General features: G+C 40.7%; 1 long non-coding RNA gene across 1 annotated transcript; it reads right to left on the minus strand.

Moving 5' to 3' along the window:
- Nucleotides 1-27520: 27520 nt before the first annotated feature.
- Nucleotides 27521-41241, minus strand: LOC118711048. The gene is made up of 3 exons (XR_004985623.1): nucleotides 41229-41241; nucleotides 32553-32555; nucleotides 27521-27616 (listed from the first exon to the last, which is right to left on the minus strand). It is a non-coding gene; the product is annotated as an uncharacterized LOC118711048 (long non-coding RNA).
- Between the last annotated feature and the right edge of the window lie 30848 nt (nucleotides 41242-72089).

The following is a 72089-nucleotide window of genomic DNA, read 5'->3' on the forward strand; positions in this document are numbered from 1 at the left end:
TTGGGATTATCCAATATAAAGAAAAGGCAGTAGAAAAATCAATAGAGCCTCAGTGACATGGATGAGACTACAGGTGAACTATTTAGGATGACATGTGTTTTACATTATGATTATGGTGATGGTTACATAACTGTCATACCTCATCACTTACTTAATATAGGTGAATTTTATTATATGTAATTTATACCTAACTGAAACTGATTGATTTAAAACATAAAGTAATATACTTACCTATAAATCAGCAATTTCACTCCTCGTTACCCAAGAGAAGTGAAAATATTTAGCCTCAAAAAGACTTGTACAGAAATATGTATACTTTCTTCATAGTAGCCAAAAACTGAAAGCAAAAATTCTTAAGAGAATAGAAAGCCAATTACAGTTTACTCCTACAATAAATACTATAAATTGTATGATTTCTTTTAGTGATAGAAATCAGAAGAATGGTTGTCTATTGGGGGTGGTAACTGATTGGAAGGGGACATAGGGAACTTTCTAGGGAGATGGAAATATTTTATATTGTGTCTAGGGAATTTTATAAGATGTATATATTTGTTTCTCCTGGTAGAGTAGTACACTTGAGATCTGTGCGTTTAAGCATATGTAAATTTTACAAACTTTAAGAGATTCCCATTGCACTTAGAAAAAATTCAGACTCCTAGAGGCCTTCAAGATCCCAGCCCCCCTCTCCAATTTACCTTATTCCACACTGTCCCTCCCTCCCCATCTTTCAGGCATATCAGCTTCTTTTAGGACCTCAAGCATGCCCTAGTAATCCAGGCCTTCACACATGCAGTCCCCTTTGCCAGATATTCTTCCCTGCTCCTTAATATGGCTGGGTCCTTCTTATACTGCAGGTCTTGGTTAAATGTCACCTCCTCCAAGAGACCTTCCTTAACCACACCCAATGTGGCCCTCCTTCGTTGTCTGCCTCTGGCTATAGTTTGTTTCACTCATAGCACTTATGAACACTACTTGCTATTTTGTGGTCTAGTTACTATTTTGCCTGCCAGCTGTGTCAACAGTAGCTCAGTATTTTGTTTTTTAGTGTTTGGGAGAGGAGGGGAATGTAGGCTTAAAAATTATTTTTATTAAAAAGTATCACACATGCCCGGCCAGTGTGGCTTAGTTGTTGAATGTCAACCTATGAACTAGGAGGTCATGTTCGATTTCTAGTCAAACTTTATCCCCAGGATCCCCATTTGTAGGAGGAAGCCAATCAACGATTCTCTCTCATCTTTGATCTATCTATCTATCATCTATTTCCCTTCCTCTCTGAAATCAATAAAAATTTAAAAATAAATAAAAAATATATTTTATAAGTATCATGCATCACATTTTTCTCTAAACCTATTTCAAGCTCTTTTTCATCCCTAATCAGTCCTGACTTTTCAAATTAAATTCAAAGTTTCTAAGGGTAACCATCACATTTATTTATTTTTGAATGGGACTTCTAGACACTCACTTGGATTGATTTGGTCATCCACAAAAACCCTATCTATTCTCAAATTGTTCAGCTTATCTGCTTTTATGCCAGAATACCAGAATACCCAACCTTAGGGACTTTTGTTGGGTCAAGACAAAACTACCACCAAAAATTCCCTGCAAAAATACAAATATATTACCTGGGTGGATAAAATGTTGTCATGTAGGATTAATTATTAATAGAACTATTTTACTCTTAAAAGTTTCCCAGTTAGCACACTAAATTCTATTATCCTACCCAGCAAGATACCTTACTGACATAATGACATGGAGGAGAGGTAAGTTGTGGTGGGGGCTGAGGGCCAGGTGGCTAGCCGGTGAGACAGGTGCATAAAGCCAGTAGGAGATGGCAGGTCCACAGGATGGAATAGGAATGGCAAATGGTAGCAACGAAAGAGGTTCCAGGAAAGGAATAGGAGATGTCAAGACATACTTGCTCCTTAAGGATTTCATCAGGTACCAATTCAGCCTGCACCACTCCAAACATATTCACCTTTCTGCAAAGCAAAGGCGACTGGTATGAGACTTATCCAGAGGAGAATTAGTACATGTCCACAGTTTATACAGTTAACCTCTGACTTACAATGATGTGACTTTTTGGTGGTGCAAAGCAGTGTGTACTCAGTAGAAACCCTACTTTGAATTTTGATCTTTTCCCAGGCCAGAAATAGGTAGTATGATACTCTCTCATGAAGCTGTTCAGTGGCACGGAGCCACAGCTCCTGTCAGCACCACATCACAGGAGTAAACAACCAATACTCAAGTGTACTATGCTGCCAGCGCTTACATTGAATATTGTGTTATGAGCACATTTAAGGGAGGCTAGACTAAGCTATGATGTGTAGTAGGTTAAGTGTATTAAGTGAATTATTTTATTTAGGATAGTATTTTCAATTTACTATGCATTACTGAGAAGTAACCCCACTATAAGTAGAGGAGCATCTTATTCAATGCACAATCCTTGCTTATTCTAGAAAAGGAGTCAAGAGCTTCTCTTACAACACTTTAATCCTTTGGCCTAACTATTTTCCAGCAGTAGCTGAAACAGCACAGAGTCAGTGTTGAGGGAAGGCTGAGGGGAAAACTGGTGAACCAGGCAAGTAGTCCGTTTCAGTACAAAATGCTGGCTACCTAGTGCTGTCCCTCTGGGAATGTTAGTGCAATTCCTACTCAAGCCGCCCATTTCAAAGTTCCCTGGCCTGGCAAGCTCACTTTTACCATCAGCAAGGCTGGACTACAAAGAAAAACTCCTCTTCAGGTTTATCTTTCCCCTGAGCCTGGAAAAGATTCTCCTTGCTGTGACCTCCTGCTCTGGCTGTTGGCAGGAAATGGAAAACCCAGGATTTTCATCCACTAAAACCCTATAAAATGTTCTGGGTGTTTCCATTCAAGGTCTGCTAATAGAGAGGTCAAATTCACCTTTTTACTCAATTCTCCACTACAAGCTAAAACAATCAAGGCATTCTGACCCATGCACTGCTTCACAGTCATGCTCAGTATATGCCATGCAAAGGGGAGAAAAGGAGTTGTGGTGTTTATGAACCTTGGAAATGTGTACCCCAAACATGGTCACTTGGCAGCTATTTGTATCTCCTCACTTTTTCTACCCCAGCTGAGTTCCTCCTCAGAATTGTTTTCCAAGTGGCAGCTTGTGTTTATTCTAGTGCGCTTCTGGAGAACTTAGGAAAAGGGAAAATCAACAAAGTGTAGTTATGCACATGGAAAACCATATGCTTCATAAATTGCATATGTGCTGTGTTGAAGATGTAAAGGAAGATATGCAAAAATAGCACCTGCCAACTCCCCAATCTACCTAGACTAGAAAATTCAAAAGGCCTGTGTTCATATGCAAAAAATACAATATTCCTTTCACAGATTATTAAAGTCAAAAGAGCTCTGTCAAGGTTTGCAAATTCAAATTCCTATAGGGAGCATGAGGTAATATAAATGAGTGAAGTAGGCCAGGTAGGGCCCTGGGGAACCAGGGGTAAGGGTCCTGGTTAAATTGTTTTCTTTACGTATTGCCACACAGAAACACTGAGAAATCTAGAAATATAGATTCTTATGGGAATTTTCTAGATTTTTTTCAATATTTTTGGGTAATTCAGATTTATTTTTTAAATGTGTCCAGTTTAAGACTGAACAATACATATCTGCGATCAAATCTGATCTACAGACATCAGTTTGAGACCTCTATTCTAGAAAGACTTGATAATTAATAAATAGAGAAGTAGTTTGATGTAAAGAAAGACACTTTTTCAAAGTCACACTTATTGTGAATAGCACGTGCAGCAGCAGGACTCAGCTCTCCTTTCTGCTATTCTGTCCCCTCATTCTGATAATCTATAACCTGCATTAACATGGGGGGTTTCATAGACCGATGGTCAGATGGCCAGTTTAGTGGTGTGTCTGTGCAGGTCATTTTTTTTTCTTTATTAAGGTATTACATATGTGTCCTTATCCCCCCATTGTTCCCTCACCCCCATCTCCCCACACTGCTCATACCCTCACCCACCCTGGTGTCTGTGTCCATTGGCTGTGCTTATATGCATTCATACAAGTCCTTTGGTTGATCTCTCCCTCTTATGTATGGGTAATTTTTTATTTGTCTCTCAAGACCCATTCTGAAATGCTCTCTACTCTGCTCTGTGTCTCAGGAGGCTGACCTATATGGCCTAGCACCCCTGTTTTCTGGCTGTCAGTTGAGTTTAGCCAATGGGAGGCCCCTACAGGAGTTCAAAGGGAAGGCAGGAGGACATTGATGTGTTTCCCTCCACTAAGGGCTCCTGTCAGGCACAGCTTATTTCTTTGAGTATCTCCTCTTGCCCCTTTGAGCTGAAGGGTGGTAATGGCTCCCCATTGTTGTTAAGTCCAGGGTGCTGCTTAAACTGCACCTTGTTGGATTCCTTAAACCTGTGGTCAGCAAACTGCAGCTCGCGAGCCACATGTGGCTCTTTGGCCCCTTGAGTGTGGCTCTTCCACAAAATATCACGGCCTGGGTGAGTCTATTTTGAAGAAGTGGTATTAGAAGAAGTTTAAGTTTAAAAAATGTGGCTCTCAAAAGAAATTTCAGTCGTCGTACTGTTGATATTTGGCTCTGTTGACTAATGAGTTTGCCTACCACTGCTCTAAACCCTGTGCATAAGTTTGTAAATAGTTCCTTTAATAAAATCTCTTCAATGGCCAGTTGAAGTAGGCCACCCTTATTTGCCTGAAACTTAATATTAGCACTGAAAATTTTGTGTCCTGAAAAATCCCTATTCCTAGACAGAGAAAAGTCGGACAACCTTTGTATGAGTTCTATTTGCACATTTCCTTAAAATTGGCTACTACTTTTATCATACTATTCATTCTCCTATGTCTTCAATAATTTCAAATGTTCTTATTTTATAGTCTCTTACATATATTTCTATTATATCTGACTCTTGGGTGCTAATTACCCTTTTGCTATACCTGCTGACTCTTCCTCACGGTGGTTAATTCCCTCATATGTGTCCTTTGTGCCTTGAGTTGTAAAATGTCCTCCCAAACCAGTTTAGCAATTGCTTCTGTTGTAGCCTAAGGGTTGAATGGACCTGAGCAGTTGGTGCTAACTTATCAGCAGTAGACAATTGGATATCGTACCCATATGTGGCACAGACCTAGGGTTTTGGTTCTTTGGATATAACTTCTTCTTTTGAACCAGGGCTATAGACAGGTGGAAAAAATTCCTTGCTCCTTTCCTAGATTTAAATGTGGAGTTGCTACAGTTGCCATTCCATGAACTGCACAACTTGTCAAAGGCTCAAAGTTTTATGCTGTTGCTCAGTTCAAGCTTCCTGACAAGGCAAGGGCTTGAGGCCACATCTTCTATACCCTACTGGGGAGTCAAACCCCCAAACTTCAGCTCACAGGGTCGATACCTGGGTCAGAAATTTTGCTGAAATATTAGCTCTCCATTACTGTCCTCTCCCTTTATTTCTTGTACCTGGGGATTTTCATGTAATTTATAAAACACTGAAGTTCATGTCCAGCATAAACTGGAGATAGGCTTATGAGGTTCTGCTTTTGTGCTTCAATAGTCAATAACAGAATTCAGCTGACAAAATGAAGCCAAAATACAGCAAGTCTGAGGGGGCTAGACTTGGATACCAAGCCAAGTGTGAGTCATGTCTGATGTTAATCTAGTCTCATTTAAGGTGATTGGCACCATGAGACAAGGTGGAAATGAAAGATTCATTGCCCAATCAATATTGCCTAATTTGTATGTCCAAGTGTTGACAAAAGAGAAGCTTTGCTGTCTACTTTATGAGTAATTGTAAATTAATATGCAACCCCGCACCCTTTCTAGCGAGAAGAGAATAACTTAGATTTGCCAACTGTTCAACAACATGGCCTGGTTTCAGCTGCAGATGTCACCCATCCTGTTTTCCGCTGCTGGGAATGCAGAGGGATCAGGAGACTTCCTAAGAGAAGCAACTTTGAAGAATATTATAGAACCTGGAACCTGAAAATCTTAATCAATCAGGTAATAAGAAACAATAAAAATCATCTTTTCACTTAATAGATGAGGAAGATGAGGCCCAACTTGTATGTCAGGTTTAGATATTTCTTCAAGCTCTTCAAAGAAAGCCCTTCTACAGCACAGCCAAATAGTCATTTGCTCCTGCAGTGATATTTGTGTTATGTGGCTTGTTAAATTTTTTGCCCCTCTTGAAACATGTATCAAACAGATTCTTGGTTGTTCAAAACCTACACAGATCTAGCTGGCAGGACTCTAGTACTACATCCATCAGGATGACTTACAGCCCAGAGATAGCAGCTTGTTCTTCTTTCTTAATACATTGGCCCATCAGGCTTCCTGGCGGCTCAGTTAGAAAGGAAATGCTCAGGGATTTGACACTTTGCAAATGTCAACTTGAAGTTTGTTCAGATGGTTCTCTCAACTCATACATAGGCTGTCAACACAAGAACCAGGCCCTCACAGTACAAAACAGGTGCCTCCTCTGCTCCCGAGCCAGAGCCCTCTCTTGGGGGATTCAGCTCAAGAGCTAGAATTGGGAGGCCTTCTCTCTGAATCTAATTTCTTCATTCAATAACAGGGAAAAGGGCCAGTGGGAGAGGATCCTGGAGGACTAAGGCAATGTGAGTGTGAAGCACAGAGGAAAAGCATATTGTAATTGGAAAAGGGGGAAATGGCCATGATTAAACTACAGTAAGTATTGTTTATGGTCTTTGCATCCATTATCTTATTTAATCATTACAAAAAAAACTATGGGTTAAGTACCACCATTAATCCCATTTTACAGATGAGAAAACTGAAGCACAAAGCAGTCAAGTAGGAGTACATGCAACTGGCAAATGGCAGGATCAGAATTTGATGTGGGCATTCTGACTCTAGAACCTCCAATCTTAACCACAAACATGTCATGTCGTATATTCTGGGGAGCATCATTATTCAAATACTAGAGGCCCAGTGCATGAAATTCGTTCACTAGGGTGGGGGTTGTGTGTCCCTCAGCCCAGCCTGCACCCTCTCCAATCTGGGAACCTTCAAGGGAATCTGACTGCCCGGTGGGATCAGGCCTAAACAGATAGTCAGACATCCCTCTCATAATCCAGGACTGCTGGCTCCCAACTGCTCGCCTGCCTGCCTTCCTGATTGCCCCAACCGCTTCTGCCTGCCAGCCTGATCACTCCCTAATCACCCCATGCCAGTCTTATTGATGTCTAACTGCTCCCCTGCCAGCCTGTTTGCTCCCAACTTCCCTCCTCTGCCAGCCTGGTCACCCCCAACTGCCCTCCCCTGCAGGGTTGATAACCTCCAACTGCTCTCCACTGCAGGCCTGGTCCACGCTAACTGTCCTCCCATGCAGGCCTGGTCCCTCTCAATTGCCCTCCCTTGCAGGCCTATTCCCTCCTATCTGCCCTCCCCTGCTGGCCATTTTGTAGTGGCTATCTTGTGTGCAAATGGGGGGCAGGATCTTTGACCACATGGAGGCAGCCATCTTGTGTTTTGGAGTGATGGTCAATCTGCATATTACTCTCATTAGATAGGATAGAGGCCTGGTGCATGGGTGAGGGCCAGCTGTTTTTCCCTGAAGGGTGTTCTGGATCAGGGTGAGGGTTCCCCTGAGGCATGGTGCTGCTTGAGTGAGGGGCCTGTGGTGGTTTGCCCCCTAGTAACCCAAGCAGAGGCCCTGGTATCTGGAATTTATTTATCTTCTACAATTGAAACTTTGTAGCCTGGAGTGGAGCCAAGCCTTCTGCTTGCTCTGTGGCTGCCACCATTTCTGTTTGGATTTGTTTACCTTCTATAATTGAAACTTTGTAGCCTTAAGAGGAGGCTTAGGCGGGCTAGTGCAGGTGGAAAGCTTGGCTTCTTCCATTGCCTGGGAAACCCAAACCTCCCTCCTGTTCTCTGTGGCCTCAGCCATCTTGGTTGGGGTTAATTTGCATATTCACTATGATTGGATGATGGGCAAGGCTTGTGGGCGTGGCCTGTGGAAGTAGCAGAGCGATGGTTAATTTGCATATTACTCTTTTATTAGGTAGGATAATATTTATCTGTTCCTGTGAGTTTTCTTAGGCCTGCTCCCTGATCTTAATATTTTATGCTGTAATAATAACAAAATACTTATAATGATAACATACTTATAATAATAACTGAATACTTCTTAGATAAAAACACTGGGTTAAGTGCTTTATATGCATACATTATCTCATTTATACTCACAACTCTATGATGTATTATTATCTCCATTTTACTGATAAGAAAACTGAGGCTGAAAGTTACTAGCCCAAACTCAGACAAGTAGTGAAGGGCAGAGGTCACATTCAAATGCGAACCTTCTAATTTCAAGTCTGATGTCTCAATTTGACAATGATCTCAAATTAGAATGTATAACTTGGGAATCTTGAGAGAACAAATTCCAGGCCTCTTTTTCCAGATTCTGAATCAGTAGATCTGAGTGGAACCCAGGAATCTGAATTCTTAACAAACTTCCTAGAACTCGAGGACTCTGCCTTCCTAGAACAGAGTCCTCGAGTTCTAGGAAGTTTGTTAAGAGTTCTACATCATAGAGTTGTGAGGATAATGAGATAATGTATGCATATAAAGCATTTAACCCAGTGTTTTTATCTAAGAAGTATTCAGTTATTATTATAAGTATATTATCATTATAAGTATTTTGTTATTATCACAGTATAAAATATTAAGATCAGGGAGCAGGCCTAAGAAAACTCACAGGAACAGATAAATATACTTGAATGATGATGCTCCCCAAAACATATGACATTACATGTCAGTGGTTAAGACTGGAGGCTTTAGAGTCAACTCCCCAGTATGCTACACCATCTCTATGACTATAGCAGGCCAGGCATAAACTGTTCAGTTGTATTTTAACTGTAACAACATACTACTGCTAAAACCTCTCTCCTCTGCAGGCTGAGATGATCTAATACCAGCAGGTTATACACCATTGCTACTGTATTTTCTCATTACATTGCAAATGTCCCTTTTTCTTCTCCCTGCATATCACCCTAAGTACCAAGATGGCTGTGCCAGATTGAACATTTTTCATTGCAAGTGACAAAAACTCAATTAAAACAAACTTTATCAAAAGGTGGCATTTATTGGCTCGTTGAACTAAAACGTCCGGGGATACGCCAACCTTCAGGTATGATCAATAATCTGGCTCTTACCACTTTTCAGTTTTGTTTTCCTTTGTGTTTGGCTTTATTCTCGGGTCCAGGTTCCACTCAAGAGCTGTTAGCCACTGGCAACTCCAAGCTAATATTCATGTAGTTGAGTAACTATGGTGGAAAGCAAAAATGCTGAGGCTGAGTCTCATTAGGCTGTCTTAATCTGGGTTCTCATCCTTGAACACTATGGCCCCAGGGTGTAGAATACTTCAATTGGCTAAATAGTAGTCAAGTGTCCAAACCCCAGGGTGGGGGTGGCAATAGGGTCAGTCCAACCATAACCACATGAAATTAGAATGAGGGAGAGGTTGTTCTCCAAAGACGAATGATTAAAGACTAAAAGAAGAGTATATTGGGCAGATAAAAACTACCCATGTACAGAACTGATTCCTGGAGCCAAGATGGCCAGGTCACAATTAATTCTCCTCTAGGGAAGATGACCCTTCAGGATTTTCACAAGCTGCGTTAGGTTGTCTTTGGGATGCTAGCAGTTTGGATTCTAACAAAAACAAAAACTTGTCCTTTTACAACTTGAATAGAACATAGACAGAATTTTAAAGTTGAAAGGGATTTTAGCAATATTCCATTCCAGCCATCTAATTTAAGAAATCAACAGAATTAACCAGTTTGAATTAGAAAAACAAAACAAAACAAAACAAAAAAACACACCAACAAATCATCCATTGAGCACACAAGAGAGGAGCAAGTTTGTTGACATATGTGGAAACAGCACTAGAAGGTTTGGAGCCTTGGGTTCTAGTCTCAAACAGAGGCAGGTCACTTAGGCAATGTGGTTCTCATTGTCTTCCATCTGGCAATTTATGAGACTTTTCTCTGTGACATAATATCAGAGTCAGGACTAGAATCCAAGAACCCCAGCCTAGGGATTCTTTCATTTCTGCAGTTCTTTGTGAGAGTTCGTGTCCTTTCTCTATTTTAGGTCCTACTTTTCTTCCTCTTTGTGTGTGTGTGGGGGGGGGGAGATATTATTTGTCCTTCTTATTGAATGTATTGGGGTGCTACTGGTTAACAAAATTATATAGGTCTTAGGCACACAATCCTAACTTTCCTCTTTACTCAAGTTAAACTTTCTACCAATCAAGAGTTTGCAACATTCATTTAACCAGCATGAAACATGTAAGGGAAGCTAGCAATAAGTGAGAAATAGTTGGTGCCCTCAAACTGACAACTTGGGTGTCCTCAGGTTTTTTTGAAATACCAGTTACCTGCAAACTTGCCCCTTGCTGTCACACTTTCACTGACAATCTCTAAGTTCAGAATCCTCCCCAATATTTCTCATCTCATGAAACCCCTTCCTTCTCAGGGAGCTACTGTGGAGATAGACTCACTCCCTTTCCCTGATTTCCCACTACACAGGCCAGAGTAACCTTTCTCGAAACTCATTCTGTATCACCTGACAACATCCGTTAAAATTTAACAGCAAGTGCTTAGCGAAATGATAACAAGCTTTACTGGCAATTCAAATCAAGTTATTGGACACCATCTGCCTTACTTCAGATTAATGAGAAGAAGGAATGAATCCTTTGGGCTTTGTTTATTTTTAGATTATTGCAAAGGAACCCAGAGGACTGCCTCTTGATCATGTTAATCCCCACTGTAAATGAGGCCAAAATATCATGTGGGACAATTAAGTGACCATAAACAGATCTCTATTCACAGGCAGTAGTTATGAGGAAAGTGTTCCTGTCTCCTTGTCTTCTTCCTGTTATCGCCCAAGCCCCACATTATCCCTGGACCCACTGGGGGGGGGGGGGGGAAATAGACTTGTAACTGTGAAGAGGTTGCTGATTGAGACTTTGCTTGGGTAACACAAGAGCAGTGAGAACATCCTGTCTCCTCCACAGCCCATATAAAATTCAGGCCAAGTCTTTGGTAGTATTTCACCTTCAATTTCAGTTACTGATGACATCAAGACTCGAGAGAAGAATGTCTTTGGAAAATGTCTTTAGACAGATCATGTTTGAACTTGACTGAGCTAAGAAGGATGATTCCATAGGAATCAGGGAGAGGACCATCTGTGGTTCCCAAACTTGAGTCAGCACAGGACTCCTGTGGGACCTTAAAAGGCAGGTCCACAGGTCCATTTCCAGAGATACTATTGAATGTATCTGGGTGGAAGCAGAGAATTTACTCTCTCTCTCTCTTTTTTAAAATATATTTTATTGATTTTTTTACAGAGAGGGAGAGAGGGAGAGAGAGTTAGAAACATCAATGAGTGAGAATCATCGATCAGTTGCCTCCTGCACACCTCCTGCTGGGGATGTGACTGCAACCAAGGTACATGCCCTTGACTGGAATCGAACCCAGGACCTTTCAGTCCGCAGGCCTACGCTCTATCCACTGAGCCAAACTGGTTTTGGCAGAGATTTACTTTCAACAAAACCCTGCTATAGGGAATTATTTTAGAGGCTAACCTTGAGAAATTCTCTCCATGTTGTACCCCTCCCTCAGGATGACTTTCTAAAACTCTGTCCAAAGCAGGCATTAGCTCTAGAAGGCTCCAATTAAAAAGCAAACAGGGTTGTGAGAATAAATGAACCAGTGACTCATTAGCAACTCTTACTCCATCAGCACAAATTCCTGAGCAGATAGATACCCTGCATTTTGTGGGATGAGGACAGGGTGATCAAGTCGGATAAGCTAGAAAGGCCTGAACACGGACCTCCAAGGAGCAAGAACATAGGTAAAGACTAGGAAGGTTGGGGTGGGGGAAGAGAGATGAAGACACTGGGTCTTAAGGGGTTTGAAGGCAAGGATGGAGCAATGCCAGAAAAAGAGGGGAGAAGTGGAGAGAGGGAGTTAAAAAGGTCATGAAAATAAATGGGAACATTTTAAATTTAATTTCTGCTACTTTCCAGTTTTTTTCTAGAGTTACATTTTCTGGGTTTGGGAGAAATACTGGAGTACTTGATTTGATAGAGAAACAGGTCTTTAGGAGAGGGGTTGTCTATGTCAGTAACACTCATATTCACATTAATATATGAATAATTAAAATCACCTTATTATTCTAATTTTTTGTACATTATTGAGTATAAAAATAACTTTTGACATTTCTGGCAGAAAGTATTTCATTTGGGAGCATTTGTACAATTTTCTTTATTTAATGCAATTGTGCATTATATTTTTCAGGCTCCCACTGGTGTCCTGTCAGTACTTCAGGATTATAAATTTATCTCATCACTGGATAAGCTTGGGAAATGCTGAAGTCCAAACCCTTAGCTTCTTCTTCCAGCCATCTGTGTGCCTACATCCAGTGATGTGGCACTCAATTCCACCTATTTGCTGTTGGAAAACTCCACTACGTAGAGCATTCTTCCTTGTGTGGAATCCAATAGTTCTGAAACTTTGGCAAACGTCAGAATCAGTGATGGGTTTGTGAAACACAGCTTGTTGGGCCCACCTCGAGTTTCTGCCTCAGCAGTTCTGGTATGGGATCTGAGTACATGCATCTGGGATTAGTTCCTTGGTGCTGCTGATGCTGCTGGTCCAGTACCACATGTGAGAAACACTGGCCTAAGCCCATCCACCTCCCTATGATTTCCACTCCCTCATCCCTAACTGGATTCTAAGAATGACCAAGCAAGTCTAATTCCTTTTTCAATAGAAAGAACTTCAAATATGGGGCTGCAAACATGCAACCTCCCATTGCAATTCCAGCACCACAAGGGTAAGGGTTGGATCCACAATGTTTTCCTGCCTTTATTTCCCCTTAGCTATGCTATCATGTTATTGTGCATACATGCAAGATTTGTTGACTGGCTGGCTGGTACACAGTAATCACTGTATAATTGTTGTTCATTATTCTTATTACTTCTTAGAAATAAAAATCACACAAGATGTTTTCCATCCAGAGGGTTCCAAGAGAAGCTATAAATGAACTCTGGCCCTGACCGCTATGTTTTCAAACCTCAGTAGGGTCTAGAATCAAGCAGAGTGTACATTTGCCCAAGGTAAGAGGTTTCTAGAATTTTCCATCCACAGTTTTGGCTGGGCTTAAGTTATATTATAGCTGTTTAAAGAATGGGCTCACAAAAGGAGGGAAGTGATGAATATTTTTGTCAAAGGAGTTTGAAGGGATTTGGAGAAACTCCAATCCCTTGAAGGGATTTCTTCAAACCCCTCCACTGAGTGGAGGGAAATAATGGAACTTGACAATGACATGGGAGATGGAAGAGTATCCCACAGGGAATGCATTCCATATATCCTGGTAGTGATTCACCTCCCATTAACACAGCTGGAAAACAGTGGGCGTGCAAAGGACCTGATGTGTCAGCAGCCATTTCTTATTACTGGCCTTCCCGAGGGGATGAATCTCTATCCAGTGTCATTTGCCATTATTAGAGTGCCCACCTTAGGCGTGGTCTCTGTCCATCAAGTGATGAAGTTGTTTTGCACCTTGCGCTGGCCTCGACGCTTCCCCAACCCAGTGCTTCAGTTTGAGAAAGAGAAAATAAAAAGCCTTTAAAATGAATAACTCAAAAAGCAACTCATTTTTTTGTCCTACAGCAGAAGCAGTATATTTGAGAGTTGAATGGAAAACTTCCTTTCCAGAGTCTTTGCCAGACTCAGGAACAAGTGATTCCAAAGCCATCACAGGCAATTGCCTCAGCAAAGAGACAAAGACAGAAGAAATTATTGCTGTGATTATGACTAATTACAATCCCATGATTCATTTAATCTCCACGAAAGAAGTTCACCAGTTGGAGAATGCCATTGATCCTCTGTGCCCAAGACAATTAAATATTTTGGTCCAATCCAGAATGGTTGCCCAGCCTGTGCCAGAATGAGATTGTGTTTAGAATTTTATTTTTATAGCCTCTGAGGCATCCCAGATTTTAACAGGACATTGGATACTAGCCATTGGTGGCACATCTGCTCCAACAAGATTTGCATATTTCAAAAATCATTAAGAAGCTAATACTGAAGCCCATTTTAACTTTCTCTCCAATGACAATATTTCTTTACATTCAAGTGTTTTGATATCCCTTAGAAAAATGAAAATGCTTCCTAAATACCTTAGAATTTTGGTGCAGATAGTATAGGAGGAAAGAGATTATAAGTGACATCTCAATTTCAGGCACCTCATTAGTCAGGGGAACTTGGGTTTCCGATGATTGCTCTTCTAATTGACTAGCTCAGACTGTTGCTCTCTTGGGTGTTGGAGAATGCCAGAATCCTGCTTTCAGCCCTCCGGTGGTTTGCACATACTCCTGCCTATCACTGCCTAAGGTGTCCCTGGGACTGGAGCAATCATGACAGGCAGTATGGCCCCTGCCATTTACTCACTCTGTAATCTGAAGCAAGTTATTTACCCCCTTGGACCTACCATGGGGTAAATAAATCAGATATAAGTAAAATAATCGCTTGGTTTAATTTTAAAAAGAGATACCCTGTTTCCCTGAAAATAAGACAGTGTCTTATATTAATTTTTGCTCCCAAAGATGTGCTAGATCTTATTTTCAGGGGATGTCTTATTTTTCCATGCGCTAGGTCTTATTTTTGGAGGATGTCTTCTTTTGGGGAAACATGGTAATTACAATAAAGGAGAACTTAAGGCAGAGAAATTGCTAGTTAGGTGGAGATTAGATGGTGAGAGAGAGGGTCAGGGTAGAGATTAGAAAAGATTAAGGAAGTAACATTTGACCTGAGACGTAAAAGATGGAGAGAAAGCCACACCTTTAACCCTATGAGAGGATAAGGGAAGAGGCCCCTGAAGGAAACATGTGGGTAGCATAGCAGAGATAGGGCTGAATTAATCACTGGCAATTTCACATAAATTATTAATAAGCTTTATCCAGTGAAGCCTTTGATTTAAATGATAAAATTTTATGTGTCACAAGAGCAAACTCTTGACCCTGCTATGATATAAAGTTTATTGACAAGAATACTTCTTGATCTATTTCACTAATTTCTCTGAAAAGCTGCTAATTCATATGAAAGAAAAAACAAAAATATATATATAGTTATGTGTAGCTATAAAATACATCTAAGAAAGATAATGGAAAATGAATTCATAATTTATAATAAATTATAAGAAGAAATAGGCTTGGAATTGATGAATGATGTGCAGTACAGGGGCTCATTATGTTATTTTATTTTTTTGTCCATGTACTTTAGGTTTAATTTAATTTAATTTCTTTACAGTTATGTTATCTTAAGCAAGTCATTTATTTAGGCTTACATGACATATATCATTGAATTTTCACATCTAGAGAATATTATGCTAAGCAAAATAACCCAATCAGATAAAGAGAAATAAACAAATGATCTCATGTACATGTGGAATCTCATGAACAAAATAAACTGATGAACAAAATAGGTCCAGAAGCATGGATGCATGGAATAGACTGACAGATCACACAAGGAAAAGAGGTGGAGGGATGAGAAGAGATTAGCAACAATAACAAAAATGTTGGTTTAGGACAATAAAAGACTAGAGAGTTCAGATGAGATTTTTAATTCAGTCTGTTCCCAAACAGGAATGAGCTGCTCATGAAATATTTCAGGTAGGCCCAGAATATGAGTCCAGCCATCAAGCTCTAACTGGGCTCCTTAAAATATTACCTCTAATTTACTCACTTTTTAAAAAAAACTTGCTTACTCCACTCTATAAATTTTATATTTAGAAGTCAAGTAACCTTGCAGAAAAAAAAATATCTAAAACACAGAACTCTGAACTATCTCATCCCTCAAATTCTGCACAGTCTGTGCCAATGTATTAAGATTGCTTTAATAGAGTTGCAATCAGGATGTACCTTCCCTTTATAGCACTGGTTGTTTACAAGTGGTATTTCACATAAGCATGATCCCACTTTGGCATGGCCCATGCATTTGTTATTTTACTGGTAATAACAGTATCCTATTCTGTTAACATCTTGAATGTACTTAAAATGGAAATAAATGTTTGATTTTAAATCCTCAACTCCTTGATTTTCAATTTAAAATTTAAAAAACACTGGTGTAGAAAATGCTAACAATGTCCAGTTTAATGGTTTCAGAGCATCAGCTTTGGAATTCAATAGACCTGTATTTGGATCCCATTTCTACTGCTTACAAGCTGTATGGTCTTGAGCAAGTCATTTAAGCTCTCTGGGCTTCTGTTTCCTCAATGTAAAACTGTGAAAATAGCAATATTTCTCTTCAAATTGTTGCAAGATTAAACAATAATATATTTAAAGTGCTTTGCCAAGTGCCCGGTCCAGGCTAAAAGTTTAGTAAGTGATAGCTATGCATAATAGACAGAAAATAGAGAACAGGATCCATATCCAGAGCATTTTCTGTAAGAGGAATGAAAAGATTATTTTCTCAAAGTCACAAGAAAAGGGAATCTGAGGAAATAAGAAATAAGGAAGACTTCAACTAGCCACATGTTGCTGTCAATTTACTTGCCAATTCCAAGTTTGGGTGCCTGAAACATTTTCAGCCCTAAAATAATATGGCAAATTGGGGCTGGTGAACATGAATAAATATAAACAGAGATTAAATACACGGTGCATCTCATTGTTCCTCAACTCCATGCAAAGCAAGTCCTTTGAAGCCAAGTGAGTCCTCCTCCATCAAGGAGGATTTTCTGATGCCTGCCCCTACCGAATGCTAGAACATGCAAATTAGACAGAACTATGGTGCATCTCTCTTGTCTAACTCATTCACTTTAAAGATAAGAAAATGGGAGGTTCAGGCAAGTGAAACGAATTTCCAAGGTTCTAAATGGAAGAACTGGTATAGAATAATAAGTCCCTTCTAACCATCAGCCCAGAGATTTCTGATCAGTTATTTGTGCTCCACCTTCATGATAGGTACTCAACTGTGGACCCTATACTATGATTTACTTAATTTTTTTTATTATCTCTTTTTTGTTGTTAATCCTCACCCAAGGATATTTTTCTATTTATTTTTTTTAAATATGTATTTGTATTGATTTCAGAGAGGAAGCGAGAGGGAGAGAGAATTAGAAACATCAAATTGAGAGAGAATCATAGATAGACTGCCTCCTGCACACCCCACACTGGGGATCAAGCCTGCAACCAGGGCATGTGCCCTGGCTGGGAATCAAACTATAACTGACTGGTTAATAGGTTGATGTTCAACCACTGAGCCATGCAGTACAGGCTCCATTGATTTTTAAAGAGAGTGGGAGGGAGAGGAGAGACAGAGAGAGAAACATCAATGAGGGAGAGAGAAACATCCATTGACTGCCTCCCGTACCACACCTCAACCAGGGCTGGGGATAGATTCTGTGACTGAGATATGTGCCCTTGACCAGAATTGAACCGGAGACTCTTTAGTCTTTAGGCTGACACTCTATTCACTGAGCCAAACTGACTAGGGCTCCCTTTCTTTTTCTCTCTCTTGCTAAAAATGTCAAAGGACATTTTATTTACTATTAATGGAAAAACCTGTAGTACTTAACATAAAAAGAGTCATTAAAAAATAAATAGCAGAATTCCAACTAAAATATACAATGATCTATCTATCAAAGGATTATAGATAGCTTGAGGTGAAGGCTCTCTTCCACACACAAAAAAAGAGATTAGCAAAGGTTCAAGTGGGGCTGAACAAGTGTCAACAAACTAAGAATCCATTAACTGAAAAATCCACCCTTTTAGGGTAGAAAGAGAATGAAAAGGGAATAACTGTACTGGTTGGTACAAGGGGTGTGAATTTGGGGAATACCAGTCTGCTCTATCCTGCTTTGTTTTGCTTTCCAGTGTCCCCTACACTATCTTTTAACTGTCACTCGCCTTGGAATGATTTCCAGAGTATCTGCTTAGGAATGAAATTGGAAGTAAAAGGATATGAAAATCCTTATCTTCACCAGATAAGACCATTCATTTTACAGGGTGGGCTCTTGTATTTTGAGATCAGTTCTAAACTCTAACAAAGCCGTCTACTTTTTTTGCTTCCTTTTAGAATCTCGGAGCTCTAATCAAATCCTCAGCATTTCTGCACAGTTAAACTGTTCACAGTCTTGTCTGCAGCTCACCTTAGCTTGAGGTTAGCCTTGGATATATGCATTATCTTATTTCATCTTCAACAATACCTTTGTAAGTGGGCACTACTAAAACCCCATTTTAGCTGAAGCCGGTTTTGCTCAGTGGTAGAACGTCGGTTTGCAGACTGAAGGGTCCCAGGTTCGATTCCGGTAAAGGGCATGTACATTGGTTGCGGGCACATGCCCGGTAGGAGGTGTGCAAGAGGCAGCTGGTTGATGTTTCTCTCTCATCAACGTTTCTAGCTCTCTATCTCTCTCCCTTCCTCTGTAAAAAATCAATAAAATATATTAAAACCCCATTTTACAAATGGGGAAATTGAGGCATGAAGAAATATCTGAACTTGTCCAAGTTTGTAGCTGGTAATTTTGAGATACCAGCTTCTATAAATCAATGCTCTTAGTCATCATAATATACTACATTCCAGTTAGACTACTTATTTGATTTGCTTCAGAAATATTTACCCACTGTTTCTTATGATCCCATCAACATAATAGGAGCAAGCAAAGAAGGACAGATTTCAGGACTTGACCTTGAATTTTCCATGTCCCTAATACATTGAGCAAATACTTATTGGCCTACTATAAAGTTGTAATCTTATTAAAGAACCAAGACATTTACATATAAAAAGTGTGTGAATAAATAATATAGTCAAATACTAAATGTACGGAGTAGTTGGGAGGAATTACAGGCAGGTCAGGATGAGATGTAGCATTATGCTTTGGCTTTATTGGGGGAAGGTTTCATGGAAGACATGGACCTTGAAAGGACGGAGAGCATTCCATGCCAAAGGACAGAGAGAGCAAAGGGATAGAGATGGCAACAAGCACTAGGGGTGACAGGAGGTTCCTTTTGTTGATATCTGATAAATTAACAACAACAAAACAAGCAAATGACCTGGCCACAGGATAGCAGGATCTTATACTTCTTAGCTATAATTTTCAGGAATCAACTATAATAAACTGAATGAGAAAAAAGTTGTGCCCGCAACCAATATACATGCCCTTGACCGGAATCGAACCTTTCAGTCCGCAAACCATCACTCTATCCACTGAGCCAAACCGGTTTTGGCATGATGCTTTAGATTTCAATTGAGTGCCTGAGAAAGCTCTGCCGCAGGCGTGGCCTAGGATATCTGCTCAGGGACAGGAAACTTTCAGGGAGCCTCAACACAGTAAAGGGAGGGGGAAAATCTACTTACTTAGATTGTTTGCTCCAGAAGCCTTGCAGCAGGCTGGCAGGGCAGAGCTTAAGAAGTAAGACTTGCTCCTTACAGTTAAATGCCAAGTGCTGTTGATGACTTAGGGCTGGGTCATTATGGACCTATTTCAGCTAATGCTCCACAGGCAACAATCCTCTTTTCAGGGATGATGGAAGCCTAGGGGAGGTCATTTCTTTTCCAGTCAGGTGTGAGGACAAAGAGCCATTCATCTATAACTCTCCAGGCTCACTGGATTCTCCAAATTATAGATAGTGCAGAATTTGCAGGTCTCTGAGACATTTAACATCTACTCTGCCCCTTTTTGGTTAAACAGCAACAAAAATCTGTCTATTCGACAGCCTATCCATCTTCTCTGTGAGACAGTAGTTTTGAAGAATAGCCATCCACATATTCACTTATCTTATGAATTAATTCAATCAACAGCTGGGTGTCTCAATTGTACACACCTCTCTTTTAGCACCTACACACTTAATTGCATTCATTTCACTTGGGAGTCTGGGCCTTACCTACATCTCAAGCCTCATCTCCCACTGCCTGCACCTGACATGCTCAGCTCCAGCCATACTGACTCTGCTTCCTGGTCTGTGGATTGGGCCTCTCCTTCCTACCATGAGGCTTTTAGGCATGCTAAGTGTTCTGCATGAACATATAGTAAATGTGCCTTCAATGTCCCTCCTTTGTCTGGTTAGCTTCTACTCATCTTTCAAACCTCAGCTCAAATCTCACCTTGCTTTTTCATGCTTAACAAGTTCAGCTTCTTGAATCAGAAGCAACTGATCACTTGTCTGCTCACTAGTCTGTGAGCTCTGTGTGGCAAGGATCACGTCTTTTTTTTTGCTCCCAAGTACCTAGCACAGTGCCTGGCACATAGTAAGAATTCAACATACAATCGTCATTTGAAAGAATGAACAATCAAACGTGATCCTCTCCCCAGGCCGCTGCCAGATCCTTAAGCCAATAGAAATATCTCATGGTCTTAGTGCCCAGCATGAGGCCTGTCGTATGCACACTTGGTAAATGTTTGTTGGAATGAATGAAAAAAGTTTCTATGTGAAAATCATCACTTTAAAACATCAGGAAGTGCCCAAGCAAACAAATATTTAAAAAAATAGACGTGTAATTACAGGGTCCCAAAATGTAAGGAGCATCCAGCAAAAGAAAAGAAAGAGGACAAGTACACAAATAACCATAATGGTGAAGACACAAGTGGCATGAGAGGAGTGCAGACCAAAGGACTCTGCAAGTTCAGAGTCAGGGAAGACCATATCCAAGGAAGGGATATGGGAGTGCACAGAACAGAGGGGTGAATGGGAGAGGTTTTAGGGAGAAAGTAGCCCTGAGCTCAGCAACTGTCCTAGTTTTTAGAATCTGTGTCCAGTGCTCTGCTGTGCAGGCCTATCCCTGGGTAAACTTGGGTAGAAAGGTACTCAACTACCACCACACAACTTATGGGCCTTTCTTTATTGTATGAAGGCTTAAAACAGGGCAGATGATTGAAAAGCCTACAGGGGCCAGGAAGCTAAGACAACTAAAAGTTTTAGGTTGGCAACAGGACTGTAGCCAGTTGCAAAGCACTTTCTATTGTCAAACATGCAGTGCAGACACATAAGTAACACCTTAATAAAGAAAACAAACAAACAAACATGCAGCAGCAGCTGCTTCTCAACTGTGCTAGTTGCTATCATATGTTAATGATATGATAACAACTAGTGTGGTGATGTCTTCCCATTTCTTTACCTGAAGAAAAAAACAGAAATCTAGATTCTTAAATGAAATCTTTCAATTTCCAAATATTGGCAACTAATTCAATTTTTTTTTGGTTCAAAACACACCCTTCAATCAAACAAAACACATCCATGAATAGCATCCAGACTACAGGCCTCATTCAGCCATGCGCAGCTGGTTTGCAACCTCTGGTATAAACAGATTGGACTCATGAAAATGGAAACCATCATTTCACACCCACAAGATCAGCAAATGTTAAAAAATCTGTTGAAATCAAAGGTTGCCAAGGAAGTGGAGTAATAGGAACACTTAGATACCACTCCCAAGAGTGATGTTGGAACATCCAGCCCACCCTGTAAAATGAGTGGTCTTATCTTGTAAAGATAAGGATATGCATATCCTATTACCTCCAATTCCATTCCTAGGCAGATGTTCTAGGGAAATTGTTGCAAACTGCACAAAGAAACATATGAGAATATTGATAACTGATTGTTTATTATAGTAAGAAACTGTAAACAAACCAAATGCCAATTGTCAGAAGAATAAATAAGCTGTAGCACACTCCTAAAGAAGAATAAAAATAACGACTACAGTGCTCTCAATGAACATGAATCCGTTGTCCTCAAAGGTTAGGTTCATGTGACCTCTAAGATCTTTCCATCCTTAAAGTGAAACATTCCTAGATATTACTAACCTACTATTAATGGAACTTTTATTTACTGAACAACCATGAGCATCCATATGCCAGGCACACTGCTAGGTGTTGGGGAAGCAGAGGAGAATCAAACAGAAACTGTTCCTGCCCTTACAGTGTGGTAGGAGATAGCATTAAATAACCAGCCAAACAAAGAATCACAAATGGTGAAAAGAACAGGGTGCTATGAGAGAGCATATGGAAGAGGAACATACAGTAGAGGAAATGGGGAGAAGTATGGAGGGTGAGAGACGTCCTCTCTGTAGAAGGGTCATTTAGATTAAGACCTGAGAAGTTAGCCAGGAAAATATGACAGAAAAAAAGTATACCAGGCAGAGGAAAAAGCCCTTCAAAAGGCCCTGTACCTGGAAACAGCTTCGCATGCTTAGAGGAACTGCGAGAAGCTTAGCGTGGCTGGAGAATGGTGCGCTAACATGAGAAGGCTTGCTAGCAATGAGGAATAACATGTGTTCATCCTTCCACCCAATTTTCAGTATGGCTGGCAACACAGAATGGTGTATGAAAATTTAAATGACAAAACAAAACCAACTAGACTTAGACCACAGGCTTTGTTGCATTAATGTGAAATTTTACTCAACTACCCATCAACAGAAGGAAGAGAATACCATGCTCAAACTACTTCCTTCTGCTCATGCAGAAGGACTAAGGTTAAGTCCAGACACTCAGGGGATCAGAATTTGTGACCCAAAATACTTTTTTTTTTTTTTTTTTAAATATATTTTATTGATTTTGTACAGAGAGGAAGGGAGAGAGATAGAGAGATAGAAACATCAATGAGAGAGAGTCATCGATCAGCTGCCTCTTGCACACCCCCCACTGGGGATATGCGCGCAGCCAAGGTACATGCCCTTGACCGGAATCGAACCCGGGTCCCTTCAGTCCCCAAGCCGACGCTCTATCCATTGAGCCAAACCGGTCTCGGCCCAAAATACTTTTAAATGTTGAATATAGAGGCTCTGTTACTTGCAAAAAAAAAAAAAAAGGCATTCAACCATTCAATGATTGCTTTTCTCATTGTTTCTAATGCAGACACTGTTTAATCTCTATGTCATGCACACATATATCACAACTAATTTCAGTATCTGATTTAAAAGTTTTCTGCTTTTGCTGTTTGATCCTTGGTCAATAAAGAAAACCCAATGGAATAGAGCTCATTTGCTACTGTTAAATTTTAAAAATCTTTTCATCTCCCAGGTAATTAGGAACAGATAACAACAGGGCCCCTTACAACAGCCCACCGGAGGTCTCACAGTGGGCACCATCACGTTTTATAAACAGGCAAGCCGTATTTTAATCTCAGTACTGGCTTTGGCCAAAACACCATCCATAACTAATTTTGCAGTCAAATTCCATAAAACCTATTCAGTGTTTGGCTAAATCTCATGGAACATCTCATTTCCTTTCAAATTTTCATTAGTTTGAATTAAAAATAAAAAAAGCTAATAAGAATGGCTTGTATGAGTAATTCTAAATTAAAACACAGCAGCATTCTCATTTACTTTGCTGTTTACAGAACCTACCCCCACTTTCTGTTCTTCCCCAGTCTGAATGCAAAGGAAGAATGCAAAGTAGAATTGTTCTGGCACTTTGGGCAAATGAATTCTCTTCAGGACCCATACTTGGGACAGATGTCTTCAAAATTTCCCATAAAAAAAGATTGAACATATGTGCAATCTACTTATATAACTTCAGTAGATTCATAACACCCACTGTTATTCATTCTCCATTCTCACATACTTTTTGGAACGGTGAGGTCAAATCTTCATTGAGTTCCCAAACACTGTCAACCTTTTGATCTTCTCCTACCTCCCTGACCATGTTCCTTCATTCATTCAACAAGTATTTTTGAGAAAACCCCTAAATGCCAGGGATTGTGCTAAGCACCAAGGCTACTTTGGTGGGAGGAGTAAGTTATGATTTGTCATCATTGACTGATGACAAAAAAGCTACATGATCACCCAGGGCTGCGTAACTGAGTCAGTAAGGGCTCAGCTGGATGGCTCTTCTGTGGGGTCCCTTAATGGTGCTGGAACAGCAGGGGGTAGCACCTGCTGGATCTATTCCAGCATCTCTCCCCCTCTTTCCAAGTGTGGTCTTAAGGTTTCTCTTTGTGGCCTCTCCATGAGGACAAGTTTGGGCTTCCTTACAGCATGGTAGCCTCTAGATAGGCAGGTTGTTTCCATGTGACTGCAGGTGAAATTATTCCAGACAACAAGGCAGAAGTTGAGTCATGTTTGGTTGATGTAATTGAAAAGTCCATGGATTGTTAGGTGTCACTGGAAATTCCCTCCCTCTGTCAGTACTGTATGCTACTGTGTTGCTTTAGTCTCAGATATGTCCTCAGGTTTCCAACCAGAATTATATCCTAAGGGCTTAGCAACTTTTTAGGGAAGAGAATAACCCTTTGCTAAGCTCCAGGTTGTGTCTTTGACTCAGTTAAGGTCATATGCACCCTGGACCAATCACTGTGGTCCTCTGTACCACCACATTCTAAAAGAGATGATGATTGTCCAGACTCTGGAGCAGAGGAGGGATGAATTGATAATAATGTTGCAAGAAAAGCAGTCTGATGGGAATGTAAAGGGAAGACTGATGACAATGACAGGCAAAAGAGGGAATCAGAAATGACATTTGAACTCCATGACTGGAAACCTTTTGAAGGAAAGAGAAGCCAAAGCAGAAGAGCAGAAAATCTGCTAGACCTAAACTAAAAAGCCATGGGCAGCTGCCTGACAGGACTTACCCAGGCCCACACGACAATGAGGGAATTGTGGTCAACAATGGAACAGGAGTCATGTCATGAGCTTTATCTCCCTGGGTCTGCCACTAACTCTCTACATCAGTGTTTCCCAAACTTTTGACATATGTGTACCCCTTCTATAACTTTCGTAATGCTGATACCCCTTGTACTCATGAGAACGTAGAATTAGGCACAGCTAAGCACGGTGCAGTGCATATCCCCACCATACTCCGGTGCAACGCTTACCCACACCGAACTCTTCCCGTACCCCTGGGGGTACGTGTACCACACTTTGGGAAACACTGCTCTACATGATCTTGGGCAGACCACTTAACCTTTCTGGACCTCAGTTTCCTCATTTCTAAAATTATCTGGGAGGGCTCCATGGTCACTGACTTCCTTTTCCATTTTCACTTTCTGTGCTGCTATTTCTGGAGATGAATATAACTGATTCTTCCTTCATAATAGCTCTGGAATTCACTTTTCTCTGTTTAGTGGTCTAGGTCTTCACAGCCATTAGAGTATGACTTCTTCCCCTTACCAGGTGTGGGATCTTGGGTGAATCACCTAATCTCTTTTGGTTCAGTTTCTTTATCTATAAAATGGGAATAATAACAGTCCAAATATTTTGGGGTTATTGTGAAGATTAAATGAACATATATAAAGTGTTTAGGATAGATGGGGCAAATTTTAAGTGCAACATAACTATTAGTTATTATAAAAATTACTCACTGCGTTGTTTCCTGACTTTTATTGGGATGAGTGCTCTTGATGGCAGGATGGAAAAATGAACAGTGTTTGATACATATATCCCCCTGGTCATGCATATTTTTCACAAGTGGCCACAAGGACACTCTCATTTGGGCTTGAAGAAAGAGAGCAATGCATTATGAGTATTGTGGGCATATTTTTGGAACTCTGAATTAGAACATATGATTTCACAAGTCTGAGTATACTCATTAGCAAGTGATAAATATGATGAAATAAAAACTGTCCTGCATTCTTGCCATAATTATGGGTAAATTTCATTTGTCTGACTCCACATTATGGTCCCTTCAACAAACACTGTAACAGCCCAAGAAGAAACACCACTTGCACTAGACCCAGAGTCAGTCAGACTTGCTCTCTGAGAATTGCTTTCCAGATGCCTCAGGGGGAGAACAGCACTTAGGGGCATAAATCACACACATACACACCACATTTTTTGTTCTCCCAAAGGCTGAAATTTTAGCAATTTGTTAGTAATTTTTCAAAATCTCCCTTGTCTGTACTGCCTTCTAGTGCCAACTTCCTATGTGCAGAAAATAAAATAAAAAGACATAATTGATGGGTCCTATTGGCTTCTAAAAACAATTGCATTTGATCTTGTTGGGAAGTTTTTGTAAAATCCAGATTCTTACAGTGGTGCCTCTCTAATATAAAGTTATACTGAGGCTGAGGACAGAAGACAAGAGACTCTGATTGGCCCTGAAAACTGAGGGCCAGCAACTTTTATAAGTGTTTATGCTTCCCAAGTGTTTCATTTCTATTACTATACCCATTCTCATAACAACCTGTGGGTAGGTACTATCATCACTGCCATTTTACAGATAAGGCAACTGAGGCTCAGAAAAAGAAAACAACTTGATTAAAAAAAAAATTGTTTCAGCTAGACCAAAAAATATGTGTCTCCTCAAAATTCTACTTTAGTGATTGTTTCCCCAAAAATATAACAAATAGGATTTCTCTCTTAAGCCATTTCTAGTTTCTGGAGGCTGACCAGAGATCTTTCATTGAAAAGGATTCTAAGGTCATGCCTAGAGTTATGATTTGTTAGCAATGTCTGACTCAAATGGATAATAAAGTGCCAGCTATTTGCCAGATATTTTCCATCTTATGTCATATCATGATATCTATACTCTTTAACTCTGCCCCTATATTTTAGAAATATATAGATCCTTATGTCTCATAAGTATCTCTTTTCATTGCAATTAAGCTCAAACACACTTAAGCCAAAAACTTAAAATTTATTATAAGAACATGGAGGTGTCTCTTAGAACCCAATGATTAGAAATGCTGAAAGGCCTTTCCATATATCACTGAAACCAAGAACTGAACTGTCAGACAGACTTTCCCTGTTACTTTCTTTATCTCTTATTCCCTCTCTCTCTTTTAGCCCCCTATCCACTCTAACAACTACCATTTCTCATTTTCTGTATTCTCTCCCCCCATCACCTCTTTCTGGAGCCACATATTATTATTTTTTTTACTATTTTTTATTGACTTTTTAAGAGAGGAAAAGAAAGGAAGAGGAAGAGAGAGAGGAAGAGAGAGAGAAACATCAATGAGAGAAAGAAACATTGATTGGCTGCCTTCTACACACCCCCAACTGGTAATAGAGCCCACAACCTGGGCATGTCCCCTGACAGGGAATCAAACTGGTGACCTCTTGGTAACCTGGATGACACTCAATCAACTGAGTCACCCCAGCCAGGGTTATAGTCACATGTTCTTGTATCTGATATCTCTGAGCATTTGCTTAATTCTTCTTTCTCTATGGATCAGTTTTCTCTATTTCTCCAGGAACATGTGACAAGATTAAAAGTAGCACTTTCCACAATGAGGATGGCTATAATTGTAAAAGTTGAAAATTTCAAGTGTTGGTGTGAATTTGTGAAGAAATTGGAACCCTTGCACAAAAGGGTGCAACTGCTTGGAAAACCATTTGGGGGTTCCTTAAAAAGTTATAAATGTTATCATATGACCCAGCAATTCTATTTCTAGGTGTATACTTAAAAGAATTGAAAGCTGCCACTTAAACAGATATTTGTACACCAATGCTCAAATAATCATTATTCACAACAGCTAACAAATGGAAACAACCTAAATATCAATCAAAAGGTAAATGGATAAAATGTGGTGTATACATGTAATGGAATATTATTAAGCCTTAAAAAAAGGAATGTGATTCTTATGAATTCTATAACATGGATGAACCTTGAAAACATTATGCTAAGTGAAATAAAACCAACACTTAAGAAGAAGTATTATATGATTCCCTAGATATGAGATACCTAGAATAGGTTAATTCAGAGAAAGACAGTAGAATGGAGGTTACAAGAGGCTAAGAAGAGGGAGGAGTGGGAAGTTATTGTTTATTGGGTAAAAAATTTTTGTTAGAAATAACAAAGTTCTGCCAAAACCAGTTTGGCTCAGTGGATACAGCGTTGGCTGCAGACTGAAGGGTCCCAGGTTCGATTCCGGTCAAGGGCATGTACATTGGTTGCGGGCACATCCCCAATGATTATCTCTCATTGATGTTTTTATCTTTCTATCCCTATCTCTTCCTCTTTGTAAAAAAAAAAAAAATCAATAAAATATATATTTAAAAAAATTTAACAATGTTCTAAAAATAGGTAGTGGTGGAGAAACCAATATGGTGGTATAGGTAAGCACCTAAACTGCTGCCTCGCACAATTTCAAAACTACGGCGTAACCCCATGGACCCAGGCTCATACAGGGGAGGGGAGAAAGTCTGGACTTTCAGGTAGAGAGAAAAGCACAAGGAGACTCAAGAGACTCAGGGAAGCTGCAGCAGGCAAGGGTCTGGAGGCGCACACAGGCGCAAGTATGTGCAGAGAAGACTGACTGCGGAGGCTGCCCTGGCATTCCCTAGCAGAAGGGAATTGGAAGCTCCTGAATGCACTGAACTCCAGTTCTGAATGCAATAAACCCCAGTTCTGGGCGAGCCACAGGGGACCCACACTCTTACGGGGGGATCAGGACTGTCAGGCGGAAATTCAGGGGAGCTACAAAAGGCAGAAGTCTGGAGAGAGGACTGACTGCTGACTGCGCCATTGGCTGGAGGGAACTGGAAGCTCCTGACTGCTCTGAACTCCAATGCTGGGTGAGAATCTGGGAATCCAGATTCATTGGGGGAGAAACTGGCAGCAGGAGAAACTCGAGGGCAGCTTTCTCTCAGAGGTGCTTGCAGCGATTACCGAGGATGCGGAGAAAAAAGAACCCTTGTGCACTGCTGGTGGGAATGCAGACTGGTGCAACCACTGTGGAGAACAGTATGGAGTTTCCTCAAAAAAATGAAAATGGAACTCCCATTTGACCCAGTAATCCCACTCCTAGGAATATATCCCAAGAAACTAGAAACACCAACCAGAAAGGATATATGCACCCTATGTTCATAGCAGCACAATCTACAATAGCTAGGATTTGGAAACAGCCTAGGTGCCCGTCAGCAGATGATTGGATCAAAAAACTATAGTACAATGGAATACTATGCTGCCATAAAAAAGAAGGAATTCTTATCATTTGCAGCAACCTGGATGGAACTGGAGAACATTATGCTGAGTGAAATAAACCAGTCAATGAAAGAAAAATACTACATGATCTCACTCATTTATGGATAAGGAACATTATAAACTGATGAACAAAAAGATAGATACAGAGATGGTAAAGCAACAAACAGACTGTCAAATTACAGTGAGGAGGTAGGGAGATATGGGGGAGATAAGAGATCAACTGAAGGACTTGTATGCATGCATATAAACATAACCAATGGACACAAACTCTGGGAAGGGAGGTCATGTATGAGAGTGGGGGAGAGGGGGAATTGGTAAGATATGTACACATATAATACCTTAATTAAAAAAATGAAAGAAAAAAAAAAGTTGGCCAAAACTGGTTTGGCTCAGTGGGTAGAGCATCGGCCTGAGGACTGAAAGGTCCCAGGTTTGATTCTGGTCAAGGGCATGTACCTTAGTTGTGGGCGCGTCCCCAGTAGGGGGTGTGCAGGAGGCAGCTGATCAATGTTTCTCTATCATCGATGTTTCTGGCTCTCTATCCCTCTCTTTTCTTCTTTTAAAAAATTAATAAAATATATATATTTTTTAAAAAGTTGAAGATAGTGCAAGAAGCCTCTGGGACAACTTCAAGTGTACCAACATCAGAATTATGGGGGTGCCAGAAGAGAGAGAGCAAGATACTAAAAAACTATTTGAAGAAATAATGATTGAAAACTTCCCCCACCTAATGAAAGAAATAGACTTACAAACAAAAGGAATCCAAAGAGGACCACACCAAGACACATCATAATTAAAATGCCAAGGGCAAAAGACAAAGAGAGAATATTAAAAGCAGCAAGAGAAAAACAGTTAATTACCTACAACAGAGCACCCATACGATTGTCCGCTGATTTCTCAACAGAAACTATGCAGGTCAGATGGGAGTGACAAGAAATATTCAAAGTGATGAATAGCAAGAACCTACAACCAAGATTACTCTATCCAACAAAGTTATCATTCAGAATTGAAGGTCAGACAAAGAGCTTTACAGATAAAAAAAAGAAAAAAAAAAGCTAAAGGAGTTCATACCACCAAACCAGAATTATATGAAATGCTGAAAGGTATTCTTTAAGAAAAGGAAGAATAAAAAAGTAAAGATAAAAATTATGAACAACAAATACCTATCTATCAATAAGTGAACCTAAAAATCAAGTGAATTAAAAATCGAAGGAACCAAATAAACTGGTGAATATAATAGAATCAGGGGCATAGAAAGGGAGTGGACTGATAATTCTCAGGGGAAAATAGATTTGGGCGGTGCAGGAAGAGACTGGACAAAAATCATACACCTATGGATGAGGACAGTGGGGGGGAGGTAAGGGCAGAGGGTGGTGTGGAAACTGGGAGGAGGGGAGCTACAGGTTCGGGGGGGGGGGAGAGGAGAAACAATTGTAATAATATGAACAATAAAGATTCATTACATTCAAAAAAATTAAAAATAAAAAAATAAAAATAGGTAGTGGTGATACAATATTGAGAATGTACTTAATATCACTGCATTGTACACTTAAAATGGCTATGTTATGTTGTGTATATTTTACCACAATGAAAATATGGTGGAGGAGAGAAGAGTAGCACTTTCCAAATATAAATACAATTAATCACAAATGCAATTTAAAAACTTTTAATAGTCACAATTTTAAAAGGTAAAATTAATTTTTAAAATATTCTTTTAATTAATATATGAAAAATATAATTTAACATATAATCAATATAAAATTTTAATGAGAGATATTCTGAATTTTTCCTTCATACTAAGTCTTTAAAATCCAATGTGCAGTTTACACTTAGAAAATATCTCAATTTGGATTGGCCATATTTCAAATGACCAATGTTTAGTGGCAGCCAAACTTATTGGCACAGATCTACAGTTCATATATCTTTGATTCTAGCAACCAGCTGGTATTGGCTAGCATCCCTGACTCTCCATTTCAATCTTTCAGGACAGAGAACTTGCTTGACCTACATCGAGGCAGGTGTCCATATCTTATCCAATCAGCCTTGCCCAGGAAGGCAAGAATCACATCATATAAAAATGGTGGCCAAAGAGGAGGGCAGATCTCAAAAAAGAAGAGGGAGGGATGGCCTGGGTCTAAAGAATCTGTAACATAATGTTTACAGAGGCTGAGTTAGGAAAAAACATGTAGTGTCCCCTTTATTATCTGGGAGAGTCCAGAAGTTCTCAATAATCTTGCATTTGGGGAATATAAGACAGAGACACTCCTCAAGGCAAGGCAACCCAAGAAGAATAGTGTTTCCACCTGGGGAGAAAAACAAGCATGTGTCCCAAATTTAAGAGACTCGGAGCTGTCCAGAGAGGACACCGCCATGCAGAATCAACTCTGCACTGGATAAGAAATCTGCAGCAGAGGCTGGGAAACAGGCATTTTCATGATCACTTTCAAGTTGAGAACTCATCTTGAAGAACAAAATTAATCCAGGAAGAACAGTCCCTTGCAGCTTTGGAATCTGCCCTTGCCCCTGGCCCTGGCCCCCCAGGGCCTCAGGATGAAACTTTTGTCATGCTCTGCGCCAACACCGAGAGCTCCCGTTTATAGAGATGTCTTTCAGTTACACAAACAATTTTTGTGGGAACATCCAGTAATCCCTCCTTTTGTTTATGGAAGCTCTTCAATATGAAGAAGGCTTAAGTTCTTAATGAGAACAGAGGAAACAACTGTTTTGCTCTTCTTAGGATACTGGGGCCTCTGAAGGAGCGCATGTTTCTTACTTAGTTAGCTATAACCATTTAATGAGGTGACTATGTCAACTGTTTGTCACAGTTCCTCACCCAAACATGTCCACTTAGCCCCCAGGTAATAACAGTGACAGAGAAAGATTGCTACCACTGCATATAACTGCTACTCTGAGGAGAGCAAATGATGGAAAAGGATGGAAGGCGATAGGGTGAGGGTTCTGGGATCCTGTTTCTTTGGCTGAGGTCAAGCTACTATCAGTGTTTCTCAAAGTGTAGCATAAGGATGATGGCTTTCTGCTGCCTCAAGACTTTCTAATGTTTCACATTGCTCTTAGGATAAAATCCAAACTCATTATCATAGCCTCCAAGGCTTTCTATGATCTGGCCCCCACTTACCTCTATGACCTCCTCTTGTAGCTCACTTTAATCCAATACTGGTCTCCTCTCTGTTCCGTGAGCATGGCAATTCCTGAGGACCTTTGCCTAGGACCCTCTTCCCTAACTCTTTGCATGGATGGATCATTCTCGTGGTTTAAGAATCAACTCAAATGTTTATTCTTTACAGAAGCTTCCCCTGAACCCCAAGCATAAATCAGTCTCTGACCCCTTACTGCAATAGCAAGCCATTCTTCAACCCATTGCCTGATTCATAACACTCTTCCCAATTGGGAATGACCTTATTTTTTCATCTTTATTTTCCCCACTGGAATGTAAGCCCCTTAAGAGTAGGGACAGCCTTAGCAGGTTTAGCTCAGCAGATAGAGCATTGGCCTGTGGACCAAAGGGTGTCAGATTTGATTCCAGTCAAAGGCACGTACTAACTTGGTTGCAGGCTCCTCACCGGCCCATGCCCTGGTCAGGGCTCGTGCAAAAGGCAACCAATCAATGTACTTCTCTCACATCAATGTTTCTTTCTCTCTGTCTTTCCCTCTCTCTTACACTCTCCCTAAAAATCAGTGGGAAAATGTCCTCATTTGAGGATTAACAGACAAAACAAAAAGTTAAGATATATTTAGCTCATCTGCTGATCCCCAGAGTCCAAAATAGTGCCCGGCACATAGTACAATTTCAATAAATATTTTTTAAATAAATGAGTCAACTATCTGGAGTGCTCCAGAACCACTAACTCATATCCTTTGGAGTCTGCATTTTTCACAAGTGCCTCAGATAATTTGTATACATCCTAGAGTTTGAGAAAAATTGTACTATGTTTACCTGCCTGTTTAACAACCCACCTTTCCCTCTTATGTTCTACCTAAAGGCTGTCCTGTCTGAGACTATCAGGCAAATGAGAGGACATTTAAGTCTTCACCAGCATGGTGGTTCAATTTGTCCTTCCTGTGATTATTCACTGAACAGTGATGTAAAAGGGATGTCGGTGGGATAATGAGTTTGATGAGGACAAGAGTCAGATAGATTTTCTTTTTTTAAAAATTTGTTTATTTTTATTGTTGAGAGTATTTCAACATTTCATCCATTTCATCCCTTTGCCCCCTCAATCCTATTCCCACCTCACCCAGCTCTTCACTGCACTACATGAGTTATGCATATATTAATACAAGTTCTTTGGTTAATCTCTTCCTGCTTCCCTCCACCCCCTTTCCACTGAGATCTGTCAGTTTGTTCCATGCTTCCATGTCTCTGGACCAATTTTGTTTGTCAGCTTATTTTGCTCATTAGATTCCCCATATAAGTGAGTTCATGTGCTATTTATCTTTCTCTGAATGGCTTATTTCACTTAGCATAATAGTCTCCGGTCCATCCATGCTGTCACAAGGGTAAAACATCATTCTTTTTTATAGCTGCACAGTATTTCATTGTGTAAATGTACCATAGATTTTTTTTATTCATTCATCTTCTTAACTATTGTAAATAAAGCTGCTATGAACGTAGGGGTGCATATATTCTTTCTGACTAGTATTTTTTGCAATTGTTAGGATATAATTTCAGAAGTGAGATTGCTAGGTGGGTCTTCTTCATTATTTATTCCCATATTTAACAGAGTGCCTCACATATAGAGGGTTGACAATAAATATTTGTTAAATCAATCAATAAACAAATAATGAATACTGACATGAGTCCCAGACAATGTGCTAGACACCAAATATGACAAATCTGCATATATCTATAAGTTTCTCAAAACCTAGAGGGAAGACAAAAATGAAACTTTATAATTAGAATATGAGTTCTATGGATAAGGTATCTGGGCTTCACAAAGAAGGGAAAATTAGAGTTACACTTTGTTTTATTTCTTTTGCATCCCCATAACCTCTCGTATCAATTATCTATAAGTAGAATATTTTGGTGTTATAGAGAGATATTGGAGAATAGGAGTTTGTTTCTCAGCTCCATCATGTTCTTACTAACTGTGCAAATTTAAGCAAACCTCTCAAGACTGCAATTTCCTCTTCATGTACCTACTTCACAGGGCTGAGGTGAGAATTAGATCAATTAATGCATGAAAAGTTTAGTCTACCTCAAAATACACCAGTTATTATTATCACGTAGCTTTAAATTCCTCTAACCTCCAAACCCAATCCCTTTTCATGCACATTAAAAATGAATTTTTACAAATTCATTTACCAATAGCTAAAGTAGGAAGGAATATCAGTCTCAGCCCATGTTAGTGGAGTCTGAAATTAATTGTCTCTATTCTCCTTGTGACATTGTAATTTAGAATGAAAGTGTTTTCTCCCTAGATGGGAAAGAAATGTCACCATTACATCACACAGAATGGGGTCCCCATGTCTTGCTAAAGCTTTTGCAAAGAAATATTTTGTTATGATGAAACCACATGTTCAGACAAAAGTCTTTTTTTATGTGAAACTTGACTTCAGTAAAAAATAAAACGTAAATATGTGGATTATTGTCTAAGCCTTACTAAGGCTTAGAGAGAGGCTTTGAATCCCGTGAAATGTGGGGATAATAAGGTTTGTTAATAGCCACCCCCTGCCCCCATTAGCCAGTGAATTCTTAGACAATAACATCTGGACTTTGTGGTTACAAAAACCACTCATTCTGGCTTGCCAGAGATAGTCCTAGTTTATGCCCGTTACTGTTATTTAATTAAAAACAGTACTTTCTTGCACTCTTAAAAATGTCTCAGTTTGGGTGACAATTAAATGCTCACCCTAGTCACAGTTGTTTAGTTCTCCCCAGTGGAAAACTCAAGATCCAATATGGAGAAATAACTACACTAATTACATTTGCAAAGCCCTTCCTACGTGCAGGGCATGTGCTGATCACTCTCCATGCATTATTTCACTCACTGCTCCCATAATAGCTCAGATAAGACTTCTAGAAGACTTGGGAAGAGAAAAGATTACAGCATGCCACTCTGTGCCTCAATTTTATCATCTGTAAGATGGATATAAGAGTTGTTGTGCCGGGACCGGTTTAGCTCAATGGATAGAGCGTCGGCTTGGGGACTGAAGGGTCCCGGGTTCGGTTCCAGTCAAGGGCATGTACCTTGGTTGTGGGCATATCCCCGGTGGGGGGTGTGCAGGAGGCAGCTGATCGATGACTCTCTCTCATTGATGTTTCTAGCTCTCTATCTCTCTCCTTTCCTTTCTGTACAAAATCAATAAAATATATTTTTTTTAAAAAAAGAGTTGTTGTGATGAGGATTAAAGGAATTATTACAGGCAAAGCTCTTAGAACAGTGCCTGGCACACCGAACAAGTGTTATCTCCTATTATTAGTCATCTCTTCAACCTCATTTGGGATCACCTCCCCATTGCACACATACTTGTTCACATGCACACACACACACATACACTCACACATGCTCACTCACTCACTCACTCACTCACTCACTCCACAGCCATGCTGGTTTTCTTCCAGTTATTCCAACTAGCCAAGTTCTCTACCTCACTTATGCTGTTCTTTCTTCATGGAATGCTTTTCCTCTCTTCTATGAAAGGCCAATTCATGCTCATGCTTTGAGCCTCTCCTAAATTATCACCTTCTCAAAGAAGCATTCCTTGACCCTTTTCAAAACAAAAGTCTCACTCCATCTCTTTTTATTTCCTTTCTAGCTTTCAACAGAATCTAAAATAGTCTTATTTATGCATTTGTTAGTTTGTATACTTATTACCTGCTGCAACTCTTAGATTAACTATCTTGCTATTCTTGTATCTCTGCATCTAGCAAAGTGCCTGGAATGATAGATATTCAATAAAGATTTGTTGAACTGCGTTCCCCAAATTCTATAAGTAAAAACTTCAGATGCTAAATCCAAGTCAGGTTACAGCCAGAGGCCCCACACAGAAAGAGATATGGCAATTGTGCAAACCGTTTCTCCCCCATAGGAACCCCATCACCTTCAAAAGCTCAAAGCCTATGACTCAGTATTCTATCCTGGGCACCAATTCCTATTTATCTCCTGGTATGAGTACCCTGATAGTTGAGTTAAATGAGCAGGCTCAGTATTTGATGATTTGAGTCCATTTCTTACACCCCGCGGGGAAATAAGAGTCTTCTGATATATATTTGCTGAGGAAGCAGTGAAAGCTATCATACAACTCTCATTACCTGTGCTGCTTGGGGAGCAACAGTTTTATTGAGGGCATCACCACATGTCTTTCAGTTGCTTGTGGGATTTGGAGAACCTGAATGAGGTTGGGATTTTCCTGTCCTGGACAGAGACAGAGTGCAGGGTTATCAACTCTCTTGTGATCTTTTGTACATCAGAGTCACCTATAGCTCTTAGTTAAAACTCCACATTCCCAGCATCCCAACTCATGAGAGTCTAAATCAATGGAACTTTTGTTATGGTAGCATATACTCAAAAGTATCTTTTATGACTGCTGATATGATGCATGTAAGCAAGCAGCTTTACATACATTATGTGGTTTAATCCAATTCTCAATCCTATGATGTAGGCATTACTTTCTCCCTCTTCATAGATAAAAAACAAAACCTAGAGCTGAGAGAAATTGAGGACTTTCCCCAAGGTCATGCAGCTCATGTGTGGAGCTAGGAAGCCTAGCTTCTCAATTGTGTCCATGGGCCAGTAGCTTCAGCAGCCCCTGGAAGTTCATTAGAAATGCAGGTTCTCAAGCCACACCTCAAACGTCCTGAACCCAAATCTCCCCAACTGACTTAAATGCACATTCAAGTGTGAGAATCTGACTCAACATTGGCATTCTTTCTTCTCCAGTGGTGGTCAAACAAGAGTTGTCACTGGAACCACTTGGGATTGTTATCAACTAGGTAGTTATCCAGGCCCCATCTCCAGAGGCCCTAACTCAGTGGGTCTGGGCTGAGATCCAGGCAACTCTCTTTTTAATAGCAGCCCAGGCAGTTCTGAGGTGGGTGGTCTATGGTAAGAACCACACTTTGAGAAACATATGTAGAAAAGGTATCAGTCTCCCTTTCCTTCTCTTTAAGAATGAAATAGAATCATTTTTAAAATGAGCTTCCAACTGAAAGATTATTCTATTAAGATTGGTTTTCATACTTGTGATGAGGAAGACACCTCAACATATTGACACTTGAAGTAGAAAGACTTTAGAGATCATAAGGTCAAAACCCTTTTTTTTTCATAGATGAGAAAATTGAGGTTCAAGAGTGACAGAAAACCTTCCCATGATCACGTGGCTCATTGGTGGCAGAGCTAAATCAAAACCCAAGGCTCCTAATTTTTTCCACCAAAACACACATCACAGAATACATCGCTCCACAGACATAGCAACACAAGTGAAGACTATAGGCTCTTAGCATGGGCCAGGCATTCCAAGGGCTTTTACAAATTCACTCATTTTAATCTCACCACAATCCATGAGGTAAGTACTATTATAACCCATAATACTGATGAGGAAATTGAGGCACAGAGAAGGTATGTCACCTGCTCACCTAGTAAGTTGTAGAGTCAGAGTTCAAACTGAGGCAGTCCAGATTCTTAATGCATTTAGGAAGCAATGAATGAATGAATGAATGAATGAGCTAATCCACTGATTAAATATTAAGTGACTGCAAATTGTTCTGAAATACTCCTTCCTGTTTTTTTCTTTTTCTTTGTCCCCAAATGAGCCCAGAATCAGGTTAGAGTAGAATGCACCACCCCCTTGTGAGTATCTGATTAAGATACCAATACCAATAGGAATTGGTATCACAGACCCACTTTTCTACTGACCAGCTATGTAACTTTGGACAAGTCACATAACCTACTTAAACTTTAGTATGTTTATATAAAAATAACAACAACAACAACAACAACAATAATAATAATAATAAATAGTAACAAACTCTAAGGGTTCTTGTAATTGGAAAAAAAGATAACACAATTAAAATGTATTCTTATTTTAAGCCCTAACACATTTTTTACAGCCATGTTTGGTTTTCAAATGAGCTTGAAGTTGTTTTAAAGCCCCCTGAGGGTAAGGGACTGTTCCTTGAACTTTCTTATCATTCCCACAATCCCCAACTGGATATATTCCAGAGACAGTTGCTCAGTGATAGGGATTAGCTCCAGTTACCATGTTTACATACCAAGGGAGGGAAGAAACTCTTCTTCAAGGCATAGTTTCCCTGACCCGTCCCTGCCATTGGTTCCTCCTTTTATGGATAGAACACGGGAATGTGCAGAGAAACTTCTACTCACTGCAGAAGATGGAACTCTTCTTTAAAGAAAAGTTACCTTGAAAAATAAATTGGACTGGGCATCACCAGCACAATTTTCCCATCCCGGTTGGTGGCTTTGGGCAAACCGCTCAGTCCATCTAGGTCTCTATGCCTATCCCCATGAAAGAAACAGGATAGTTACTGAGATCTCTCATGACTCTTGCCAATGTTAACTTTCTAATTCTTTGAGTCCATATTCAACAGTTGTCAAATTGCCCCCACCCTCCCTCTTAATCTTCACTGTAAGATATTGATGGTGAATGACCTGGGTCTCATCAAATGGGGTGGGGGTACATAAAAGTTATTAAATATAACATAAATAAAACTACCTTATAAATTGAGTGCCTTCTATGTGCCACCCATTGTGCTAGTGCACCCATACCTATCACAACCCTAGAAGGTAGGTATTATTGTTATGATTATACATGTGAGAAAACCAGTACAGAGAGTTTAAGAGATAGGCTCAAGGTCACATAAGTGGCACTGGTAGAATTTGAACCCAGATTTTGTGTGACCCAGGATATATTGTTGAGTTAAAAACAACAACAAAAAAAAAGCAAAATGATCATATGATAAATAATATATATCATAAATAATTGGGTGGAGGTAGCAAGGACTTCTTTTAATATATCTTGTTTTAAAAGCACCCCCTAAAAATTCTAGGTAAGCAGGAGCAAAGGAACATAAATGTGTAACCAGTCTTTGGCACAACCTCATGGACAAGAGCTATGTAGAGACTATAAAGCACCATTATTGGGCTGCAGATCCCTACTAAGGTATATCCTAAGGACAAATGGGACTGGAAAAAGTCATTGTATTGGTGGCAGTAGTGTTGGTATTGGTACTTTGAGAATGCTGTGAGTGTTCTGTGGAATAAATTGAACAAATAATTTTGTGGGTGTCATAGAAAGCCAGGATTTTCAACACGGGAGAAAGGAAATACAGATTATGGTAGATGGTGGTAAATAAAAACCCTGTAATCCTAAATATGAATAAAAACTATTTGTATGGTACATATTTTCTAGTTCTATTGGCAGACAAAGCCTAGAAACAACAATCTACATGCACTGAGCAACTCTGGTAACTTAGATTATTACCGCTAAACACTATTTCTCACTCAAAGAAACCACGGCCCCTTGGAGAAATGACTGACTTCAATTTTGGAACAGGAAACGTTCAAAAATGAGCTTGGAAAGTTTGTCACATGAGAAAACAAGGAAGCTATCAAAGATTAAGAGGATTACATCAAAACAACACAGGAGCAAACTTGAAGAGACTGCCTTTGGCCAAAAATGGAATAATTTGAGCACGCAGTGTGCAAATCACATATAACATATTTAAATTTGTAGTATTTTAAGACATTGATTAATCACTTTACAGGTTGCTGTAGGACCAACTTATTATTTAGAAAACTGGCAAATAAGAGAAAAAATGAAACAAATTATATTTTTCTATAAAGAACTATGCCTTAGCATAACCAAATAGTTGATGAGGAAAAGTTTCTCTACATAGAGGTATTCTAGCTAGTGAAAAGAAAGGATGGAATACAGAATTAGTCCACCATTTTGTAATATGAATTAATAGAGCTAAACAATGATCAATGACTGGTCACATTGCAGAGAGACAATCAGTGCATCTCCTGTAGAAGAATAGGGCTTTGCCCTTCCCCACCCCCTCAAAAAAAACGGATTGTGAATTTAATAAAAATTCAAAGTCTATCTCCCAGTTTATAGTAAACACAAGAGACAGTGAATCTGTTAAATGTCATCACAGAGATGTCTTCAATAAGTCTGGGATGTGGGAAACTCTATAGGATAATCCACTCAGTTTGTCCTATAAAACACTTGCAAGGAAAAAAATAATAAAAGAGAGAAATTGAAGAATAATCTATAGATTAACAGAGACCTAAGAATCATAGTAATCAATTACAACATTTGGATTTTATTTGGTTTCTGATTTAAATGAAAAAATAAAACAACAGAAATGTTTAAAATAAAACATCAGTGAAAAGAGAACATTTATTAATTATTTAATAGTCGTCATAATGAATCATGATGCATTTCTAAAGTATGATGCTATTTCTAATGATTAATATGATAAGTGTACAATGGTATTAATGTGATTATTTCTTTTAGAGAATTATACCAAGATAGTCACAGAAAAAATTATATGCTTTCTAGGATTTGCCTTAAAATGATTCAGAGAGAGAGGTTGGAGACATAGACACAAGGTTATCCATGGGCTGATCATTGTTGGCACTGATGATGGGATTCAAAACACTATTCTACTTTTAAATAAGTTTGAAATTTTCCATAATAAAAAGTTAAAAGCAACACTTTCACAAGGCCACTGATGGAGAATCCTAGAAGTATGGCCCTTGTTTCTATGATTCCTAGGTCCTCCTATCTCTTCACCTCTTCCTTCCCCTCCATTTCCTCTCCTCCATTCCCTCCCTTTTCTTCTTTCCTCCCTCCTCTCCCCTCTCCCCCCTCTCTGTATAATTAGAAGAGCTTATACAAGTACTTGCATGGCTAATTGATTTCTTTTTCCTATTACTGGACTATAAGCTCATAAGAGCAAAGATTCTGTCTGATTTTGCTCACCATTCATATCCCTAAGAACCTAACAACTGTTGCATTCAAGTTGATTCTACATGTAAGTACAACCATCAACTATTTCATAATGCTTCTAGAATAGCTAGGTCTGAGGATTTCCATAATGAAATACATATTATTTTGTTACAAATTATTTTCCTTTTATTTTTTATTTACACTAAAGGTGGATATTATATTATCTTTTAGAATTATGTATCTAAGTGAATATTGTATTTAAACTTCATTTCACAATAACAAAGGGGGATTAAAAATATTTGTTATGAAAGCATTCTCTGGATCTGATGGGGTTGAAAGCATGGCTGTATCAGAATTTCAGCTGCATGGGTATGAGTTACTCACCCTTTCTTTCTGAGCCTCAAATTCCAGAACAGCATACCAGGTGTAATATCAGTATCTACCTCCTAGGTTTGCTGTGAGGATTAAATAATAGCAATAGGCTTAATTAAAGTAGTTATTATGATGATGACTATAATTATTATAATAATTATAATAACCAATTACATCAAATTTCTCTTCACAGTTTTGTCTAATTAAAACTAAGCCTTGACTCAGTACATAGGATCTTTGGGACCTGACTCCAATCATATCACACCACCACAGATCCAACTGCATTTTACAATTTGCAATCCCCTGAATGATTTGTGCAGTTCCAAGGCCTGGGCCATGATCAAATGGTTCTCCTTGCCAAAAAGGGTCTTTCTGTGCCCCCACCCTTTCCCCTCTTCCTCAAGACTCAATTCAACTATCACTTCTTCTAGGAAGCCTTTGCCATCAACCAATCTGATATCATTGTTTCTTTTTTATACTCTAATCCAGGGGTAGGGAATGTCCAGCCCACAGGCCATATCATTTGGTCTGGCCCTGCCAAGGCAACTGCAAGGGAGACTCAAAATTCAACAAATCTAGGAGCTTTTTTCATAGCAACATAAATTTTCAAATTGATAATTTTGTATGACCCACCAATAATGTTACAAATATCCAAATGGCCCTTGGCAGAAAAAAGGTTCCCCACCCCTGCTCTTGTATTTCCTGTACCTCTCACAGCTATAAGTAATAGTTGGTTTATCCATCTCCTATATGAATCTCTTGAGAGCACAGAGAATTTTTTGTGTCTTCAAATTCTGACATACAAGTTGGTGCTTAATAAATGTTTGTTAATTGGCTGAAGAAATAAATGACAAAGTGAATGAATGAATGAATGAATGAATGGTACCATTTCCCTAGAAACCCTCTTAATGGCTAATAAGCAAAAGAGCCAAACCTGAAATGTGAGTCTTTAAACATCCAATCCAAGGTGCCTGTAGTAACCCAGCTCACCTGAGTTTGGCCTGCGCCAATGCTAAAGAACAAATGTTTTTCATTCTGGGAAGTTTTGCCTCCAATTCCAAGATTCCCAGCTGCCTTAGACAAAGTGTTTGTTACCTTCAGTACAATGAAGAGGAGTGCCAGTATAAAATGTGAGAGGGTCTAGAAGGGTGAGGAATTGCAAATCCACTGGGTTCCAATATACCAAACAGCTGTTCTTAGATTTTCCGACAGTTTGTCCTGGCGAGGATCCCAGCTGCCCTATGCTGGCCCCTTTATTCCTGGCAATTCTGTCTTCCTGGGAGCTGCCTGATGACCATAAAGGTGCCCACTTAAGATTCTAACTTGACAACCACCATAAATTATCAGGCTCAACCAGGGCTCAGGAAAACGCTGCATTTTCGCTTTTCTCAAATCTGTGGCTGTCAGGTGACTGGCCAGTAGCAGTGAAAAGGTTCATAGTGCAGTCTTGGGGATCACTGACAGGTGCACTTCAACACTGACTTCCCCAGGTCCAGATCCTCCTTTTAAATGTTCACATTCTAAACAGACAGTCAAACCTCAGATAGAAGGCAGGGGTGGGTGGGTGAGTAGAAAGAGATAGACCAAAGAACTTGAATGCATATATATATATAACCCATGGGCACTGACAATAGCATGGTGAAGAGGGGGGAGGTGGTGCGGGGCGGGCTAGAAGAGGTCAAGGGCAGAAAAGGAGACATATGCAATACTTTAAACAATAAAGATTTTTAATAAATACAGCCTAACTAAAATAAAATAAAACAGATGTTCTCATTTTAGTGCGTCTACCACCTATTTTATATTCCTGCCTTGCTTTCTTCCTGAGGAGGCAGAAGAATCTTGGACTGGGAGAGCGAGGACCCAGTTCTAGACTTGGCTCTACCACCATGCAGATGTGTGGCCGTGGAACAGTCACCCAGCCTCTCAGGACTCCAGTTGTCTTATTTGCAAAGGGATTGCATTAAAATTTATCTCTAAGGTTGTTCTAGTTCTAAGTGCTCTACAGCCTCGCGACACAAAGTGTGGTCCCCAGACCAGCAGTATCAGCATCACCTGGGAGCTTGTGAGAAATGCAGAGTCTCAGGTCCCCAGGCCTTCGGCATTAGAAACTGTGTTTTACCAGGATCCCCAGGAGTAGACCACACATTTAACTGCTGGATGCAATCTCCCCTTCCTTCCAAAAAATTACATTCAGATTTGGACAAGAGCAGATTCTATGTAGAAGATTAATGACACCCAGGGAAGAACAGCTTTTTGAGCAGGGTTTGTTCAGTCTGAACTACCTAAGTAAATGCTAAAATAGATCTTTCTCTTCCTCTTTTCTTTCCTTTCCCCTTTCTTTTTTCCTTCCATCCTTCCTTTCCCCCCCCCCCTTTTTTTTCACTAAGAAAATTGAGAGAAGAATAAATGTTCTACCATCTTCCAACAAAAGAATGATCCTATTCCTGTTTCCGCAGGCACCTTGGTCCCCGCTGGGGTAATCCCTGTGAGTGTGGCCTGACACCTGCAGAGCAGAGAACACAGCCCCCTGGAGCCACCAAGCTGAGGAGGCAGAAGAAAGGCCCTGGAAATAGGAGAAAGAGAAGCAGGAAAGAGGAGCTGATAGGGCTCTGCAGGGAGGCAGGCCCCACTGAGTGAGCTTCTAAAAACAAACATCCTGGATCACAGTCTTCTAAGCTTGCCAAAATTCCCTTCTGGAAGGAGGCCACAAGGATCCTCTGGGCCCTCATCCCTAGGCAGTCACAGGGCAAATTTAGAGACCAGGGCTACCCCCTGCTGTGTGTGCTGGTAAACCCAGCCTTTAGTCGGAGATTAATGTCCATTTGTCTGGTGAGAAGTTGAAAATTAACACATGAGTGTTCCCAGTCTTCTATCTGTGAAAGAATTCTGGTGTAGCCTGTTTAGTTTTTCCCTCTCCACACCCATTCAAGAGGCTTCTGCCATTGCCAGATTGATTTTCTGGCTTGAGCATGTGGCAGAAAACAGAAAAGGGGGAAAGAGGTACAATGTTTAAAGATTATAAAAGAAGACAGATTTCTAGATGAGTTTTAAGGGGCAATCATGAGAACAACCAAAGGATGGAAGGGTTGTGGATGGGAGAGGAAGAAAAAAAAAGGTTGATAAAGTTTCCTTATAAACCAGTGGTTCTCAAAGGGTGATCTCAAAACCAACAGCATCAGCATCATTTCGGAACTTGCTAGAAATGCCAATTCTCTGACCCCACTTAGACCTGTTGAATCGGAGACTCTATGGGCCCAGACATCTTTTAAGATGTTTTCAAGGGGATTCTGATGCCAGCTAATGTTCTGGAACTATTGTTATAAACTGTATAGCAATTTACAGTTTTAATGAATTTGAGTTCATTTAAAACAATTGCACCCTCTTTGATCACACACTTTGGCTCTTCTGGAACAATGACATGATAGCTTAATACTTTTCTTACTGGTATTTGATGCATGTCATACACCTTCATTCTGCTTGCATGCAGAATCACGCTATAGGACTTCTATTGTGCCCCTGCAAGGGCCAGCACTGCAACTTGGAAAGTAAGTCAAGGATGTATATTCAGTTGAAGGACTGCTCCTTTATCCTGCGGGTTTTGTGCTTAAGAACAGACATCTGCTAACCTTTGTTTCATTCAATAATGATGGCACACTTAACTTTTGCCCAAGACTGTAACTCTACCTAAAACTTTAACCAGAATTGGCCAGAAGATGCAGGACTGAAGGGAATGTTGTTTTTCCTGGATCCCATCAGTCTATAAGTACAGAGGAGTTTTAATACTGACTCGGATATTTCACTGTTTTTGTTCCACTTTGTTCATAGAGGACCACAGCTTCCCAAGCCTGCCTCCAATATCTCATGTGATGTCATAAATCAGGCTGTATTACCACATGTCACAGTCCTGCACTGGGATGTCATCTGCTGACCTCCATCCTAACCAGTAAGTTCAGACTCAGATGGAACATACATATGAACAGGCTATTATACTATAGAGCAGCGTTTTTCAACCGCTGTTCCGTGGCACATGTTACCTGGTGTGCCATAGGTGCAGACAAGACAAGAATTTTATAATTTTTCACTATTTTGTTTACTTAGTATTTCATAATAAAGTAATTATAAAATACTTTCTTTGTGTTTATTTGATTCCTATTCAAGAGAATTACTTTATATATAGTCAATATAGGCACAGAGTTAAATTTTTTAACATTTTCTAATGGTGGTGTGCCTCGTGATTTTTTTCATGAAACAAGTGTGCCTTTGCCCAAAAAAGGTTGAAAAACACTGCTATAGAGGGAATTCCTATAAACATTTCTTTTTTAAAAATAAAAACAAGACAATGAAATGATTTTTAATGAATATAATGAAGTGGGGGTTTTTGTTTTTGTTTTTTAAGTAGCCCTTGCTAGTGTGGCTCATTTGGTTAAGCATCATCCTATGCACCAAGAGGTTGCAGTTCGATTCCCAGTCAGGGCACATGCCTGGATTGTTAAGGGCTTAATTCCCAATAGGGGCCATGTGGGAGGCAACAAATCAATGTTTCTCTCTCTCTCTCTCTCTCTCTCTCTCTTTCTCTCTCTCTCTCTCTCTCTCTCTCTCTCTCTTTCTTTTTCTCTCTCTCCCCCTCCCTTCCTCTATAAAATAAAACACATATTTTTAAAAATTCTTAATAAAAAAGTAAAATTCTTCTCTCTCACTCTTAATTACCCCCACCCCCAATTTTTGTATGTGAATATTTACAGAATTTTAATGCATATATTAGCATATGTATTATTTTTTATTTACACATGGGACCATTTAGTGCACACTGTTCTACACTTTGCTTTTCTCCTTTAATATAATAGCTCGGAAATATGCTAGCACATTCTTTATTCTCCCCCAAATACATATTTTTATTGATTTCAGAGAGGAAGAGGGAGAGAGAAATAGAAACATCAATGATGAGAGAAAATCATTGATTGGCTGTCTTCTGCATACCCACTGCTGGGAAAGGAGCCTACAACCCGAGCCTGTGCCCTTGACCAGAATTGAACCTGGGACCCTTCAGCAGGCTGACACTATTCCCTGAGCCAAAGTGGCTAGGGCTACATTCTTATTAATGGCTGTATAGTATTTCAACATATGAATGTGCCATAACTAGAATAACCAACCCTTTTTATGGCCTTTTCCCATTTTCCCCTTTCACAAATAATGTTACATTCTTGTATCTATGACCTGGTGTACTTTTGTGAATGTATATGTAGACTAAACTCTTGCCCATGGTTCAAATGGTAGATGCATTTACAATTATGATTGACATTGCCAAAATTTCCAACAAAATATTACATTTAGTAGTATGTTCATTGGCTGTGAATGAGAGTCTGTTTCCTTATTCATTCAATAACACTATTACCAAAATTTGTATATTTTTCCCAATCTGATAATGGCAACTCATTGTGTTTAAATGTGCATGACTTTAATTAGAAAAAAGCTGAACATATTTTCATACAGTATTGCCTATTTGTGTTTGTTTTTCTGTGAACTGACTTTCATATCCTTTGCCCATTTTTCGGTTGGTTTGTTCATACTCATTCTTATTGATTTGTGTGAGTTCTTTATAAAATAAGGAAATTATCTTTTATTCACCATGTTGCAAATAGTGTATGCCATTTTATCAATTGTTTCTTGACATAACAAAATTTGCTTCCATAAAGACATTTAAATTTTTATGTAATTGAAGTTATTAATTATTTGTTTTATGGAGAATGGTGTGAGGGGGGAATAGTAATAAGGTCATCCACTTCTGATGGCATTTGCTGACCCAGTTTGTCCTCTTTGAAGCCAAAGACCCGGAATTGACATGGGGCTAAAACAAGGGTGCTTGGAAGTTAAACTATCCACCTGTGAAAAGTTCTGGGAATGGTGCTGGGCCAACCTCTCCCATAGATCTGGAACAATATCCCCTCACATCTCACCTTTGATGCAAAAAGCAGCCCATCAGTCTGATCTTATTTACCCTCACAGAGAATTCTCTTTCTATAATCTGACCCTGGTGAAGTCTCTATAGGACATTCAAGCAAATTATATAACTCTGAGCCTCCAAGAAATTAAGCTGGAGTTTTTTAATATTTCTTCCCAGGGAAACACTGCACTCCCCACTATATATGTAAGTGCAAAGAGCTCAGCTATCTCACCCCAGAAGAAACCAGGGCCCCTTTGTACTAATGGAGGAGTAAGAAATGAGTCTCTGATTCAACTAAAATGCCCTGTTACAAAAATTAATGAACCAACTGATCACACCTTAAGCCTTCTAGAGGTTTCTTTCAACTTAATTGAATCTCTTATTGGTGGTATTTCAAGAAATGTAAAGGAAGGTGGAAAACAGGCTGTATGAGAAAGGATGCTTGTGGGCAGGGTAGTTAGGAGATGGGCCATGTATTGGCACACCCATCCTGTCTAGCGGTCTGCCCCAGAGTCAATTCTCTAACTGTTCTCCACTTCTTAACCTATCCAGACTTTAAGAATGCCATTTGAATTTATTCTTAACCACGTCCCTTGTGGTACCATCAGAGAGAAATGCACCAGTTGCCACTGTAGTTGTTTGGTACACATGTCAGAGTAGAAATGGTGAGTTGGAAATTCTCTCTACCCTACTGTTTTGGGTAGATGGAGGGAGAGCAACAAAGTAACCTGAAGTGAGAGGCTGATGTAATTCTTATCCCATTGTAACCCCTATGTGCCTTATCCCAAGGAAGATGTATTTTGCTTCACACCTCAGTTAGCAGGAACATCACATTACTTCAAGTCAAAGGAAATCTAACTCTTAATCCCTTGTTGATGGGAAATTCAATCTGAATCGTGATTTTGAGAGCCCTTCCACTCCCTGAATTCATATTGGAATCCAGGAACTCATTTGGAGACTGGGAAATGGGAGAAGGGTCTTGAGTCACCTCACTGCTGAGATTCAGATTTCAGAAACCCATGGCTGTTTTTTTGGTTTTTGGTGTGTGTTTTTTTTAATATATTTTATTGATTTTGTACAGAGAGGAAGGAAGAGAGATAGTTAGAAACATCGATGAGAGAGTCATCGATCAGCTGCCTCTTGCACACCCCCTACTGAGGATATGCCTGCAACCAAGGTACATGCCCTTGACCAGAATCGAACCCGGGACCTCTCAGTCCCCAAGCTGATGCTCTATCCATTGAGCCAAACCAGTTTCGGCCATGGCTGTTTTGATAGTGTACCATGCTGCTCACACCTCTTGGCACTGGGTCTTTTCTGAAAGCCACAATGCAGCTGTTTGCTGGATCCCACAACCTGTTGAGAGGTAGGTGGAAGTGGAGCAAAGGGCCCTCCAACTGTAGGACCTGCCAAAATCTCGGACATTTACCAATTGTGGTAGTTTTAAAAACACTTCTGACCCCACTCATTTGTGGATAATAAAGATCATTATAAACTGATGAACCAAAAGATAGATATAGAGACAGTAAAGCAATAAGCAGATTGTCAAATTACAGCGGGGAGGGGAGGAGGATCTGGGGGAGATAATAGATCAACTGAAGGACTTGTATACATGCATATAAGTACAACCAATGGATATAAAACTATGGGGAGGGAGGGGATGTGTGGGAGGGAGGGGGGCAAAAAAAATCAATAAAATATGTAAAACAAAACAAAACAAAACACTTCTGCAAATTCTTTAACATTTCTCCCATTAAAAGATGAAGTCCAATATGCCCCTGGCTGAATGTTGTCTCCCCCAAACTCTCCCTCATATGTTGAAGCCCTTATGTCCCAGTACTTCAGAATGTGACTGTATTTGAAGATAGTGACTTTAAAGAGGTAAATAAATGAAAATTAGGCCATTGGGGTGGGTCCTTATCCAATCTGACTGGTAGTCTCATGAGAAGAGGAGATTATGACACAAAAACACAAGAGGGGAACCCATGTGAAGACAAAGGAGAAGACAGCCATCTATAAGTCAAGAAGAGAGGTCTCAGAAGACACCAACCCTGCTAACACCTTGTTCTTGTACTTTCAGCCTCCAGAATTGTGAGAAGTAAATTTCTGTGGTACTTTGTTATGGCAGCACTAGCAAGTGAATGCACATGGTGACTGATCTGGAACGAATAAAATGCAGTCAATGTGATGCTGCATGACTTCCCAGGATTGGTTAGAAAAGGTGGCATAGCTTCTACCAGCGCGCTCGCTCTCTCTCTCTCTCTCTCTCTCTCTCAAGATGCTCTCTCATGAAACCCAGTCCATATGTAAAAGTACAGGTTTTTGAGCCAGCGGACTCAGTAAAGGCCCAAACTTACAGCTGGCATTAATTTCCAGACATGTGAGTGAACAAGAGGGAGGGAGGGAGGGAGGGAGGGAGAGAGGTTGTTCCTGCTAAATCCTGGCCAAACTGCCAATTCATGAGCAAAACAAATATTGTTGTTCTAAGTCACCAAGCTTTGAAGAAGTTTCTTTAAGGAGCAATAATAAAAGAAGTCTCTCGTCACTGGGTGCTGAGAGAATGATGGGCTCATCAGGATGGATTGGTTGGTTTATAGCTTCCTGTTTTCTCATCCAGATTGAAGACAGGGAATGTGACTCAAATTTGCTTATTGGGAAATTATTTTAATAACTAGAGGCTTGGTGCATGAAATTCATGCATGGGGGGGAGGGGGAGGGTTGGTCAACCCTAACTTCCCTCCCCTGCAGGCTTGATCTCCCTCAACTGCCCTCCCTTGCAAGCCTGTTCCCTCCCAACTACCCTCCCCTGCTGGCCATCTTGTGGCGGCCATCTTGTGTCCATATAGGGGCAGCCATCTTATGTGTTGGGGTGATGGTCAATTTACATATTACTCTTTTATTAGATATCATTGGCTTGTATATTTTATTTCTGTGTTTCTCTGAGTCATTTTATATTATAAGCCAAATAGATGCCTTTTTAAAAAAATAAAATAAAAATAAAGAAGTGCCAATCTTGAGGATCAAGAGCTTTGTGGTCCTCTCTCTAATGTTAAGGAGTACTCCCTTTCTCTCCTCTGCATTTCAAAAGTGGCCATATAATCTCCCTCAACTTGACTTTAGTTCTACAAGTTGGTTTCTCTTTCCAAGGGGTAAGGATGGGAGGAGGAGTGGGTTATGCCAACCCATTTTTCTTATTAATTCACACTAATACAGCAATCTGAGTGCTTTCTGCATAACATTTTGTTTTATTTTGTTTCAGGTGGGGGTGATCTACATAAGGAAGAAAGTTGCTGCATCTTTACACAGTAGTGATCAATATGTGCAGGGTTCCCTATGGCCACCTCTGCTCTTGCGAAATGCCAACCTTGAGTTTCCATTCAGCAGTCTGCCTCACTCCCCAAAGCACACCCAATTTCACATACATTGGACAAGAATGTAAGTATTATTTCATAGTGAATTGGGGGATGGAGAGAAGGTTACATTAAACACCACGAAAGAAAACTATTATTGGGTAGTTTGCCATAGTTATCACTAGTTTATCTCCAGTCTTCTCACAATGTACCCTCTCACCCCAGGTATCCTGTCATCACAGCTCTTATCTCCACCCCTCCAACATGAAATTCTACCACCCTTCAGTTAGTTTACTACACACAGAGTATGTGTGTGTGTGTGTGTGTGGTGTGTTTGTGTTTTGTTTTGTTTTTTTACCTTGGCAGTCAAACAGGATCAGCTGATTGTTCCCAAAGCATGCCCCTAAGGCCGTTGGCTCATTCCAACACACCTCCAATCTCATTTTCATGTTGTTACTCATGTTACTTGTTTCTGTTTCTTTCCCTTGGAGCTCCAGGAACTTGGCAAGAGCTTCATTGTTTTCCTTTTGTGTTGCTCTAAAGAATGCAACCATGGCATCCCTGCTCTGAAGTCCTGAATGCCAAAGTCAACAATGGGGTGGAGAACCTACAGCCAGTCACCCTCATGGAGTTCCAGTCCTGCTGTGGCAATGGCTTCACTTGCTAAAGCCATACAGTATACAACCCTAGAATAGCAAGAATCTAGGCAAATGCAAGACAAAATGCTCCCAGTATGTCCATCTTAATTTTATTTGATGGACAGAGAGTCTACCCCTTACCCTAAAGGTAGGCAAACTGCAGTAATCATGCCAGTGGGGGGCATCATAAATGGTGATTGGTGAAAGCTGGCCATCTCCCAAAGAGGCAGCAAGATGTAACAATTACAACAGGAGCTCATAGCTGCCATTTGTTCACCACTTACTATGTGACAGGCATCATGCCAACAGCACTATCTCAATTAATACTTAGAACAACTTTTCGGGGCAGAAACTATTATTAATCCCATTTCACAGGTGACAAAACTCAGGCTCAGAGGATGCTAAGTAACTAATCCAAGACTAGAGCTAATGAGAAAAGGTGACTAGTAAGCAAATGAGAAAATATCTCTTGTCTCATAATCACTATCAATAGAATATCAAAAGAATCTGGTCTAAGAGGGAAGATGTCCCCCATAAGAAGACCTACTGTTTCTGAGGCCTCAGTTTGTGCTAACCCTTTATTGTCTATCATACATCAAACCTAGGAGGAAGATGTGCTCATCATCCTCATCTTACTGATGAGGTTTTTAAACAAGAAAGTGGCATGACTTTGTATTTTAATTGACCTGCTTCAGGACTCTACCTAAATCCCTAAAGTCACTTCTTACTGTGTGGAGAATGGATCCACAGAAACAAAAGTAGAAACAAGAAAAGTGGTTACAGCTGTATATGTCCAAGTTAGGAGAAGAGTAACAAGAAGATGACAAGAGGAGAGATGTGGGATACATGGTGGAGGCAGAAAATATGGGACTTTTTGATCACTTGGATGGGTGTAAGGAAAATGGAGAAATCAGGGATGTCTCCTAGATGTTTGGACTAAACACATGTGAAGCCAACTGAAATGAGTTCAATGCATGGGGTGAAATCAAGAGACAGGTATGGACAAGTAATCTTGAGAGTTCTGTGAGTCATCCAAGTGGGTTTGCAGGTGGCTTTTTAAGGTCTCCAGTTTTCAGGGCTCACTCTTCCATGTCTGAACCTTTCTATCACCACCTGACCACACAAGGATGAGTCATTTTCAGTTTTGTCCCTTGTTTTAACACCAGTCCCTGAAGAATGCTTATTGCTTTATCCAAATCCCTAGGTCACCTCTTGTCCTCTATAGACATTAGGGCTATGCTTATCCTGCTTTGCCTCAAGCTGAACATTCTAGACCAGCTGTCACTAACCTTACAGACCTCACTAACCACCAGTGGTCTGGGGAACAATGGTTGGCGACCACTGTTCTAGACCACCTAATGCACAACAACAAAGTTGGCCTTCCCAAAGTTGACACTGAGTTTCACCACATCTTTAGTGCCTGAAAGCCAGGCTCAGCTCCTTGTAGGACTTTAGGAGGTCTAATGGTGCCCCCAGAACTGTGAATGCAGCAGCCCTGATGAAAGTACCATCTCCCATTTCACCATAAGCTCACCAGCCCTGAGTAGTAACCTTTTTGCAAAGTGAAAAATTTGTTATATTTTCATTTGCATTGCAAAATTAAATTTTTACACTGCAAAGCACAATATAAACTCAAGTCTAACACATAAGATAATTTAGTGAGCAAACAATCTGCACAACTACACTATAGCAACATTTAGGATTGTTGGGATGTAGAGCACACCAGAGACATTCACTGAGCATATGCTAAGTACCAGATACTCTGGTTAGCACTTTGTATCCCTCAGTTAGTCCTTACAGTCACCTGGTAAGTAGCTGATGTTGTTGTCCTGCTTTCAGATGAGTAAGCAGAGAATCAGTGATATAAAGAAACTTGCTCAAGGACTTAGAGCTCATCAATAACAGAACCAGGACTAATCCACTGCTAAAGTGTGTGGTGGCATTTGGAGTCTCAGTCTCTTTTCTGCTACTCACCTTGGTGTGATTTCAAACATGTATGGCCTTTCTACTCATTTTTGAAATGTTAAAAACACACAAGGTTGGGAGCGGAGGAGGGAGAGATGAGGAGGGAAGCAAAGAAGGAAAGGTAGGCAGAGGGAAGGGGTTGGGGAAGGAAGAAAGTGTAAGCCCTTGATTAATAGTAACTCATCAAAGTTACTTCTTCAAGTGCAATAAATTCTGGCCAACTCAGTCATTTAGGTTCCAACAGAACCTAAGCCTTCCCTCTGTAAAAAGAATAAAACTGGCAACCCGTAAGGAACCCATGGAGCCAGAAAATATGTTATGCTTGGAGCCAGTGTCCAGCCCCTATTCACTTAACTCCTCCTTCCTTTCTCTTGCCCCTGTCACCTACCAAGCACCAGGTGGGCAGAAAGCTAATAGCAACACCTGCAGGTGGCAGGAAGCCCTGCAACTGCTCAAAAGTGGAACTTCGTTGAAGTCAGAGCAAGGTCTTTGGTTTTCTTTGATCTTATCAGAGCCTGGGGAAGAGTTTGCATTTGTTAACAATTTGGGCATCAGGGAGTAGCATTATCAGGGAATGGCCACTCTGTTCCATATTATGTCAAAAGCAGTGAGGAATTTGTCACTGTTCTCTCATAAACTAATTCAGGAATTATCTTAATTTTAGAGGGAGTGGGTAATGGCTTCTGTTTAATGTCAAGAGTAGTAGGAAGGCATTCCTTGTCCCCCTAAAATTCTCTCCTCACCAAGCCTGCCAAAGAATTTTCACATGCTCCCATTATCAATTTATTCCACTGGAGACCACTTTGAAAATGTAATCCAAATGATGGAGATAATCAGATAATCCATTAAATCTCTCCATCCTGCTCTGAAGGACCATCAGAGTGTTGGTTCTAAGTATTTACTCAATCTGAATGAAAGCATCTCAACTCTTTCTGACTCCATTTTCCCAGCCTGAAGTGGGATTGTTGTGCAGATTAGATGGCACTCCCACATTAAGGGCACAATGCCTGCTACAAAGTCAAGGCAGAATTTGTGAGAGGTGGTGAAGTGGTAGGGATGGCAAAAGTAGCAGAAACATTTATTGTCTGTATCAGAAGAAATGAGAAAAGATAAGACCACACAGAACCTGTAAGGGAAAGGAGTGCTCAAGGAAAAGGCAGAAGACAAGTCACCAACTGGACCATCTTGCTGAGAGTGGGTCCCAGTGACCATGCAGTAAACATAGAGAACGATGATACTAGCCACCAAATCACTCTGTGCTGGATTCCAGGCACCTTGCCTCACTCATTGAGTTCATTCTTTTTGAATCCTCATAAGAAATCAATGAGGTCAGTCCTACTAATATCTTCCTTTTTTTTTTTTTATTCTTCCATTTATGATTGAGGAAACTGAGGCTCAGAGAGCTGGGACAATTAGCCTAAAGGCAACAGAACAAGGACCAAAACTATCTCTGTCTGCCCAAGTCCAACTGGTGATTTCTGCACTGCCCCCTGGGAATTGTATGGGGCTGAGCAGCCTCATTCTGTGCTTACCTTCACCCAAGAGACAGAGGGAGGGATGCATTCAGTTCTTTCTTCAGTGTCTGGAGACCATGGCCCTGCAGTGAGCAAACAAGCCCGGGGCCAGGCAGGGTCAGATCTGAAGCTCTGCTATCTGCCTCATTTCATCAGGCTGCCAGGCAGCCAAGCACAGGAAATTAAAAGCAACTCATAGATCACAAAGTGCAGCACCAAGTGATCTCAGATAGAATCTGCCCCCCTTCCCTCTCCTTCTCCCTTCTGCAAGAAGATGGCTCTTAGCAGTTGGCTGCTAAAGGTCTGCAGGTATTCTGACTGCCCTACCTACCCCAGAGGCAAATAAGGAGGCTGTATGCTCAGAGTCTGGGGAGACAGGCCCTTACAGTGAGAGAGAAAGAGAGAAAAGGAAAATGATATATATAAAGATGAGACATCTAATCCATGGAAAAGGGGAACGTGAGAAAAAATTTCTTTCAGGTGATACTCTTAATTCTTCGAGAACAAAATGAATTAACTGGTAGAAAGAAAGAAGAGAATTCCAGGCAGAGAACATAGCTCAAGCAAGGGCTTGGAAGTGTGGGGGTACCAGGGGGCTTGGTATAGGGAAAAGGCCTAGCACTGGAAGATAAGTGACTGGATTTTCAGCCTCTCTCCTTCCTCCCCCATTCACCACATGCTATAGCATTGCTCAGTTCTAACCATTAGTCTGTTGTGAAATTAACTTCAGTGGGTAGAGGTCACCTTACTCATTCCACCTTTATGTGTCACCAATATTCTATAGTGGAGGATGTCCCTGCTAGTGTGGATATCTGTTATTTTTGCTTGCCTGGCATCCCTTCCTCTGAGTTTTGGCTAAGGTGCCCAGTTTAATTCCTTTAAAAAGTCTCTTATTCTCACAAATGGTCCTGAAGATGGTCAATGATGACACTCCTATTCCATGTTTCTTCAGCCAAGTGTGTGGGGGTATGGCATGTGTGATCCAAACTCATCATAGAACTTTCTCTCTTTGAAGGCTGATATACCATGTTTCCCCCAAAATAAGACATCCTCCGAAAATAAGACCTACTTACAGGTTTCCTTCTGAGTGAAATATAAGGCATCCCACCAAAAATAAGCCCCCCCCCCCCCCCAGGCTAAACATGAGAGATTTGGTCCACTGATTCTGAAAGAAATGGAGTCACAAGAAATTCACCAGGAAATTCAGGAATTGGGTTGTTATGATGATGTTCCAGAAGATGATGTCATGATTGTCATTGAGTAAATGAGTAAATTCTTGATACTGTAGGATTCACAGTTTGTCTGGTTTGTGTTGACAACTATCCTACTACCGTACCATATACAGGTAATAAATTTCCTTTATTTTCATTTAACAATAAATGTGTACCGTATTCTTCTTCATGAAAAAATAAGACATCCCCTGAAAATAAGACCTAGCGCATCTTTGGGAGCAAAAATTAATATAAGACACTGTCTTATTTTCGGGGAAACAGGGTAGGTACGAGCCTCATTAGCATGACAAAAGGCTATGTTGATTCAGTCCATGGGACACCCTGAAGAGATAACCATAAGTTCCTGTTCGCTGGGACTTGATTGTTCAACTTTCCCTTCAGTTCTGTGAGCTATCCAAAATCTGCCTGATAAAGCCCTTTAGCTGCTTCTTAGCCAGAGCCCATTTCAGTTACTTATAACCAAAAACTCTATTGAATGCCCCTGTTCTTTGAGGCCAAATAAACATTAGTTTAAGATCCAATCCTAATGAAATAGATGATCCTCATGCCTGCCCATCCTTTTGAGAACTTCTATTACCTCTTGCCTCAATCCCCTACATCCACTAAATTATTTTAGTTTATGTACAATCTCACCATCTTGTGTGGGCTATCTGTACAATATAATGAACTCAGTACCTTTTCTGCATTTTTTTCTTTTCTCCACTCACCAAGACCCACTGATACAAGGTAGGTGTGTGTGTGTGTGTGTGTGTGTGTCTTTATTGAAAAAGTTTACTTCACTCATACACACAAAAAAAAGTGCATAAAAAATTAGACATCCCTGTTCTTAAAATTTTCACTAACGCAAATATCTAGTTTAATTTTTTCTTCTTGTGTTCTCTCCCCTATTTCTTCTCTTCCTTCAAATTCTCTCAACCCAAATTCCCCATTTTTTTTAATGAAAAAACACCAGTTCTCACTTTATTACTTTGTATCCTGCCAACTCTGCCCTCAGGGTCTCAAGACAGTTCTCCAAAAGATAATTCTGGGGCCAAGTGTTGACATAGTTCCACCCTGCTACAACTGCTTAGAGTAGGGGTGTCGAACTCAATCAGAGAAGGGGCCAAAATCTAAAATCCAGCCTAAATCGCGGGCTGAATGGTTTACTGAACAGTCATAAACTGTCATTGTGATGGAAACGCAGCGGAGTGCAGTGATGACAGCGCGGTGCGGGCCACATTGCAAGGCCTGGCGGGACGGATTTGGCCCGCGGGCCTTGTGTTTGACACATGTGGCTTAGAGAGAACGAGCTAATCCCTATCCTGTGCCCTTCCAATTACTGCTCAATGCACCCCAGTTAACTCTGCTGCTGTGTAGACAGGCCAAGATTCAAATCAGCTTCAAATGCCAATCTCCCAAAGCCAAGTCCCCTGGAGGAGCCAAAGACCTGCCTTCCTCGCCAGGCTCCCCCAACTTAGTTAGCTTTCCTCACACTCTTTAACCACCTCAGGCAGCTGGTTTCTGAGAATAGACGTTGCCCCAGTGCCCTCCTGACCCCTTGAGGAGGAGGAGGTGAGAGGCCCTCTTCAGCCAATGTCAGCGTACAGTGGGAAAAAGGCCTGGGGACAAGGCCAGACTGATACTGCAAATGTTATTTCTTTCCTGACTCTCATCCCCAGCACTAGCTGTGGTGGCCTCACCAGAGCATGGGGCATGCTTCTCCCTAACGGGCCTCAGTGGGTCGCTTGGGAGTCAGCCATCCTCTGGCAACTGCTCAGGCTCCCAAGACTTCCCAGAATCACCCGCCCTCATTTGTCTGGGGTCATGGCTTTGCTTTGGAAGAGAAGTTCCAGTGGAGACCTTCAGCAGGATGGGAATCTCTCAACTTTTTCTGGAGCTCCTCCAATATTTCTCCAAATCCTTCACTGAAGACTACTCAAAGGGAACGACTCAAAAGGCCCAGATAAGTCAAGTTAAGTGCCTGGCTGCTATTCTGTCCTGTTTGAGACTCAGAGAACCTGCCATACCCACACTCAAATTAAAGAATTCCCTATGCAAAAGAGGTATTTTCTGCATCATGGATCCCTACCTACAGCCAGCCTGATCCATAAGAAGCCAGGCTGTGGGCTGACCAAGGCCCATGTGGGAGCCAGCAGCCTAGCCAATGGGACTCCCAGAACTGGATGGTGACTGACAGCCTGAACCAATCACATTCTCCCTCATGCCATACTTTATCCCTATATACATATTGAGACCTTCTCTGCCAGGTACTAGGCTAGGTTCCAGTGGTACAAATGTAGAAGGGGCTGTGTAACCCCAGATCTTTTAACCCTTGGCAGGAATTCAATATATTACTCTGTTTCTTATTAGCAACTTAGACTTGTCGGATTTTGTTGTGACAAAAACAAAACCTCTCATTTATAAGGTAGCCAGTGCTTTAAAAAAAAAACAAAAACACAAAACAATAAATTTATTAGGATCCTTGATTTCAGAGAACAGAAACTGAATTCATTCTGGCTTAAGGAAAAATCAGAACTCACAGGCTCATATCTTAGATGGCCCCACCTAGAGCTCTCCTCAGGAAATCAAATGATGGTATCATCTCACTCTCACTCTCCCTCTCTCTTCCCTCTTCCCTCCTCCCTTCTCCTTCCATCTCTCAGCCCTCTTTTCATCATGGGTTGGACTAATTCTTTCCTAAAATGTAAGAGCTTTATCCCCAAAGCAGGAGACACGGCACAGTCAGCTCCAGGCTTCATCAGTCCAGATCAGCAACACCCAAGAAAGAAGATGATTTCTCTCTCCCAGAACCCACATATAAAATCCAAGATAAAGACACCAATAAACCAAACGTGAGCCATATGGCTACAACTGAGCCAATCACTGTAGTTATCTCAAGGGGCATCAGGCACCACTATTAGTCGAGCAGTGGTCATAGCATAGGGGTGTCGAACTCAATCAGAGAAGGGGCCAAAATCTAAAATCCAACCTAAATCGCGGGCTGAATGGTTTACTGAACAGTCATAAACTGTCATTGTGATGGAAACGCAGTGGAGTGCAGTGATGACAGCGCGGTGCGGGCCACATTGCAAGGCCTGGCGGGACGGATTTGGCCCGCGGGCCTTGTGTTTGACACATGTGTCATAGCACATCCCTTTGCCTCTAGAATCAGATCTAAGGTGACCAGACGTCTTTCCAACAATCGGGACATTTTTATTTATTTATTTTTTTTTTATTTTATTGATTTTTTTTTTTTTTTTTTTTTTTACAGAGAGGAAGTGAGAGGGATAGAAAGCTAGAAACATTTATGAGAGAGAAACATTGACTAGCTGCCTCCTGCACACCCCCTACTGGGGATGTGCCCACAACTAAGGTACATGCCCTTGACCAGAATCGAACCTGAGACCTTTTAGTCTTCAGATCTACGCTCTATCCACTGAGCCAAACCGGTTTTGGCCAATCGGGACTTTTTTAAAACGCCGTGAGACGCGGGACAAATTGTTAAAAATCGGGACTAAAAGCAGGACGTCTGGTCACCTTATAGATATCATGAAAGAGAAGTAGCTCCCCCAGAAGGGAGTGTGCTCTTTCCACTAGAAAATGAAGCACATGCTAAGCAGAATGGAGGAGACAGAACAGATGAGAGATATCTGTTATAGCAGAAAGAGTAAAATGAAAAGATAATTATACAGAAGAAAAAGTAGGGAAGGCCTTTCCCAAAGGGTAGTTAGTTCTAGGATTATTTCTGATGAACAGTTCCTTTAGAATATGGAAAACTTAACTATATTGTAAAATGCTTAATGGATTGGCAACTTTTATAAGATATATACATGTGATGAGTCAATACAGGGCTACTGCCCAAGGTAACAGAGGACAAACCAATTATCTTTTGAGGCGAGGAAGGGAATTTGCATTTATTGACCAAGGGTGTTGGGCCTTGTATCTCCACAGTATTCACAAAGCTATATGTACATTCATAAAGGCAAGTGCCATTGTTTCCTTCTATTTACAGGAGAACGAACTGATGCTCAAAGACATTAAAAAAACAACAACCATCTCACTAAAGGCCCCATGGCAAGTAAATAGTGAAGCTGGGATATGAATCCAAGTTGTCTGATTCCAAAACTTGTGCTGGTTCCCCAAGTTTGTCCTGCCTGCCAAAGGCAATCTAGCTCCAATGAAAGGTGGAGGGACAAACAATGAGTCCCTCTTCTATTTATAGACTGAGGACAAAACCAGACAGCCCAACAGGCAGAAGTGCTGAGAAACAGTTTGTCTGGGTCCTTCACGAGGACGTTCTTTGCTCCCAAAATGGAGAAGGTGCTCAAAAGTAAGAGTACACATTATGAAACGCTCTGGCAACCAGGAAAAAGGATAATGGATCCAGCCACCCAGGGGTGACTAGTGGCCTGCAAGAGGTTGCTTTAGTAGAGTGTGTCAAGATCTGGAATTTAAAGGGATTTACATCAAGTAACTGATTGATAAATGGTGGCTTCTAAGGTGAATCCCTTCATTTGAGAAGTTTAGCAGTAAATATGAAGATATCTTGCATATTTTTAAATAACAGGGAAGCAATTACTGAAGAGGAAGGGTAAAGTATCAAGTTTGAATGAAAATGAGTGTTTGTCTTATTTACAGATAGAAAAATATTGGGGGTGGGACTGGAGGTGGAAGAAGGCATAGAGAGAATAGTGTTGGGAAAAAATGAAATTTAAAAAAAAGAACTTAAAAAGGAGAGAGAAAAAAAAGTTGCAAGGAGCATGCCACTAACAACAGAAATAAAAATCCAAGCTAACTTGAGCAGTTGAAACCTTAGGCTAGGAAAACAATGAGTCTGAACCATGACATAGTTCTTTGAATAGCTGCAATCCTCTTCCAAAATAAAAATAGTAATAACTATTATTATTTGGCAAATACACACAGAACCACGGGACATGGTACACAGAGCTTTGTATTGTTTCTCCTTGAGATGCATTATTAGCAGACACGGACCCCCTGAGGGGGCTTTGAGAAGTCCCTTTTCTCACGCCTTTGTCCTCTTCCCTGAAACTCCCTTGTCCTCCTGGCCTTTTGGGCCTCTCTGCCCTCCTTTCATGGCTCTCAGGAAACCAGTTCCACTCAATCCCATGAAAAGCTGGAGGTAGTGGAGTCAGATTCCTCCAAGGAGGAGGCTTCAGGCCCTTCAGCAACACATCAGAAGCCTCACAATTTTTCTCTAAGTGATAATGTCATCTCTCCTCTTACAGAGAATGACTCCTTGGGAGCAACTTTAGGAGTCTCATACAGAGCAGGTCAAAGTGTGGCCCAAAGTGAAGAATATCTTCCCCAATACCAGCTCTTATGGTTGGCACATCACTTACAAATTATGAAGCCTCACTATACAACTATTTGATACCATTTTTAAAGATCCTACTATTAAAAATATTTTACATATAAAATAGATCTATAAGCCCTAGCTGGTTTGGCTCAGTGGATAGAACGTTGGCCTGTGGACTGAAAGATACCAGGTTCGATTCCAGTCAAGGACACATGCCCGGGTTGTGGGCTTGACCCCCAATAAGGGGTGTGCAGGAGGCAGCTGATCAATGGTTCTTTCTCATCATTGATGTTTCTATCTCTCTTTCCCTCTACCTTCCCTCTGAAATAAATAAAATATATAAAATAGACCTACAATAAGAAGAGTTTTTAAATTCATGAATTCCATTGAGTTATAGGATTCTTTTTACTTAAAAATCCCTTCATTGTTGCACATATTCTGCTCATCCTATATAATAAAGCCTAATATGCTGTGTCTAGTCATCCCTTCAACCAATAAAAGCATAGTATGCTAATGTCACTCAACTGCTCACTATGATGTGCACTGACCACCAGGAGGCAGATGCGCCAACTGGTAGGTTAGCTTGCTGCTGGGGTCCAGCAGATCAGGACTGAGCAAGACAGGCCAGACATGCCCTGGTCCCCTCCCACTGCTCCTTCCTTGCTGGCCAAATTCCCGCATCTCTCTCCAACAACCTTGGGTGATGTCAGAGAACCAGTTTCGGCCCAATCCCACAAGCCAGGCTAAGAGACCCCTAGTGAGCAATAAATGGACACAGCATTCTGCTGGGCCACTTGGAAATGCTCATATTTTTTTATCCAGCAATTTTAATTCTAGAGCATGGACTCTGATACCACATTGACAAATCAGTCATGTGATTTACCCTTGCTGAGATTCAGTTTCCTCATCTCTAAGATGGGAATAATTAATAGTACCTCTGGAATTAAAAACAAAAACAAAAACAAAAACAATGCTGATGGAGGACCCCACCCTTGGAAATTCTGTTTTAAGTCACTTAGGTATTGGGATTTTTATTTTGTTCTGTATACTTAGTCTTTTCACCTGAAATTTTCTAAAATACACATGTATCACAGTTATAATTACAAACTAAAACCATAAATGCTATTTAAAAGCTATTTCAGTTGCTCCTGTGAGAATAGCTAACTAAGCAGTGATGCCCATAACTGGTTCACCGGTTCCTTTCTCCCAGGGAGAGCTCACAGAGGGTGTGAGAGGAGCTGCAGTGGGCAGAGAGTGAGAGGAGGTTTCAGAGTGTGAGTCACTGCTCTGGAGAGGGAGCACTAGATGGGGAAGAAGGGTGTAAAATAGGGACACTGGACAAGAAGGGCTGGTGCAGGAGATCAAGAGGACTCACATCCAGCATGGCTGAGTGATTGCATGCAAGCAGCTGTTAATTTGTGGCCCTTCTTATCTGTGGCTTGCTCAGTGCCCATTGTAATGTTGGTGTTTCATTTATGTATGTCAGCATGTTTTCTCTTTTCCAACATATGCACTTGATAAGGAGAAAGGAAACAAAGAAAGGATTGTAGCTATTAAAAAATGCAACAGAGTCCAGAGATATTTGCATTTTTCTCCTTCCAGGTCTGATATTGAATGTTTTGGGTCTGATGAATGATCTTCTTTATTGGTATAGCATTTATTTTTCCCCTATTTATTCAGCAAATCATTATTGAACTCTTACTAGGGGCCAAGCCCTGTGCCAAGTACTTTTCATCATTTAATGCTTATCTAGAACTTTAAACAAATGAATCAGGTACTGTTATTAGCTTGCTTTTTACAAAAGAAAGATTTGAAGCTGAAGGAAGTTATTGGCCTAAAATCTCCCAGCAAGTTGTTAGTCATCACCATCATTATCAGAATAGCTACTGTTCATTGAGCACCTACTTAGTATCAGGAATTATACTAAAAACAGTATGCCTATTTTTTACCCTTTTATCTCACTCTATCATTGCCTCCACCAACCCCTGCCCTATGAGACAGTAGTTATTATTATCCCCAATTTATGGATGAGGAAATAAGCACAGAGAAAGTCACTCATACAAGATCACAGCTTTTAGGCAACAAAACAGAATTTATATCTTAAAATGTTAAACTCCTGAGCTCCTATATTCTTAATCCCTAAATTATGCTGCTCCCACAATTTAGTGACTGAGCTTCAGTAGTCAGGCTAGGCTTGATGCCTTTAGTATGCAGTATATTGAAGGTACATCAATTAATTCACCTCTCTGGGCCTGTTCTCAGTATCCGAGATTGTTATATGCTATATGTTAAATAACCTGAGGAGCTGGAAACGCCAACCTAAATTGTGTCTTCTTTTTTTAATTCTAATTCTCTTTATAACTATTTCAGGCATATGCCATTATCACCCAAAAGCCATGGCAGAAGAGAATTATGGGAAAATAAAAGAGAAGACAAGAAAAGGGCACCTGCTGGTTGCCACGGTAAAATGTTCAAAGGAAGCAAGAGACAGCTATTAGCATTCAGTTTAATGGTGTGTTTAGCCCCATCCATAACTGGAAGTGTGTTTACTGTTTCATATTTCCTTTGTGAGAAGGAGTCACAAATATCATTCTCTGTATTGAGAGCCAGTTAATGGTTCTAATTATACATCGGCTCACAGTGTCTCAACCAAAGGGTGGGACAACCAGGGCTCTTTGGTTATCCCAGGCTGTGCTAGCAGATATCCTGACCCCATGGAACTGACCATTTGCTGCCCAGTGGTTGTGGATAACCCAGGACTGCTAGGAATGTGGTCCAGAGCACCTCCAGAATGAAACTGAAATGAGCTCATTTCAAAGTCCCAGGAACTCTTCGTCCCAATACTTCCCACTTAAATGACACTTTACAAGCTATTTATCCACCCAACACCCGGCCATGTTGTCAAGCTCCATTGCCCACACACTGCAAAGGGGATACTGAGATAAAGGTACACCACATAGAATGCGAATCAGCCACTTCAGAGGAGGGGATGGAAACATTCCCAACCATAGGAATTTGCCAAATCCCTCCTGACCTTCAACTGCTCCACGGTGGTCCTCAAGCCTGGAAGCTCTGGCTCCATCCCAACTCAAGAGTATCAAAATCTCTGGGAGGGGAAAAGGAGAAAGGGGGAGCAGGCATCTGTAACTCATGAATGTTCCTCAGGTGACTGAGCTGTGTAGCAGAGAGTGAGAACCACAGCTCTGAGCCCTCCACACTCTCTCACGCCACCTGACTTATGCATCTGGCATTTCACTCATTCTGTCAAATGACTTCCTCATTAAACCAGAGTTTCCGGTAGACAGTATGGCTCAGTGTTAAGTATGGGGATACTCAAGTCCTGCTGACCTGGGTTTGAATCCAAGCTCTGCCACTTTCTGGATATGGATAACTTAAACATACGAGGCTACAATCTCCTCATCTGCAAAGCAAAATGGGAATAGTAATGCTTTAGGGTTGTTGAGAGCACAAAATTCCTGGCACACTGTTAGTGCTCAATAAAGAGTAGCCACTACTTCGGGTAACTATGATCTGAGCTGTTATTTTTTTTTTTAATATATTTTTATTGATTTCAGAGAGGAAGAAGAGGGATGAGAGAGAATCATTGGTCGGCTGCCCCCTGCATGTACCCTATTGGGGATAGAGCCTGCAACCCAGGCATGTGCCCTAGGCTGGAATTGAATCCAGGACCCTTCAGTCTGCAGGCCTATCCACTGAGCCAAACCAGCTAGGGCTGAGCTGTTTCTTACATAAAACAAGAGGAAGGAGAGCTATCCTAGACCAGTGAATTTCCATTATAGGCAAGTGGAACAATGCCCAGCTTTATATTCTCAACACAGTTTTCCACACACAGTGGGACGATGGATTCTCCCCCTTGTTTAATTAGAGAGAAACCTAACAGCAGCGACAAGGACCATAGACTGCCCTTTTCTTTTCTGTTTCTGAAAACAGAGACTGGGAATTCGAAATATTTACATATAAACTGGGGGTTAAAGGGGAAACAAAAATGAAAGAGCACCAAAAATGTGGTTTGGGGCAACATAGATAGATTCAGATAATTGCCCTGATTTTTCAGTTGCTACACATGCAAATAGGATTGTTTTTTTTAAAAAAAATAGTAAATAAAAACTCACTTGAAAGGAAGTAGGGACTAATCATTATGCTGTACACTAGAAACTAATAAACAATAATATTAAATAAATAAAAGCAATCATTACTAGAAAAAAAAATTAAGCTATTGTTAAAAAATAAAAAGAAGTAGGGAAACCAGAAGGGAGAGCTCTCACACCCTATAGCTGGTGACAGCCTTCCCAATGGTCTCTTCCCCTCTACTAAAGTTTGCTCTCCTTTGTTTTGGAAGACTTGCATGTAGACTGCCATAACTGCATGTTCCATGCTGCAATTCTTTATTATTCCTAGATAAACCCATTTTGCTGGAGAAATATTTGCCTGACTTGTTGTTTAAGGTCAACAGGTTCCTCACAAATAACTCAAATTGTATGTAATATTTATTGTATATCAAAGCCAAATTGTTTCCTTTCAAACAAAATATGTTTTAAATAAGCAACTAAGGCTCAAAGAAGTAAAAGACTCTCTCCAAGATTTTACACACACAATAAGTTGCAAAACTGGAACCTACAAGAGCTGATCTTACCAATATACTGTACCACCTACCAGGTTCCGCTGGGCAGAGTGAATGCATAGTGATTATCCCATGGCCAGTGGGTTGCAAAGGCTTACCTACAATGAGGTGCCAATGCCCTAAATCCACACTCCCTGTCTTTTTCTTGAAGGGCCCTTTATAAATAACAGTAACATTGCACAGAATTATTGGATTCCCACAGAAATATCAGGTAACCTGAAGACACACACACACACACACACACACACATACACACACACACACACATTGGGTGAGGTTCAAAGTAAGTCCCTCCCATCAACTACCATTGGGTGAGGTTGGCAGTGGGACCCGTCACTCAACAACCATTGGGTGAGGTTCAAAGTGGGTCTCACCCCTAAACAACCATTGGATATAGGTTGGAAGTAGGTCCACAAGGCAGGGCACTAATTAATTACAGAAATACAGATCTGTTTGAACAACCCCCACCTTTAGGCCCAGCCCTTTTGACCAGTCCCACCTCCTCCTCACTGCTCATGCCCAATCTATCCTCAGGGACCTGGGGGCAATTATGTCATCCCAAAGCACTTCCTCCCCCAACCTCCTTCCTCCCATTACCAGGAGGCACTATGTGTCTCTCTCCCAATGCTCAGACTGTGGGACAGAAATCACAGCAGGTGTACAGTGAAGACCTTGGCAGACACCCCAGGATCCTGGTGACCAAGGCCAACATCAACAGGGATCCATGGATAAATTATGTTGGTATCACGTACTCTGACTCTATGCAATGAGCATGCTCCACACAGGTGGTGCTCTTCCCTAAACCCCAGTCTATTATGAGGAAAACATCAGAGAATCCAAAAGGCATCCTTCAAAACACAGGACCAGCACTGTGCCACCAGACACTGCCCAGGGTGGCCCTGAGAGGAGGCTGCTGAAAAGCTTGGAAAAGACAGACAAGAGAATGAAAGCTGGGTCTCTGAGGGATGCTGCTTCCTGAGACAGCACCCAAGCCCACAAGCCGAGTCTTTATTGGGTAGCAGATGCCATGAGGCAAAGTAAGGACTTGGTCAAGATGTTTGCAACATTCTCAAGGGTTTAAATCCTACTCCATTACATGCACCTGATCAAACTTGGTTTACTTGCAGCCTATATTACTCCGGCACATGGGACCACGTGTTCAGGCCATAGGTTTAAGCTTACAACTCTAGCTGTTGGATATAATTGTGCTGGGAGGCTCTGCCTTCCAAGCTGGGAAATGCAAATGGCCAAGCGAGGACCGGGTCCTCTCATTAGTCCCAGTCTTGAACCTGTCCAAATGCTGTAGTCCCTCTCCACATGGCACCCTCCAACCTCATCAAGGTCATTAAAAACAAGGACTGGGGCAATGCACAGATGGGGCTAAAAGCAGTGCGGGTTCTGGGTAGATCCTTCAACAGAAGAAGGCTATTAGTGAAAGATTAGGGAAACACAAGTCTATAGTCCGGTTCAAGCAGGGCACCAGCATTCACTTTTTAGCTGTGTCAGCACCAGAGTTATGGAAACTGAGAATAGCAGGAGAAACTAGCTATGCAGACCTGTGTGCAGGAACCCTGTACTCACTATGCAATTGTGGGGGGAAATCTAAAATTATTCCAAAATAAAAAAAAAAATTAAAAATGTAATTAACAGCTCTTGCCAATTAGGTTTAGTGGTAAGAGCATCAGCCCAAGGACTGCTTTGTGGGTCCAACCCCTCAATACCATTGGGTGAGGGTGGAAGTGGGTACCCCACCTCTCAGAAACAATTGTGTGAGTTTGGAATTGGGTCCTAACCCTCAACCACCATTGGGTGAGGTTGGCCATTATCATGATGTCAGCTCAAGAAGCTCAACCTTTGCTAATTCCTACCTCTGATTGCATTTTATTGGCCAAACAAGTCTGTAGTGGATATGTTCCCATGGCAAAGAAGACACAAGTGCATAAAGAAGAGAAATCTAAGCAATTTTGGTCTATTCTGTGTGTGTGTGTGTGTGTGTGTGTGTGTGTGTGTGTGTGTGTTTCTCCATGCTTCGTCTGTACTACACTTCATTAGAGAGAAAATATATATATTACAATAATGCCAAATAGTACCATTTGACATCCTACCTCACATACCTTGTAGCATTACTAATTTATCTCAGCACTCTTTCCTCTAACTTAAAAGATTGCCTCAATATTTTTCTACCTATGGGATTCCTGTCAACCAATTAATGCCAGCTCTGCAGATAAAGCATGTTTTATCCCTGGTATAGTGATTAAGAGCATATACTTTGGAATCTGTCAACCCTAGATTAGAATCCCAGCTCTGACTGTGACTGACCATGAATATGTTGCTTAACTAATCTGAGCTTAGAATTTTCTTATCAGTAAAATAACATTATTATATTTCCTTCACAGAATTCTCCTGAAGACTAAAATTGCCTGTGTAACTTGAGGCTCCTCGCCTGACACACAGAGGGTCATTGGTAAATGGTATGCATCAATCCCATTTCTTGATGATTGTTTTGTGAGCATCACCATGAACTGGTCCTCAAGGAGCTGGGACTATAGGAATGAACAAGTGAGATAAGGTTCCTGATCTCATGATGCATTCCAGTGGAGACAGTGTCTTTTTTGTAAATAAGTACTTATCAAATAATTTCAGCATGTGATAAATGTTATGAAAGAAAAGAACTGGGGGATGAGACAAAGAACACTAGAATGGGGTAAGTAGCAACATGGGCAAGTCTTGGACACTACAGAAAGCTTCATCTCTGTCATGTGTCGGCCCCTAAGTCCCTGGCACAGGAAAAACAAGTGGAAATAGGACCAGGTGGTATTTTGAACCACTGCAATGATAAAGAAGGCAGGTTATTCATAGTGCTTCCCCCCTGGCCCTCTCCTGTTTGATTATCTGTTCCCAGGATGGAAGGGACTGAACACTCAGTGCTACATTGACAAGGCCCCTTTTAGGTCCCAGCTAATCTGCTGCAATCAGTCTGCACTCTGTAGCCCTGGCTCAGCTATCCCAGCCAATCAGCCCTGGAGCCCTGGGGACCCATCCGCCACACAGCTCCCTTCCTCTCTCATCTTCCTCCCCCGTCCCTGATCCCACCTGCACAAGTCCATCCCTTACTTTCTCTTACCCCCGTCCTCTATTTCCCCATGCCTGTAGGGACAGAGCCCACAGAGGCCTGAAGCAGGGCTCTTCAGCCCTCTGACAACTGCTCCCTGCAGAATTGGATTTCACTCGCTGCGCATGGGCTCCATAGCCAGAGACAGACAAGAATCAATGACCAGGAAAGGGACATCTCTAGAGAAATGCAGGTCGAGGGGCCAACAAAGGGTGACCCTAAGGACATGAGTGCATTCAAAGGAAGACAGTCCCATATAATAATCACCCATATAGTATATGATGCTTGACAAGTCATTTTCATAGTATCTCTTTTCCTCTGGCAACATTGAGAGGCATTAGGCAGGTAGGGAAACTAAAGCTCTGTGGTACTAAGAATCTTTCCCAGGGCTGCTCTGCTGCTCAGCTACTCAGTGGAAGAGCCAGGACTAAAACCTGGGTGTTTTCGAAACACACAAAAATCCAGAGTTTTCTTCCTCTGCATCATTCTGGGTTCTCCAGAGAAAAAGAAGCAATAGGATATGTATACAGAGGGAGAGATTTATTTTAAATAATTTGTTCACACTATTGTGCGGCTGGCACCTCTGCAATCTGTAGGGCAGGCCAGCAGATTAGAAACTCAGGTAAAAGAGTGTGTTGCAGTCTTGAATTAGAAATCCATAAGGCCAGCAGGAGATGGAAACTTGGGCAGGATTTCAATGTTACAGTCTTGAGGCAGGATTCCTTCTTTTCTGGAAAAAAGGATTCAGCTGATTGGATGAGACATACCCACATGATGGAGCGTAATCGCTTTCCTCAAAGTCAAATGATTGTAAATGTGAATCACATCTACAAAATACCTTCACAGCAACATCCAGACTAGTGTCTGACTGAACACCTGGGAACCATAGCCTAGTCAAGTTACCACATAAAATTAACCTTCGCACTCTTCTTAAGATATTTTATTGCGTCATCTCACTCAATCCTCATTATAACCTATGAGGTTGTTTATATAAGAAGAAACTGAGGCTCAAAGAGGAAAAGTAACTTATCAGATCTCTCATAGCTCAGGTGGTAAGACCAGGAGACCACCTCTCATTACAGAGACTTCACAGGGTCCCAATTCTATGGCTGGGAGATACTATTTTACTCCTAACATCAGGTCATTATACAGTGAGGAGTTTGGCATGAACATATAAAAATTTGAACATAATATAGTAAAGTGATCTTAAAAGGGCACCATTCAAACAATGCTTCCATTATTTATCAGTGCCTTTCTGGGACTTCTTCAAGGCTATTAAGTGACATGCAGAGACGCTTTGGAAGAATACATGCAAACTCTGGAAAGAAAACTGGTGGCTGGGTGGCCAGAACGGGAAAGGGACTTTTACCATTTATCTATTGTGCCCTTTAAAATTTGAACCATGTTGACTGTCTGGGTTTCTAAATTAATAAAACTAAAAATGAAATGTATTTTTTTAAAAACCCACATATATATAGGGGGCAACAAGGCTCTCAGCCTCACAACTGCATGATTGCACAATGCTCCAGATACAGAAGAACAGATGAGGCAGGAAGGTATGCCAGCCAACCTGTTTATCACCACTCAGTTCTCAAGGACTCTCACTTCTTCCAAGAATCAAACCACTCTCAAAGAATGAGAATTTGTTGCCAATGAGGATATGCAAATAGTTTACTTCAATCTCTGAAATTAATTCCAAGAAGAGCTTGAAAATTCTTTTGAGTAAAGGTAGTTTCATTGGAGAAAGTGTACATCACCCCCAAGATGATGCTTTGGATGAGAAGAATTCACTGAACTAAGTTCAAGTTTATTCTTTTTTTTTTTTTTTTTAATCTGTCATAGTACAGTCAGCAAGTACCTGATCAACTACCACATGACAAAATTAGACCAGAAATTTCAAAATCAAAATCCTTCCCAGTTCAGACAGACAGCATAAACATCTAAAGCTCCCTGGAAGTTGTGGGGGCTACAGGGAAAGGTCTATGCCTGGCCTCCCAAAGCATTCACATCTAACAGTATTTAAGACATTGTGCTTGGCAATGTTCTTATCTCAGGCTAGATTTGGCCATAGTCCACCAGTTTATCTCCACTTTCTGCTCCAATATTGGATCATGTGAACCAAGCCTCACTGTAATTTTATGCCCCTGGCCATGATAATCTGTTCAGACACGGGCACATGACATAAGATGGTGCAATCAGAATGAATATTAGACATGGAAGATGCATACTGGGAGATGCTGGCAGCCTTTCTGCCACCAGGTTGAGCCTGAGAATGAGGATTACCTGATGGCAAGAGAGACTGAGTCTGGAGGCTCTGCATCAAACTTTCTCTGGATATTTCTGTTATGTAAGTTAATTAACTCTCTATTTTGCTAAAGTCATCTTGAGTTGAGTGTTCTGTTATTTATCACTAAAATAATTCTCACCAATACATTTGCAATGTGTTCCTTTGGGTTTGAGAATTGAGATAATTCTCAATCTGTCTAAATTCCCCATTAAAATGCAAATACTTCTGGGAGAAAGAATGATATAAGAAATAGAATCTAGAAATTATAAAGATGGCAGAGGCCTCAGAGATTTCCTCTCAGATACCCCCAAATGACTTTCAGGTTTTATTTCAGCAACAGAGCTCTTTTTCAAAGAATCCTAATGTATAGCTTTTCATGCCCATTCCACTCTGGTCGTGCAATGAGAGTGTTATTAGGCCCATGCACATGCTGTTTCTACTACCTAAAGCATTCTTCCTACTCATCATTTCCCCCATGTGCCCTAAACTAGTTTGCTAAACAAATGACCAACCTCTGGCCTACTCAGTTTAAATGTCACTTCCGTTGAGATACTTGTTCTGAAGTCTGGGGTTGGATGCCCTGATAATGTGCTCCCACATCATGCAGAACTCTCACCAGGGCATATATAACAGAGTTGCAATCACTCATGTCCTTATCTGCCTGCCCACCTGGAAGTCAGCTCTTAGGCTACAGAGTGAGCCTTTATGCACTTCTGTGAATGACATAGATCATGTCTGTAAGTTGTGTTAAATGAACATGTGCATGAATGGATGAATGAATGCTATCTGTGCCCTGCATCTTCAGATCATAGTTCATCATTTAACCTCAACTCAGAGGCTGAGTTATAAAAGGTACAATTAAGAGCCATCTTTGCCACTTGCCTACAATCCACACCCTGCCCCAGCTCTTCTCTTTGGCATTTTATTACTTTG

Source organism: Pipistrellus kuhlii, unplaced genomic scaffold (genome assembly GCF_014108245.1).
Source record: "Pipistrellus kuhlii isolate mPipKuh1 unplaced genomic scaffold, mPipKuh1.p scaffold_m20_p_8, whole genome shotgun sequence".
NCBI classification, from domain to species: domain Eukaryota; kingdom Metazoa; phylum Chordata; class Mammalia; order Chiroptera; family Vespertilionidae; genus Pipistrellus; species Pipistrellus kuhlii.